This window comes from Eublepharis macularius, chromosome 3 (assembly GCF_028583425.1).
Source record: "Eublepharis macularius isolate TG4126 chromosome 3, MPM_Emac_v1.0, whole genome shotgun sequence".
Lineage (NCBI taxonomy): Eukaryota > Metazoa > Chordata > Lepidosauria > Squamata > Eublepharidae > Eublepharis > Eublepharis macularius.
Genome location: NC_072792.1, coordinates 179708177 through 179766162, shown reverse-complemented (window position 1 = coordinate 179766162; position 57986 = coordinate 179708177). Strand labels below are relative to the sequence as shown.

The 57986-nt window shown below is 46.1% G+C and overlaps 1 protein-coding gene across 1 annotated transcript; it reads right to left on the bottom strand.

The window, feature by feature from the left end:
* Positions 1-29620: 29620 nt before the first annotated feature.
* LRRC32 (leucine rich repeat containing 32) lies at positions 29621-57097 on the bottom strand. The gene is made up of 3 exons (XM_054975042.1): positions 57028-57097; positions 42510-42603; positions 29621-31549 (listed from the first exon to the last, which is right to left on the bottom strand). Exons 2-3 carry the CDS (start codon positions 42594-42596, stop codon positions 29621-29623), a joined length of 2016 nt encoding a protein of 671 aa, XP_054831017.1. The 5' UTR covers positions 42597-42603; positions 57028-57097.
* Between the last annotated feature and the right edge of the window lie 889 nt (positions 57098-57986).

Genomic DNA, 57986 nt, shown 5'->3' with positions numbered 1-57986 from the left:
TATTGTAATTGCTGTAAAAAATGGAAGAGTTATGCACAGATGTTAGGGCGCTGTTCAGCACGCCGCTATCTTTAAATCATTCTCTGGACTCCTTTCGCATTCCTGTTGTAAAGCGGCATCTCTCTTTCCGAGGAGAAACATAAACATTGGCCAACAAAACGTTGTCTGTCGCCAGTCGGTTTGGGGAAAGATAAGCAGGAGCGATTCATTAGGAATGCTGAATTGAAAACATTTTTTTTCCCTCTGAATAAGCAGTGACCGCCATTCTAGAGCCTGTGGATGGCTGCTGACACAACATTTTGTGTGCAGGTGGAAAATATTAAACCATAGAATCATAGAGTTGGAAGGGATCTTCAGGGTCATCTAGTCCAACCCGCTGCACAATGCAGGAAATTCACAACTGCCTTCCCCCTCTCCTCACACACACACACAGTAATCCTTGCTCCATGCCCAGAAGATGGCAAAACACCATCAGGATCAATCGCCAAACTGGCCTGGGGAAAATTGCTTCCTGACCCGGAAGTCGTGATTGGCATTAACAACAACAACAACAACATTCGATTTATATACCGCCCTTCAGGACAACTTAATGCCCACTCAGAGCGGTTTACAAAGTATGCTGTTATTATCCCCACAACAACAATCACCCTGTGAGGTGGGTGGGGCTGAGAGAGCTCCTAGAAGCTGTGACTGACCCAGCTGGCTTCAAGTGGAGGAGTGGGAAATCAAACCCAGCTCTCCAGATTACAGTCCCGCGCTCTTAACCACTACACCAAACTGGCTCTTACATTACCCTGGGTATGTAAGAAGGGGCCACCAGAACTAAGCACTGATGTAACACTTCCTGCCCTCCCTCTCATGATCTGCCACTTCACCACCCACTGAGGATCTAAAGCATCATAGACTAGAATCATAGAATCATAGGACTGGAAGGGATCTTCAGGGTCATCTAGTCCAACCCCCTGCACAATGCAGGACATTCACAACTACCTCCCCTTCCCCCACACACACCCAGTGACCCCTGCTCCATGCCCAGAAGATGGCAAAACACTGTCAGGAAAATTACTTCCTGACCCCAAAGTGGCTATTGGCATTACCCTGGGGATGTAAGAAGGGGCCACGAGAACTAAGCATGGATGTAACCTTTCCTGCCTTCCTCCCTCTCATGATCTGCCCAGGTTCACAGAATCAGCATTGCTGTCAGATGGCTGTCTAGCCTATTGCTTAAAAACCTCCAATGATCAACACTGGAAGACGCAGGCTGATTTCTCCATACAAATTGAACTGCTGTTGTTCAATGGTAGCACCCCGTTGGACATTCACAAGTGAAAACAGAGTCATGCATACAAAGGGGAACATATCAGATTCCCACTGGGGATAGGCAGTCCAGAAGGCATGTTAGTACCAACCCAAGTGAAAAAGAGAGAGAATTAGTTCAGTGGGAGAATTAATTTTAATTCACTTTTGAGACCCCTATGTGTTTCACATATTTTATTTATTTATTTTATCGCATTTGTATTCTCTTCATTGGGAGGAATCGGTAGAGTTTGGTGTAGTTGTTAAGTTTGGTGTAGAGTTTGGTGTAGAGTGTAGAGTTTGGTGTCGAGTTTGGTGTAGTAGTTAAGAGCGCAGGACTCTAATCTGGAGAACTGGGTTTGATTCCCCACTCCTCCACTTGAAGCCAACTGCGTGATCTTGGGTCAGTCACAGCTCTCTCAGAGCTCTCTCAGCCCCACCCAGAGCACGGGGTATTTGTTGCTGTGGGGATAATAAAAACATATTGTCGAAGGCTTTCATGGCCGGAGAACGATGGTTGTTGTGGGTTTTCCGGGCTGTATTGCCGTGGTCTTGGCATTGTAGTTCCTGACGTTTCGCCAGCAGCTGTGGCTGGCATCTTCAGAGGTGTAGCACCAAAAGATAGAGATCTCTCAGTGTCACAGTGTGGAAAAGATGTGGCAGGTCATTTATATCTACTCAGGAGGGGTGGGCCTGAGCTGAGTCATCCTGTAAGAGTTTCCCAGGGTGTGGAATGCTAATGGCGGGAGGCTTCACTGTATCCTGAGGAGGTTCTTTTGCATATGGATTGGGGCTTGATGTGCTAATCTTCTCTGCAGGGCTATTGTCGGGTGTGGAGTGTTTTGTTAGCCTGGTGTTTTTCAGAACTGGAAACCATGCTCTGTTCATTCTTAAGGTTTCTTCTTTCCTGTTGAAGTTTTCCTTATGCTTGTGAATTTCAATGGCTTCCCTGTGCAGTCTGACAAAGTAGTTGGAAGTGTTGTCCAATATTTTGGTGTCCTGGAATAAGATACTGTGCCCTGTTTGAGTTAGGCTATGTTCAGCCACTGCTGATTTTTCCGGTTGTCCAAGTCTGCAGTGTCTTTCATGTTCTTTTATTCTTGTCTGGATGCTACGCTTTGTGGTCCTGATGTAAACTTGTCCACAGCTGCAGGGTATACGGTATACTCCTGCAGAGGTGAGGGGGTCTCTACTGTCTTTTGCTGATCGTAGCATCTGTTGTATTTTTCAGGTGGGTCTGAATACTGCTTGAAGGTTATGCTTTTTCATAAGCTTTCCCATTTGATCAGTAATTCCTTTGATATATGGCAAAAACACTTTTCCTGTAGGTGACTGTTTTTCCTTGGTTGTTTGATTCATCCTGGGTTTGATTGCTCTTCGGATTTCATTTCTGGAGTAGCCATTTGCCTGAAGTGCGTGGTTTAGATGATTAATTTCCTCATTGAGAAAGCGTGGCTCACATATCCGTCTTGCACGATCCACTAATGTTTTCATTATGCCTCTTTTCTGTCGGGGGTGGTGATTGGAGTTTTTGTGTAATTACCGATCAGTGTGAGTTGGTTTCCTATAGACCTTGTGACCTAACTGAAAGTTTGCTTTGCGGATGACCAAGGTATCCAGAAATGGGAGTTTTCCCTCGATTTCTTTCTCCATTGTGAATTGTATGTTCAGGTAGATGTTGTTGAGATGATTCAAAAACCCCATCAATTCTTCCTCCCCATGGCTCCAAATGATAAATGTATCATCCACAAACCGGAACCATACACTAGGTTTGTAGGGTGCTGATTCTAGAGCTGTTTTTTCAAAATGTTCCATGTAGAAGTTTGCTATAACTGGGCTGAGAGGGCTCCCCATGGCCACCCCATCTATCTGTTCATAGAATTTGTTAACCCACTGGAAGTAACTGGTTGTCAGACAATGATGGAATAAGGCTGTTACATCCTCTGGGAAAATCTGATTAATTTCCCAGAGGATGTAACAGCGAAACGTCAGGAACTACAATGCCAAGACCACGGCAATACAGCCTGGAAAACCCACAACAACCAATAAAAACATACTTTGTAAACCGCTCTGAGTGGATGTTAAGTCATCCTGAAAGGTGGTATATAAATCGAATGTTATTATTACATTATTATTAAAAGATGATGTTCTAAACACGTCCCACTGTAAGTGTGTTTGGGCAAAAACCTTTGAATTCTATTCCAAAGCCATATAAGTCTTGAAAGCAACATCTGGAATTGAAGCTGGATGCAAAAGGTAGCCAATGGATGGATGAGAAATGTCAGGCTGCTGTTTGGTGCTTTAATATTTGTGTGTGCGCATTGACAGTTTACGTGCATTAGAAACAACATGTACCCATCTACCCCCCACTCTCCACTGGAATATAGTTGTTAACTCTGGGTTGGGAAATTCTTGGAAATTTGGGGGAAGTGCCTGAGGAGGGTGGAGTTTGGGGAGGGAGATGAGCCGAGATGTGACGCCATAGAGCCCACCTTCCAAAGTTGTCTTTTCCTACAGGAGAATGGATCTCTAAGGCCCGCCTGGCATCGACCAGGGCCAGGGCCTTTTCGGTCCTGGCTCCAGCCTGGTGGAATGCTCTGTCTTGCAAGACTAGGGCCCTGCCTGATTTGCTTGCATTTCGCCAGGCCTGTAAGACAGAGCTATTCCGCCAGGCATATGTCTGACGCCGGGCGGTGCCCCCCCCACCGTGGAGGGGGGGTTTAAACCATCGCCCCTATATGAACACAGTTGCTGTTGCCACACTCATTACCACTGCATCTATTTGCTCTGGTAGAACCGCTGTGTGGTAGAAGCGCTGTACCATTTAATGCTTTTAAATGTTTTTAAATGTACCATTTAGTGCTTTAAAATGTTTTTAATGGTATGTGATATTTGTATTTTGTTATCCTCCCTGAGCCTGCGAAAGCAAGGAGGGAGGAATATAAATATAATAAATTAAATTAAATTAAATTAAAGTCTGGAAACCAATTATGGCAGCCAGAGTACAGTATGCACAAAAATGGAAAACTCCAGTCTTGCTTACAATAGAGGAATGGTGGATGAAGGTTTTGGAGTTTGTGTCAATGGCCAAAACTTACTTCACTGATTAGAGAAGGAACATTGTCTACATTTTTGGTTGGATGGAAACCATGTATAGACTTTTTACATGAAATAAATAACAATAATTTAATGATATCTGGATTTATGGATTAAGAAGTATGAACAATAGAAAAAAGAGAGCTTTTATTTTTAACAGAATAAGTGAGACTTTGGAAATGATACATATTTGTCACAGAGAAAATCGGAACTCAACTTGTAGTTTAGTTTCTCTTTTTTAAATCTTTCTCTTTTATATCTTCTTTATATTATTATTAGTTGTTTTTCCTGTTTGTTTTCTCATGTTTATATGTACTGTTGGTTTGGTTTTTATATTGTTGTGCCTTTTTTATTTATTATGTTTACTGTCTATTGTTTAAATAAATAAATTTACACTACAAATAAAGTCTGGAAACCGGTTATATTTTCTGGAGGACTCCAGGCTCTGTCTGGAGGTTGGCAACCATATTAGTCCAAAAAACAAGAGGGGAAGTCTCCAAACAATAGCCAACAACAAGAGAAACGCAGTCCAAAGAGACTCAAAAAGTATTCTACAAGTAGCAAAAGTAACAATACAATATCTTAGTATGTCTTTTTATAAAGTGCAGGTGCTATAAGTGCAAAATAAATAATATATATATACAACTATTATAATTAGCTTCTTTTTGTCACTAAGGTGAAAAATAGCTAGTTGATACAAACAGTGCACCAATATGAGGTATGTATATCAGGTAAGTACAAAAAGTAAACATATAAGATAGGTTCACACAAGATAGTCCTTTTTAAACGATAAGAGACGTTTCCACACAGCTTACCTTGTTCCAGAAAACAGCGAAATCTCGCATGAAATCACGCGAGAAGACACTGTTATCGTGTGAGAAGACGCTGTTATCGTGGAAGAAGACGTGATAACAGCATCTTCTCGCGAGATTTCGCTGTTTTCCAGAACAAGGTAAGCCGCGTCGAAACGGCCATAATCTTTTTGCTTATTTCTTTTGCAGGAGGTTATTTGCCTGCAAAAGAAATTATTCTAAGATGTTTTATTGTTACTTTTGCTCCTTGTAGATTACTTTTTTGAGTCTCTTTGGACTGAGTTCCTCTTGTTGTTGAACCATATTAGACCCACCCCCCTTCTTCCTGATGTTTAGAAAGCACTTCAAAGCAGCATTAATCTAGAATGTGGTGGAATAGGGGACATTCCTGTTGATAGGATGACGGCTCATGTGTGTAGTTATTTTTTAATTGGTCGTTTTGTGTGTTTGTTAGCCAAACTGCCTCAAAGATGGGGAATTAATAGGCAATGTATTTGCTTGCGACACCTCAAGAATAAGGAAAGGGCAGAGCAGATGGGAAGTGACCTGGGTTTTATGGTGGTCCATGACCGACACTTCAAGAGGGATGAAAGGACAGAGAGGAAGAGCGGACGGGGAGTGATTGATTTTTATGACAGTCCCAGGCTTGATGGGTGGAAGTGATTATCTTGATGTGAGATCAACAGAGTCCAGAGGCACCTTGCTTCACGGTTTTTGTCTCTGGCATCTATATCAAGAGGCACATCTGGGAAGCAGTTTGTGAAGGGATCTCAGCGGTGGATCCATGCTGCCAAGATGGAGGGAGGCGAAGGAGAGAGGTGTTGCCTGGAACAAAGCCAGGAAGAGAAGAGGTGAGAGGGAGGAAGAGGGAGGAAGTCAGGAGGAGGAAATCCCGAGAATATCAATCTGCATATTAAAGGACAGTCAGTGCAGTAAGCAGTAAACAGAGTGCCCGGACCTCTCTATCTTTCTAACTCTTTGGTTTGTCCTCCTCTGAAACCTGAGGAAAGGGACAGCACTGGATCCTCCTCTTGCAACACCTGGAGATCAGTTGTAATTCTGGGAGATCTCCAGCTACCACCTGGAGACTGGCAAGCCTACACAGACTGCACCTGGGATCTGACCAGAGGAGAAGGCCAGCTGGGGCCTCCTGGGGCCTCCTGGGGCTGGGCAGGAAGGCAGAGCACCTTCTTAAAACCTCTGGGGAGGGTGGGGCAAGAGAAAGGACAGCCCAGTCGGGAAGGTCATTGGCCCAGAATCCCTTCGCTCACCTTGGGCCTGCCCCTAAAGAGAGGGCATTGGGGGAATCCAGGGTTAGCCCACCCCCAGACAATTCTTTATTAGGCCAGCCCAGGGAGGGCAGGAGGAAGGTCAAGACTTTGCCTGGGTGTAGGGGAGCCTGGTCCTGGCCCAAGGACACCCAGAAAGTTTTCATGGCAGTGTGTGGATTTGAACTAGGGTTCCCAACTCCAGGGGTGAAATTCCTGGAGATTTGGGGGTGGAGCCAGGGAAGGAACCTCCATAGGACATAATGCCATAGAGTCCATCCTCCAAAGCAGCCATTTTCTCCAGGGCAACTGCTCTCTATGTAAGTTGTAATTCTGGGAGATCTCCAGCCACCACCTGGAAGTTGGCAACCCTCATTGGAACCAGGATGTTTCTAGTCCTAGCCTGACACTCTAACCACTACACACACATCCCTTTTTATTGCTTATAAATATAGCTCATCCTTTATTAAAACAATTAATTATAAATATTTACAAATATTTGTAGTAGTAGTAGTAACTAGACATGGGCACGAACCGCATTACGAACTTCAAAACCCCACGAAATTGGCGATTGCGATCTGGCAGTTCATGATTGTCCACGGCAAACGAACCAGCATTCAGAAGAAGCCTGGTTCGGTGCGTTTTGCTGCGGTTTGGGAAGCCAGACACTCAGGCGACAGCAATCAATTCCCCTGGCAACGGAGCCGGGGGAATGCCTGAACTCTGTCTGCGCTCCTTCTGTCGCCCTGGAAACCCGAATGGAAGCCCAGCTTACCTTGATCGGCAGGTCTTCCTTCCAACCACGGAGCTGCAAAGCGGTTACAAGTTGGGAGAAGACACCCAGGGGAGGGAGGAGGAAGGGGGTGTTCTGTAGCCATGGGCACTCCAATCTCATCCCTGCAAACCCTGATAGGCAGCTCTGACGGCCAAACACAGACCTCCTGCGTTGCTCAATGGGACCTCAGCTTATAAAAAGCACTGCTCTCCTAGGCTGGCTTTCACTTTCAGCGAGCAGTGGAGTGTGAGAGCTGTTGCTTGTTACTTGCTAGCCTTTGGGGAGAGACAGAGAGCGTATAATTGAGCTTGAATTTTTGTGGGAGTTTCCTGGGGGCCTCGGGTTGGAGAGGGTATAACTCCAAGATCCCTATTGCAATCTTGACCAAACTTGGGTGCTCGCTGGAGGAGAGCCTGCTAAACACTCCCTGTGAATATGGGCTCTCTAAGTGCAACTGGGTCCGTTCTGAGCACCATGAACCACAAACCGCGAACCGGTTCGGCAATGGGAAATGCCTGTTGCGGTTCGAGACTTCGGGATCGTCATCGGCACTGAACCACGATCCGCGGATTTACTAATTTTTTTTGGTTCGTGCCCATGTCTAGTAGTAACACACACACCTATTGGACTCTGGGAGCCAGTTTGGTGTAGTGGTTAAGAACGGCAGGATTCTAATCTGGAGAGCCAGGTTTGATTCCCCACTCCTCTGCTTGAAGCCAGCTGGGTGACCTTGGGTCAGTCACAGCTCTCTCAGAGCTCTCTCAGCCCCACCCACCTCACAGGGTGTTTTGCTGTGGGGATAATAATAACATACTTTGTAAACCACTCCGAGTGGGCATTAAGTTGTCCTGAAGGGCGGTATATAAATGAAATGTTATTATAAACATGAGGAAACTGAGAAATATCTACCAACTTAGTTGAATACAGAGTAAAATTAAACGATCTCTTAAACAAGGAACAGTAGCTGACAGAACAAAGGGACGTTAAATTTTAGAAGAGGCTGTGGAGTCAGAAAGGAATTAAAAAATATGGGTAGAAATCTAGTTCTTGGATCCTCAAACCACAAGTGATATAATAAATAAAGTACCAGAAAGCTTCTATCTTCCCTGATCATATATGCAAACATGACCAAAAGGTTGTAAGTGACTTCAGCCCCCGCTTTTTTCAGGAGTGAAGGTGGGGCATAGCTAATTTATATTAAATATAGAGGCAGAGGCTCAAATCTGAAAGAGGACATTTCTAGGAACTCTCAACAAGGATTCTCCAAAAGGAATATAGATCGGGATGGGTAGCCATGTTAGTCTGTCTGTAGCAGTAGAAAAGAGCAAGAGTCCAGCAGCACGTATAAGTCTAACAAAATTTGTGGCAGGGTAGGAGCTTTCCTGAGTCATAGCTCGCTTCATCAGATACTGTGACTCACGAAAGCTCATACCCTACCACAAAATTTTTGCTAGAAGTCTTATAGGTGCTACTGGACTCTTGCTCTTTCCTCCAAAAAGAAAACGTACTTAAAAAATAAGTCTTTAACAGAGCCAGGCACCAGAAAACAGGGACAAACTGTTACCTAGGGACCACGAGATAATAGGCAATATAGCAAATGCTTGCAGGTTCCAAGTTAAATGCCTTGCGTCTCCAGTGAAAAAGATGTGTGGCAGCAGAGCTAGGAAAGATTAGCCTCGGAGACCTTAGGAAGCTGTGGCCTGTCAGAGTGACAGCATGGGGCCGTCTCAACTGACCAATGTTCTGATTCACTGTAAGACGGTGACATATATGCTATAAGGAGCTTATAGCATATATATGCTATAAGGGGCTTGATCCTCCCCAAAGAGAAGGCATTCCTTCTTCAGGAATCACTATGAAAAAGCCGTGATGAATCTCTACCACTCTAACCTCACCAACATGCACGTGTCTTATAAAGCAGAAAGGCCTCTACAGTTCAAGCAGGGTTGCCAACTCCAAGGCTGATAAATTCCTGAAGCTTTGGGGGTGGATCTTAAGGCGTAGTGGTTAAAAGTGGCAGGAATCTGGAGAGCCGGGTTTGATTCCCCACTCCTCTGCTTGAAGCCAGCTGGGTGACCTTGGGTCAGTTACAGCTCTTCCAGAGCTCTCTCAGCCTCACCCACCTCACAGGGTGATTGTTGTTGTGGAGATAATAATGACATATTTTGTGAACCGCTCTGAGTGGGTGTTAAGTCATCCTGAAGGGCAGTATATAAATTGAATGTTGTTGTTGTTAAGACAGGCAAAGTTTGGGGAGGGGAGGAACCTCAGCGGGGTATAAAACCATAAAGTCCAGCCTCCAAGGCAGCCATTTTCTCCAGGGGATCTGATCTCTGTAGTCCAGACCAGTTGTAATTCTTAGAGGTTGCCGGTCCGCACCTGGAGGTTGGCGACCCTAATTTCAAGCCCTCTTTCCTTGCGGCACATAAAACAAGCAACTGTGCCGACCCTTGGCTCTCAGAAAGCTTCCTTCTCCCCCACGCTTCATCATGAGCAGGTCTGTCATTTCTGGAGACTGAGCTTGCACTTGACTAACCACAAAAGAGATGGCTGACACACCGGCCCCAAACCACAGATTCAACCCACTGGTTTAATATGCAGGGAAATAGCCTCAGAGCTCGTAGCATGAGGTAACTCTTGGACAGGCGAACGAGGTTTACGTTAGGAGGACCAACGCTACAGAGGTTCAGGGAGGTGCCCCATTTGCCAAGTAAAACATGTTTCTTAAGAAACCAGCTCTTCTCTATCAGGCCAGCCACACGCAGTCTTGATTGCCCCATATCCTGTTTTTAAACCATGGTTAGCACAAGGTAGCTCAGAGGGAATAAAAAAATCATTCTCTCTTTCACTCCCCCTACCTCCCTCCGTTCGTTCGTCTGTCTGTCTGTCCATCCATACGTCCATCCAATTTAAGTTCTTATTAAAAGAGAATTAGACACATGCATGGAGGAGTGGTTACTATCTATGATGACCAGAGGGAACCTCCACCTTCAGAGGCAGTCAACCTCTGAATCCCAGAGCCAGGAGGCAGCATCAGGGAAAGGCCTCGGTCTCTGAGCCCTGTTTTGGGCCCTCCAGAATAACTGGTTGGCCACTGTGCGAGACAGGACACTGGACTAGATGGACGCCTGCTTTGATTCAACAGGGCTCTTTTTTATATTCTTGCGCTCTCGTGCTAATTTTTGTTTTCCTTCTTCAGAGGCTGATATTAGGACTGTACAAAATGTTGTTGCTGTATATTTAGGGGGCAGGAAACAAGGTTCTTGTTTCACTTTTGAGAGTAATAGAGAAAAAGTGCGGGTTCTCTTCAGTTCCCATACACATTGGGCCCAATACAGATTGAAAACGGGGCATGTATGGAGAAGGAGCTTCAGCTTTCTGCGCCATTTTCCTGACCTGAAATGGTCCCAAGGAGGGTGCTATCAGGCCTGCTAGGGAAACCCATGTGTACCTGTATGGTTAACAATGTCTTTTATTAATTTCTAGTCTGCTGTCTCTCCAGAAGTTCTCAAGTATTATGCCCCACTAAGTAGAGATGGGCACGAACCGGGAAAAAAATGAACCATGTGGTTCATGGTTTGTCAAATTTCACGAACCATGAACCATGAACTTTCATGAACCTGCCCCTGGTTTGTTTGGTTTGTGAAAACGTCACATCCAGGTCAGAAAATCATCACTTCCGGGTCAGCAGAAGGTCTGCAGGAAGTCCATCCCTTGTTGCCTAGGAAACTGATTGATTGGCACCAGGCTATCCACAGTGACGAACCAAAAAACAAACCAGCCTAAAAGTTCGTGGTGGTTCGTCAGAAATGGGGTCTGATGAACCGTGGTTTGCAAACCATGAACCGGCCTGGTTCGTGCTTAATTTTGGTTCATATTTTGGTTCATGCCCATCTCTGCTACTAAGCTCCCTAAACTGTCCTCCCCAGGCTCCACCCCAAATCTCCAGGAATTTCTCAACCCAGAGTGGACAACCTTAGTGGGCAGGGGACTTTCCAGGTCTTGAAAATGGCTCCTGTCCTGCCCTTTCCATTGACTTGGATTGTAGCAGATTTTGGAGTAGCATCAATTCATCAAAGTATTTATTTTATTTTAATATTTTTGTTAGCAGGAGGGGGAACAACTGGATGAGGTTCCGCACAGCTCATAGTTGCTCAAACTGAGAAGCCAGGTCAGAAACAATAGTTATATAGGGCCAGAAGGAGGAGGAGGAAGAGGAGGAGGAGAGTGCCCTCAAGTCATAGCTGACTTATAGCAACCCCTAGTGGGATTTTCACAGCAAGAAATGAACAGAGATGGTTTGCCTGCCTCTGCAGCACTGGTTTTCGTTGGAGGTCTCCCATCCAATTACTAACCAAGGCTGACCCTGCTTAGCTTCTGAGATCTGACGAGATCAAGATAGAGGGCCAGAGAGGACCCTATTTACTGCTGGGCTGAAAGCTGCAGTACCCTCTTTGGCCATCTGCCATGATGGCACTGCAGAGCAACCCTACCTTGGCTCCACTGCCCTGCACTGGACATAGCATCATTTGGATTCTCTGCCTCTGGTACCCAAATGGCTTGGCTGTCTCTACAGCCCTCTTTCAATATTCCCAGACTTCTCTTTTAGAAGCATGCAATCCCTCTTTGCAACCTCTCCTAATTTAGATGTCAGGGGAGCATTCCTCTCGCAATGACATTTTCTGAAGTTCTGCGCTTTTCTGATTCAGTCAGATTGGCATTTCCTTGTGAAACTGATGGTCTTGACGTGGTTTCCCCTCCCCATATTCCATTTCCTCTGAGACCTCACCAACCCCCCTGTGCCTCTGGCACGTGCAGCTTTAAATAAAACCGATCCACCTTTCTGTTTCATGTCTTTCCAGACGGCTTCGCTGATATTGTGTGCCAGCCGATTAGGGGAACTGCCTGCGCTCTGCCTGCTCACAGTTTACATTAACAAATTTCCGAGTGGCAGACGTTGCCTCTCTGGTTTAGACAAGCTTTTCTCTGTCTCTTGCAAATCCACCAGAAAGCCACAATCTCTCTCCAGCTCCTTATCAAGAAAAACATACCTTTTGTAAGATTTGCTGTAGATATGAGCATGAATATTGTTTTCTTGGGTCAGCCCTGAGGTCCCCCTATCCTAGCATGCTGTTTCTGACAGTGGGCAGCCAAGACGTTATATGGGAAATACATGATCCAATATCTCACAGCTTCTATTGAGACCCGCACCTTTGGTGATTAATCAGCTAGTATCCCAAGACCTGAGTTCAAGTCCACGCTCTGTCACAAATCTCATTGGGTAATTCTGGGTTCCCCCTGAGCCTAACCTACAAAATAGGATGAGCTATGTATGCCTCTCTTGGCACCTTGGAAGAAGGATGGATTAAAAATATATAGCCAAGGACAAAGTAGGGTTTTTCCCCAAGAGGGTGGTGAATTGGATCAGAGCCAGAATGCTGGAGTTGGTATTGTTTTCCTTATCTAATTCCCCCTACACTGGGCCTACAGTTGGATTTCTTCCAGGGAAGAAAACATGGTTTTGTATGTTTCAGGGGGTGATTTAGAACAGGAAAAGAGCGCAGAAATATTTCTTTCATCCAATTCAGCCCCCTTGGCTGTTTTCCTTATTAAAATATACTGCCTAAGATCTGATCATGAGATTCCTGCCATTTCATCCCCTTAGACCCATACTGCCCCTGAATATGGAGGCTTGTTTTATCTATCGTCACTGATAACATTTGATTGTTAGACTGGGGCCAGCGTATCTGAGGGACCATCTCTCACAGGATATTCCGCAGAGGACCCTCCGATCGGGAGGAAAGCAACTGTTATCAGTCCCTGGCTCCAAGGAGGCCCGCCTGGCCTCGACTAGAGCCAGAGCTTTCTCAGTCCTGGCTCCTACCTGGTGGAATGCTCTGTCTACCAAGACCAGGGCCCGGCAGGATCTACTATCTTTCCGCCGGGCCTGTAAGACAGAGTTGTTCCGCCAGGCTTATGGCTGAGGCTGGGCCTCTGCTGGCTGGAGGATACAACATCTACCCCCCCTCCCTATGAGAGCTGCCCACCACTGTTCTTAAACTGCTGCTATGTTCAACTGTACTGTTGCACTATTTGTTATTAACTGTATTGCCGCCGTCAAGAAAAAGAGTGCTGCTATTTTTATATTTTTGTATGATGCTTTTAAATGTTTTATATGGAATGTTTTAAATGTTCTTAACGCTGTTATCCGCCCTGAGCCTGCTCATGGGGAGGGCGGAATACAAATACGATAAAATAAATAAATAAATAAAATGTAAATGAAGTAAAACTCACTGCTGAAAAAGGCTTATTTCCACATAACCACCTACTGAGCTTCTGGTTGTAGGGACACACAGAGGCCTCTAAACAATATATAGGTATAAAACAGGAGCATTTATGATATAAACAAACAAACAATTGTCCACCAAAGAACAGATTGCTAGCTTTGTGACTCTGGCTGGTACCTGGCTATTCTGGGTTGGCCAATGATTAATTCGTCCTAACGATCGGTTGGCTTTCTTTTAATAAGCCTGTGCTGAACTGGAGAATGGAAATGGAGAGAAAGATTTTAAAATCCCAAAGCAGATGAAGATGGCACTTCCAGAGTTTATTTTTCAAAAGAAACACAGTAAAGGAGACAATGCTTTTTATGGGCCACATTTGTCTTTGAGGATACTGCAGGAGGGCTTCCAATTGGCGTGTTCTTCAAGGGGCTTCAGTTTTTGAACAGAAGTCAAAGCCATGGAAAAGATGTGCCTCATCAGGGCTGATCATAAACTTTAGGAGGCAGCAAGGACTTGATTCGAGCAGATGATGAGTAGAGCAACCATAGGACACTGCCATGGCACCATGGCAATTACCTGGTTGCCTCCATCTGTCCAGTCCAGGATTATAATCTCACCCAGGGCTACTAGAGGATCCTGCACTGACAAGCTCAATAGAGTGCAGTGTGTCATTCCTTGCTTTTGATACAAAAGATATACTGCTCCTGAATTTGGAGGTTCCACTTTTAGCTAGCCATATCCCAAAAGATCATACCTAAAGACTGTTATTCAGAAAGCTCACAGGGACACATCTTTACCTAAAAGTATCCTCCCATATCAGACCAGTGGTCCATTGAGATCAGCTGTGTTTTGCAGAGGATTATTTATTTATTATTATTACTTATTTCATTTCTATACTGCCTATAGCCAAAGCTCTTTGGGAGGCTTACATCATCATCATCATCATCATCATCATCATCATCATCATCACTATTTGAGTTACACGCAACACAATCAGTAATAAATAAAGATCTCATGTTATCATTGATTGGCCTTGCTGAGCTGATACAAGTTTCCGCCAGAGACCTAAGTATCAACCAGATATCGGCATAGTGTGTACGCTGTTCCAAGTAGCGCCGTCTTTTGCAGTTCTGTAGGTGTAGGTGGAAAGGTTTATTGTATTCAGCCATAGGCCATTACAAGTCACAAACAACAAACAAAACAGCAACACAAGCTTGAATAAAATTGATGTGACATTGTCAAAGCAGTTCTGTAGGTGTTATGTCAGAAAGCTGCAGCTTTTCCATATGAATTGCAAAGTGTTTCGAGATGGTTCCAAGTGCCCCGATGACAATGGGGACTACTGTTGCATTCTTCTTCCATAGTCGGGTGGTTTCTATTGCCAGATCTTTATATTTAATCGTTTTTTATTATTTATTTGATTTATTATTATTATTTATTTGATTTATAGCCCCCCCCCCCACAAGCGGTCTCAGGGTGGGTTACGATAAAAAAAGATAAAATACAGGAGCGTAATAAAATTACAGAATTCACAACACAACACAACATTTCAAGAAATTCACATGTTCACCATAAATAGAAAGGGTGAAGGTCTGGATCAATATCTTGTGGTTGTTCATGCGTGGAGAGGCAGGTGGCCATATAGCTTCCCCCAGGGGTTTTTTTCTGGGGAAAGAGGGGGCGGAACTCTTAAGAGGGAAACGAGGAAGAAAAACACGGTATTCTTTGAAATAATATTCTTTTCAAGCACTATTTCCGAGTATTTTCAAGAGGTGCTGGAACTCTGTTCCACCACGTTCCCCCTGAAAAAAAGCCCTGGCTCCCCCCCACCCCTAGGTAGGAGACCGGCAGGCAGACTCACTGATGGATTTAATGTTGGCCTCAACCATATGCCTGGCGGAACATCTCCATCTTGCAGGCCCGTCGAAAAGATGGAGGATCTTGGTGGGTCCAAGTGTCTTCCGACAGAGAGTTCCACCAGGCTGGGGCCAGGACCCAAAATGCCCTGGCCCTGGTCGAGGCCATTTGAGCCTTCGTAGGGCCAGGGACCACCAGTAAGTGTTTACCTGCTGATCTCAGCATCCTCCATAGCATATACATGGGGCATATACATTAGCCAATTAGATGCTTCTGGAATAGGGTTGCCAGCTCCCAGTTGGGAAATTCCTGGAGATCTGGGGGATGAAACCTGGAGAAACTTGGAGAAAGTGGGGTTTGGGGAGGGAAAGGACCTTGGCGTGGCATAATTCCATAGAGTCCCCCCCCCCACACACACAAATTAGCCATTTTCTCCAGGTGAACTGATATTTCTGGCCTGGAGACCAGTTGTAATTCTGGGAGATCTCCAGCCACTATCTGGAGGCTGGCAACCCTACTCTGGAAGGCCTACCAGCAGGGCCTGGAAGTTAAAGCCTCTTTATATTGTCACCTTTCCCAGGACAGTATTCAGAGGATGCTCTGTTTAATTATTGCATCATCGTGAACGCTCCTCCATGAATTTGTCTAACTCCCGCCTGTTGGAAGAGGAGGATCCAGTGCTGTCCCTTTTCTCAGGTTTCAGAGGGGAACAAACCAAAGAGAAAGAGAGGTCAGGGCACTCTGTTTACTGTTTACTATTGTTTTCTGCTCTGACTGTCCTTTAATATGCAGGTTGTTATTCTCAGGATTTCTTCCTCCTAACTTCCTCCCTCTCACCTCTTCTTTTCCTGGCATTGTTCCAGGAAACACCTCTCTCTTTCTCCTCCCTCCATCTTGGAAGCATGGATGCAGGCCTTGCCCTGCCATCCATGCCCATGCTTAGACTAGATAGGTAGTTAGGATCTGTCTCTCCTCCTTTCCTATATGGGGTTCCTACAGTAAAGAACTCTTATTTCCTTTCTAAATATAAGCAAGTGTATGTTCTGTTATTTTCTCTCATGCACACTCACCAGCCAGCAGAATGAGCTCACAACCACCTATGATCAGGCCTCCTATGCCTAACAATAGACTCTGCTAATGACCCAAACATGGAATCCTTTAATTAGGTTTCTGGGGCCTACATAATTTATTTATCACCGCCTTTCAGTAAAAGTAGCGGCCATCGCTACATCTTGTGGCAGTGAGCGCTTTGAGTGAAGAAGTCCTTACTTTGGAAACTTTGGGGGAAGGTTGCCAACTTCCAGGCAGGTCCTGGAGATGAGTTCCCCTGGAGAGAATGGAAGGTGGACTCTGGCATGAATCCCTGCTGATTTTTCTCTCTTGCCCAATTTCCATTGTTCTCAGACTCCACCCAGAAATCTCCAGGATTTTTCCAGTTCAGAGTTGTCAACCCTAGCTATAGGTAGGAGATTGCACTTTGAATTCTCCTCCCATATCCTCCCTCCCATCTGCAGTAATTTAGGTGGAAAATGGATGCTCGGCTACTCTTTAATTGAGCCTGACCTTCTTGTTGATATTTTAATTTTCTCCATGCTTTTTGGGAAAAGGGAACCATTCAAGCATGCATTTGAAAATTGTTCAGTCCCCAAAAGGCTGCAGTACGTTCTCCATCCCGCCACCTCCACCACCCCCACCACCCTCAGATCAGCTCTTTCACTGCTGGAATCCTGGCAAAGGAATCCTCCGTGGAGGGTAATTCTCAAATGGAATCTCATCAGCATATCTCTGCATGATTCATAGTGATGTAAAACTTGGGGGAATTTGTGACTCCTTTAAAGAAAAAGTTACCCCACCAAATCACACCCACCCACAAGCCCTCCTGCGTCCCGGCCTTTTACTCTTCACACTTTCCTATGATTCTTTTTTTAAGTGTGAATCAGCCGTTCTCGGGTTGGTTCCACTCCTGGCTCCCATGTGCTAAAGCTTTGATGGGCCTTGCTCAAACACACACGTTATCACTCATCTCCAGATAGCCATAGGAATGTACATGCATGTGCAGGGCTTTTTTTCAGGCGGAACGCGGGGGAATAGAGTTCCGGAACCTCTTGAAAATGGTCACATGGCTGGTGGCCCCGCCCCCTGATCTCCAGACAGAGGGGAGTTGAGATTGTCCTCTGCACCGCTCAGCGGTGCGGAGGGCAATCTCAACTCCACTCTGTCTGGAGATCAGGGGGCGGGGCCACCAGCCATGTGACCATTTTCTCCGGGGGCAACCCCCTGAGTTCCACCACCTGTTTTCCCAGAAAAAAAGCCCTATGCATGTGTATTTTTCTTATAAACATCTCAATCCCACTAGCATATTTCTGTAGGTATCCCCCCCCCCCATCACCCTGACCTGGGTAGCCCAGGTGAGCCTGATCTCGTCAGATCTAAGAAGATAAGCTAAATGGTGAGGTGGTGAGTGTAGGTAAACCTACTCTTGTGCCTTCGGTGGGGCATCAATTATCTGCAGATCCCATTTTAGGTTCTGTTTATAGATCCTATTTGAGTATGATAAAGTGGAATCGTGGTGTCATATATGCCTCCTGCATATCTGCCATGAATGTATATGGGCTCTGCCTCTGGTCTCTGAGAGTATGGGAAGTTCTTTATTGCTGCAATGCCAGTAGGTTATCTCGCAAATGTTTACTTTCTCTTTCTTGCTCCATGGAGCCAGTGTCCTTGACTGCCAGCTGAAACTGGCTCGAAATGTATCCTACTTGAGAACCAAAGATAAGTTCCTCTTTCTCACTGTCTACTCTAAAACAATGTCTCACTCCAAATCCCCCCCCCCCCAATTAACGGTCCTCTTTCCCAAGGTGGGAGTATTCTCTATAACTAACACTGCTAGCCCCACATACGTCACTTCTGCCAATTCCACTGTCTGAGCACCTTGTACTGAATGGATCTCTAATAAAGTTACTTCAACTGGAACACTTGTGTGTTAACTGGGGGAGAACTTGGGGATTTAACTGCCAGAGACTGACAGGTGGCTTGCAGGTGGCTATTTTGAGTAGAGATGGGCATGAACAGCATTATGAACTGAAAAAACCCACGAAAAGCCCGATCAGCTGTTCGCGAGCAAGCTGTTCGTGAGGCCCCATTCTAAATGAACAGGTGGTCATTGCAAGCCTCATTCATTGCTGTTCGTCAGGCCAGACACTCTGGCACCTGCAATCAATTCCCTTTACAACTCAGGCAGGGATTGTCTGAACTGTCTGAACTTCTGCTGTTGCCCTGGAAACCCCAATCTAAGCCCAATTTAGCTTGATAGGCAGGTGTTCCTTCTGAGTGTGAACTGGAGCTCCAAATTTGTTACAAGAGGAAAAGAGCAGGGGGGAGGGGGGCTCCCAGCTCTGGCTTTCATGGAGAGACAGCTGCTGTTAGAGAGACAGGGTGAGTGCATTGGAGCTTGAATTTTCTTTGTGTGTGGTGGGATAGGGATCTACCCCTTCAGGCTCCAGGGCTGCTGCCAGGCTCTGGGGCCAACCTATTATTTATTATTGGTACCTTTCCTGCTGCCTGCTCAGGTCAGGTTTCTGGGAATGGTGCAGTAGGGATTTTGATGGCTGGAGGGGGCCTGCTGGCCCCCACGAATAACAAACATGTTCGTGACAGGATCATGTTCATCAGTGTTCGTTGTTAGTTGTTCGTGGATAGCAATGAACAACGAACACCATGTTCGTTTTTTTTCCTGTTCGTGCCCATGTCTAATTCTGAGCAGGGGAAAGGATTAAGCCGCCATTTCCCCACCCCTGCTCTTTTAATTAAGATCTGAACTTTCCAAGACTGTTCTTCATTAAAAAGAAAACATCGTAGGGGGGAAGAGAGAGCACAAGTTTAGCCCTTCTTCAGAAGCTGCAAGAGAACTGGAGGAGAAAGTGCTATGGGGGGTGGGGTGGAGGCTGATGGCCTGACATCATTTCCCCAAAGGAATTACAACCCTGCGGGTGGGGGTTTTCTGGCAAACAGCCTTCCACGCTTGGCCCCGTTTGATTCCAGAAAGATGGAATTGATGTACAGTATTGCTCTGGGAAGCCTGCTTCTCTTCAAAAATTTAGAATGAACGTTCACATTGCTTCAGTCTGCTGTGCATGGCCAGTTCCTGCCCAGATTGTACTTTAGTGTTTGTTGGATACGAAAAGAGACAAAATGACTACCTGTGCGGTTGCTCATGTGGCTCAGAAGCAAGCTGGGAACAGGGCCGGCGCGCCTATTAAGGCCAGGTAGGCGGTGGCCGCAGGCGCGGGGTGCCAGAGGGAGCGCCGGAGGAGGTGCGGCAGGCGGGAGCGCGCACCACAAAGCACCAGCCTCCTATCCTTCCCACGCCGCGCCACCGCTGCCGCCAGCCCCCGGCCAGGCGCAGCCATCGCGGGCAGGCATCTGCAGCGGCGCAGGCAACCGAGCGGGAGAGCTCAGAGGCCGCCCGCCACAGCAATCGGGCCAGTGGCAGCGTGCGCGCTCCCATGATGACATCATGCGTGACGTCATCACGCAGGCCGGTGCACGCGCGCTTGTGCGCGCGCGGGGGCGGCTGGCCGGCTGGCCACAAGCGTGGCAGATCCTTGCGCCGCCCCTGGCTGGGAAGGTGGCCGGGGTGCAAGCAAATAAGGTGGCTGGGAAGCAAGCAAGTAACATACAAGACAAAAATTGCGTATCGGGAAGGGAGCATGCAGAAGTAGTTCGAGCGTTAGGTGCCTTCTGCCTAACGCTCGAACTTCTTCTGCATGCTCCCTTCCTTTGCTTCGAGCCTTTGCTTTATTTTCCTTTTCCAACTGAAGCAAGGTTTTTTTTAAAAAAAAATTGCTTCTACATGATGTGCTCACTCAATTCCGAGCATGGATATGATTCTTGCTGTAGCGATCCTTTTGTACGGACACAATGAAAGGGAAGGAAAAGAGGCAGGTCAAAGACAACAGCGGCTGGCATGAGGACGGGATGTGGAGACACCGTCCTCTTCAAATACGCCTCCACGCCACTTGGTTCTGTTTCCACGGCACAACACAGGTTTTCAGCACAGACTACTTTTTGCTATGTGAGATCCCAGGGTCCGTTTTTGAGTTTTAACGATGGCCAAGATGTAAAATAGCAATGTGCAAAAGTCCTGACACAGGTGCTTGTGTAACACAGTGGCTAAGGTGATGCTGTAGAGGTCACCCGTTCTGATCTTCTATTGGCCACATGTTCACACAGTGGCCTTAGTCAAACTATTCTCTCTCTCTCTCTCTCTCTCTCTCTCTCTCTCTGCCTCACAGGGCAATAATACTGGTCTTTCTGGAAGAGTTGTTGCCAAGATTGTCGAGATAATGTGTGCCAAGGATTTGGAATGCTGAACATCTTCTAAAGCGTTGCTCTCAATTTTCTCATATTTCTTCCCCCTCCCCCAATCAAATAAGAAATAAGAACGCTTTATTGAATTAAATGTGGAGGAGTTGGGGTTCTTTTAGAAATATTGAGAAGGGGATTTGAATGCTTGAGAAATGGGACTATTCATCTACCTTTGTTTTACCCCACTAGCCAATTTGCAAGACTCAGAGCCAAGCTACAAGTGACGCCTGACACAGGTTGGACACTTGTCAGCTTCCCTCACGTTTTGATGGGAAATGTAGGCATCCTGGTCTTGCAGCTGTAATGGAGAGCCAAGCTGTAAAACCAGGACACCTACATTTCCCATCAAAACTTGAGGGAAGCTGACAAGTGTCCAACCTGTGTAAGGCGTCACCTGTAGCTTGGCTCTGAGTCTTGCAAATTGGCTAGTGGGGTAAAACAAAGGTAGATGCAGCACAGGAGCTAGTGCAAGGGGTTAAGCAAGTGAGCGCTGAGCCTGGATCTGACTGCAGCCTTTCACACAGTAGACCATGCCATTCTGTTGAAGCCTCTAGAGACAGAAGTGGGCATCGAAGGATGTGCCTTGGACTGGTTTAAATGGTTTCTCATGGGACGGGCCCAAAGGGTTGCTGTCGGAGATCAGCCATCCCCAGAATGAGAGCTATCTCGCATGGTTCTACAGGGCACAGTATCTCCCATGTTATTCAACCTCTCCATAAAGCCTTTAGGAGAACTCATTTGCAGCTATGGAGTTGGATGTCACCAATATGCAGATGACACCCAACTCTGTCTCGCTATCCAGGCTTCGCTCATCAGAACAGGGTCTCTTGCAGGTGTCAGTCTGCACATGGTGAAATCGACAGCAGCCTGTACATGGGCTTTCTCTGTGGTGGCCCCTATCCTGTGGAACTGCCTGCCTGAGGAGTTCAGGAGTGCCCCCACTCTCTTAGCTTTCCGCAAATGATGCAAAACTGAATTATTCAAAAAGGCGTTTGTATTGTAGACTCTCAGATGCTTCCCTAATGAGTTAAGGACCATAGACTTCACCACTATGTTGCCTTATGTATTATTTGTTGTCTTAAATCTGTGCTCCTATGAGCTACTTGTGCTTCACATGGTGTAATGTCAGCCCTAGAATTGCTTATGTTCTGTTTCAGTATTTCTTCAACTCTGTGTTATGTACTGGGCTAACTTCAATAAACGCTAGCCTCCTAAAGCAGGGGTGGGCAATTGTTTTGGCTTGGGGGCCACTTTGTGGGAGTGGAGGTTAGCGGAGGGCCGCACCTTTTAAAATGATTGCATTCATTAGTTAACTTTGCATTTCAGAAAAGGTATAAATTGTATCATAAAAATCACTAAAGTTTCACTAAAGTTGGAAATTTATAGATTTACTGTTGCAAAGACAAAATTGAAATTAACCAGATCAACCGGAAAAGCACGTATCTACACTGCGCATGAGTATTGACATAGCCGTCCTAGTGGAAAATACGAGACGAATCTTCGGTCGCGCACGGGAAGGAAATCTCGGTTCAAGGCGGATTTTTCTGACTGTCTTGGCGGGCCACAAAAAACTCTGCAGCGGGCCGCATGTGGCCCGCGGGCCGCAATTTGCCCACCCCTGTCCTAAAGGCTTCAATCCTATTGGTGGTTTCTTGTTGGCAGCAGCCAACCGGTCTTCTTGAATAAAGGCCGATCACAATCTTGTAAATATGTTATTATGTATATAGTTAATGCAAATCAAGGATTCTAGCTATGTGTGTTCTATTAGTTGTTATGTAATGGGGGCGTGGCTTATGTGTATATATAGAGCTTCTGTTGGGCCTGTCCCTTGGTCTGTCTGTTCCCCCTCAATAAAGATGTTGTGATGAGTTGAAATCCTGACTAGCTGAAATCACAGTACATATTACTCTGTATTGGATTCTTGCTAACGATATGTCTCGGTAAACTTGCATTTATTTACCCTATGGCATTGTTTATGGAAAAGTCCTTTAAATTGAAAAGGGCCCCGTGGCGCAGAGTGGTAAGCTGCAGTACTGCAGCCCAAGCTCTGCTCAGGACCTGAGTTCGATCCTGGCGGAAGCCGGGTTCAGGTAGCCGGCTCAAGGTTGACTCAGCCTTCCATCCTTCCAAGATCAGTAAAATGAGTACCCAGTTTCCTGGGGGTAAAGTGTAGTTGATTGGCAATGGAAAACCAACCTGTAAAAAGTCTGCCAAGAAAATGTTGAGATATGGCATCCCCCCCCCCATGGGTCAGTATTGACTCGGTGCTTGCACAGGGGACTACCTTTACCTTACCTTTAAATGGACTGTACTAATCTCACTCTATATAATCCACCTTGAGTCTCAGTGAGAAACGCTGACTATAAATGATGTAAATAAATGATTAAATTAAATAAGTCCTGGTTCAAATCTTACTTGTGCCCTTCCTAGCCTCTACCTCTGACCATCTGCTGTGTGAGGATAATAATAATCCAGGCCTACCTTACAGGGCTGTTGCCTGCAAGGTGCTTTGAACGCACATCGCTCTAACGCTCTGCCTTGCTGCTGGCAGCATTTCCTCCTTTTCAAAGCTGTCTTTTGCTGATGTCATCTGTACTTCTGAAGGATCAATTCAGACCAGATGCCGCTCCCCCCCCCGCCCCCCCCCCCCCCGGGTGCAGTCCGTCTGCATCCTGTGGTCAAGAAACAATCGCTGGATTCCACCCTCAAAAGTGTTTTTTCCCTGCCAAAGATCCAAGACGGTTTCCGCACATGACAGCTCCGGTGGATGCTTTTTGCCTGATTGAAGAGGCAGATCTAAATACGTGACAATTGGTTTCTCGGATTTGCTGCAAGGCCTCGCAAACTCAGTTGAGCTTTTCAAGTGTAAGGGCAACAGAACAAGCCAGACTCTGAGCAGAACCACAAGTGACAAAAGGCACAGGTTGGACGCTTGTCAGCTTCCCTCAAGTTTCGATGGGAAACGTCGGCGTCCCGGTCTCGCAGCTTGGCTCTCCGACGGCTGTCCAATGGACTTTTCAACTGTCACTTGTCCAACATTCCGCCAAGCTGCCTACATTTCCCGCCAAAACTTGAGGGAAGCTGACAAGTGTCCAATCTGTGCCTTTTGTCACTTGTGGTTCTGCTCATTGTTCATGAACACTCTACCCTCCTTGGGCAATCTACCCTTTCTCAGCTCTACTCACTCTCATGCCATTGAAAACAGCCTTGATGTGCTATTTTTCTATGCGCAACGGTCTTTTTCATAGAGAGGAATGTTCTTCCGTCTTCAGACTCAAGCGACGCCATGTGGGCACAGATGTGCCACCCCAATAAGGCTCAAATCACAGGAGGTGCTGGGAGTTCTGTGCATAATATGCTTTTAAGCCAACTGAGGGCCAAACTACAAGTGACGCCTGACACTAGTTGGACACTTGTCAGCTTCCCTCAAGTTTTGATGGGAAACGTAGGCGTCCCGGTCTCGCAGCTTGGCTCTCCGACTGCTGTCCAATGGACTTTTCAACTGTCACTTGTCCAACATTCCGCCAAGCTGCCTACATTTCCCGCCAAAACTTGAGGGAAGCTGACAAGTGTCCAATCTGTGCCTTTTGTCACTTGTGGTTCTGCTCATTGTTCATGAACACTCTACCCTCCTTGGGCAATCTACCCTTTCTCAGCTCTACTCACTCTCATGCCATTGAAAACAGCCTTGATGTGCTATTTTTCTATGCGCAACGGTCTTTTTCATAGAGAGGAATGTTCTTCCGTCTTCAGACTCAAGCGACGCCATGTGGGCACAGATGTGCCACCCCAATAAGGCTCAAATCACAGGAGGTGCTGGGAGTTCTGTGCATAATATGCTTTTAAGCCAACTGAGGGCCAAACTACAAGTGACGCCTGACACTAGTTGGACACTTGTCAGCTTCCCTCAAGTTTTGATGGGAAACGTAGGCGTCCTGGTCTCGCAGCTTGGCTCTCCGACTGCTGTCCAATGGACTTTTCAACTGTCACTTGTCCAACATTCCGCCAAGCTGCCTACATTTCCCGCCAAAACTTGAGGGAAGCTGACAAGTGTCCAATCTGTGCCTTTTGTCACTTGTGGTTCTGCTCTCTGTTACTCTTTTTATTTACAAAGTGCTCTAGAACTTCAGTAGGCTTATCTCCAGAATAGGGTTGCCAACTCCAGGTTGGGAATCTCCTAGAGATTTGGGAGTAAATAACAATAACAATAACATAATAATAATAATAACATTTGCCCACTCGGAGTAGTTTACAAAGTATGTTATTATGTTATTACCCCCACAACAAACACCCTGTGAGGTGGGTGGGGCTGAGAGAGCTCTGAGAGAGCTATGACTGACCCAAGGTCACCCAGCTGGCTTCACGTGGAGGAGGAATCAAACCCAGCTCTTCAGATTAGATCCCACACTCTTAACCATTACACCAAACTGGCTCTCGGAGGTGGGCTGGTTTTGGGGAGGAGAGGGACCTTAGCAGAGTATAATGCCGTAAAGTCCATCCTCCAAAGCAGCCATTTTATCCAGGGGAATTGATCCCTATAGTCAGGAGATCGGTTGTAGTTCCAGGAGATCTCCAGGCCCCACCTGGAGGTTGGCAACCCTCCTGTACAACAACCCTGTGAGGTAGGTCAAGACACCTCTGTGGACCTACATGTGCTTCTTTATTTTTGGCATCTATTCCATGTTGCCGTTCACCAGAGACATTCCCAAACACCATGTAGCTTTCAAGGCTAGAAGAAACTTGTTCCGTTAACAAGAAAACAGAAGCCGCTTTTAAAAAATTATGATTTCTATTTTACATCTCGATCTGTCAACCAATTCCAAAAACCTTGTTTTGTTTACACAAAAGTAGCTTTTAAAGAATTGTGATTTCTGTTTTAGGCCTCGAGCCGTCAACCGATCATCTCCCTCCATTTTATCCTCACAACAACCTTGCAAGGTAGGTTAGGCTGGAAGAGAGTGACTGGTCCAAGATCACCCAGTGAGCTTCCACAGCAGGGTCAGTGTCATTCAAAGTCCAGAAAGTGATGCCCATTGGCTCCGTATGATACGGAATTTGTGCAGTGCAGCCTCATACCCTCCTCTTCGTATCACCCCAACGGAGTTGCTTGAGTGATTTGGCCAGAGATCCTTATCTGGTCCGAGCAAGGATGTGTGAACCTGGGCTCCCCCAGTCTATAATCTTCTCCCTGAACCACTTTACCACACTGCTTCTTCTATTCTTATGCAGTCTTTGCAGTGCAAAGACAACTCCCACTTTGCAATACACATCAACCATCTATTCCTTTCCTCTCCATTTTGCTCATCTATAATAATCTCTTTTGAGGGGGAAGTACAAAAAAGGGCGATGTAAAGCCATTAGTCCCGGACCATTTAGGTGGGCAGCCATGTTGGTCTGCAGTAAAACAGCAGGATTTGAGTCCCGTGGCACCTTCGAGACCGGCAAGATTTTCAGAGTGTAAACTTTGGAGAGTTAGAGCTCCCTTTTTCAAGCTCTGACTCACCACTCTCGAAAGCTTACTCCCTGAAAACCTGGTTGGTCTTTAAGGTGCCGTTGGATTCAAATCCTGCCATTAATCCCCGACAATCTTGCATCTCCATTAGACTTTGAAAAATGGGATAGGCAGTGCATTTCCCTTCCACTTGCACCGAGCCTGTTCATTTTTGTATCCGGCTGTGCTTGGAATGCCAAGCTTTGGTGCCCTGCCTAGAAGACTGGATGGGATGCACTCCCGTTCCCTTCCCGACAACCAAAGAGGGTGAGGACCATAATGCCTGCCTGCAGGACTGGCCTCAAGGCTGTTGAAATGAAGGAGAGGGAATTGATTCCATGCCTATCCCACAGTTCTTCCATCATGGAATTCAAAGAGGCCTCTGTAGGGTTCTCTGGAAGGTCGCCATCTAGGCACGGATCAGTCCCACACCTCCTTATCTGCTGTATCATGTGCCCTCCGACCATGCCCTAAGAACTTAGGTATGGATAGGCCGGTGATTAGGGTTCCCAGGTCCCTATACCCTCCCAGCAGAAGATGCAGGACCTGGGACTTACCGGCTGTAGTGCCTTTTCACATGCATGCTTTGAGCACGTGCTCTTGGAAATGCATGAGGACATCACTTCCAGGAAGTGACATCATCACACTGGCCACAGACTTGCTCCCGCTCTTTGTGCGGGGCTAGTTCTGGCCTGTTTGGGGCCAAAATTGGCCTCAACGAAGATCAGGAGCATGCCCGCAGCCAACACGATGACGTCACTTCAGGAAGTGATGTCATTGCGCCCCACTGAGAGCGCACCCGCTGTGCACTTTCCTGAGTTGCTTTCCTGCGGCAGGCAATCATGGAAGTGGGCACCTACCGCTGATTGCCAGTAATTAGGCAAACCCCAAGGAGATTGCCTGCCACTGGCGGGCAACTGCTAAGTCTACCAGCGATTCTACTGCTAGTTGAACTGAAATATGCTTGAAAAATTAAGGCACATGTGAATGCTTCTACCAGTCTCTGCCCTTCAGACAACAGCTCCATGGAGTACCCTGTGCCACAGAATGGAGCAACTGTGTACTAGAATTCCATAACACAGCTTGCACTATGGCTGACAGACAGGGGTTTTTTTCAGCTGGAACGAGGTGGAACGGAGTTCCGGAACCGCTTGAAAATGGTCACATGGCTGGTGGCCCCGCCCCCTGATCTCCAGACAGAGGGGAGTTTAGATTGCCCTCCGCGCTGCAGCAGTCTAAACTCCCCTCTGTCTGGAGATCAGGGGGTGGGGCCACCAGCCATGTGACCATTTTCTCTGAGAGCAACCCACTGAGTTCCACCACCTCTTTTCCCAGAAAAAAAGCCCCGCTGACAGATATGGGAGAATTGCAAAAGAATTTTCGTGGCTCAGAAAGAACCATTTTTGGAGCACACGCTAAAAGAACAAAGGTGAGATAGCAGGAGGCAATCATAACCAGGCTACAATGCAGTTGCAAGGGGGAATGTCTGCCTGTCATACCAGGAGATGGTAGAAGATATAGATATATTTAAGAGTGTGGCAATGTGTGCTCCACTTTTAATCCAGAAAATAAATCGGTGCCCTGGGTATAGGGTTGCCAGATTGGGGATCTCCCTCCTCCCACCAGCCCTTCCCACTGCTGCTCAACTAGGCAGTGGGAGAAAAATGGGGGGAACTGGAGGGGCAATTCCAAGCATCCTGACGTCATGACATCACTTTTGGCAAAACCAGAAGTGACGTCATCATGGCAACACTAGCATTCAGTCAATGCTGTATGACTAAACTATAGAGTTTTGACCAAATGCTAGAGCATCGTTAGTGACATGGTGACATCAATTCTGGGCTTGCAGGAAGTGATGTCATCACCTGGGGAGGCAATGTCATTATTTCGCTACTGACCACCACCACTCCCAGGTTAATCTCTTACCAGTTGTTATCCTTGTGTTGGCAACCCTACCAGGATATCAAAAGTTTGGGAAACTCTGTTGCACCTGGTTAAATTTAGATTCTGGATTTATTCTGCCTGACAGGGTCTAATTAATTTGAGAGTTGCCGATCAAGTTTGTATTCTTGCATTAGTGTATGAGATAAGGTTCTTAGATGTCACTTTTCTTTCTAGATCAGAAGGTGAATCCACACCAGAGAAGAATTTCCCCCTTTCCACCCCCCCCCCATACATGGAAATACACATTACTAAATACTTAGGGACGCTCAAGTGAACCTCATTTCATGTGTCTCCCCTCCAACTTTCCATGCAATCACTTGCTGTCACACTTCAATTTGCTCCATGTGAATACATCCACACGTTCAATATCAGTTCCTCCTCAACTGCTAAAAGTATCCCAGTTTCTCCCACCACCGAAATGCAGATCTTGACACTTTCTCACACCTTAAAGAAATGCAAATTGGCAAGCCAAAGGAGCCTCCAGTACTTGTTCTCACAGCGAAGGACTCACTTGCAGATGCAATCACACAAAGGGAGCTCCCGGGAAAATGGCATTCACATGTGCTGAGCAAGAACAGCCTGCATGTGAACAGAGGATCACACATAAAATCCTGCACTTGAGCATCCCCAGGTAATTCGCAATGTGTATTTCCACTCCATATCGGCAGGGAGTAACACACAGGCAGGAAAAGGCCATCAAGAGGTGGGGAAATGCTTGCACGGTGTCTCCATCTTTTTGCATCACACCCTCACAGTGCATTATGAGAATTTATCAGAATTCCTGATTGTAAATATTAGGGAACTACAATTCCCAGCCTGCATTGGAGATAGGGTTGCCAACTTCCAGTTGTGGCACGGAGTACTTCCAGAAGCATAACTGATCTCCAGACTACGGAGATCAGTTCCCCTGGAGGAAATGCTAGCTTGGAAAGTTGACTTTATGGCCCCATATCGCTGCTGAACTCTCTCCCCTCTCCAATTTCCACCCTCTCCAGGATCTTCCCTCAAATCTCCAGGAATTTTCCAACCCAGAGTTGGAAATCCTAATGCAAAAAAGGAAGACAAAGGAATAAAGATAGATGTGAGCTGTGGAGGGAGAGCTCGTCAATCTCTAACTATTGTCTGCATTGCAGGTGGGCTGCTGAGCCCTGATGGGTGAGGCCTCGTCCTTTCACCCAAAGTCCTGCCTGCAGAGATAGGACCTAGGGGCTTCCCTTTAGCAACTGAGGAGCCTTAAAAGTTCTTGGAGCTGCTTCACACATCCAGTGATGTTTTCCAGATGTGAACAGGCCATCACCGATCTGCCACCAAAGACTGAAGTTCCATATCCCTTCCGACACAAACACCATTCAATGGGAGTCGGTTTATGTGTCCATCTGTTGTTGTTTTTTGATCATGTCAGCAAAGGCAGTGGTGAACCAGCCCACAGTCTATGCCTTAAACTGACGCCCGAACTTGTGTCTGCGATAGCAACAGAAAAGGCCCACTCCAATGACTATCAGTGACAAGACCAGAACTGCCACAAGCAAGAGGAGTACACTCATTTTCTTGAGGTCCTCTTTCTCACAGTCTTCGGGCCTTACGTTCCTCACAGTCATTTCTTTTTCATCGTACCCAAAGCTCTTGGCATACTGGCATTTGACTAGGTCTAAGTTGGGGATCTCCACCATAGCTCTGTGGATCATATGAGAAAGCCAGATATTGCCGCAGCAACTGAGAGGGTTCCCCTCCAGGTACAAGTTCTGGAGGGTTTTCTCTAAGGCCGGGATCTTGCTGCTTTTCAGACTGCTGAAGGTATTATTCCGTAGATCCAAAATTTCCAAGGCACAACAGTCCTCAGACCAAGCGGGCAGCCAGCTGAGCCGATTGTCTGACAAATTTAGATATCTGAGATGGGTAAAAAGAGGTAAATGGATATTTAAAGTTGTCATGCCGTTACTGTGCAAATCCAAATGTTCAAGGGACCGTTCTAATCCTGACAACGATTTGGCCTCAATCTGAAGTCCCCAATTCCTAGAGAGATCCAACACAGTGAGCTGAGTCTGGTAAAAAATATGTGGCGGGAGGCTCTCCAAGTTATTGTCCGCTAGATATAAATACCGAAGTTCGGGAAGGTTGACAAACGAGACGCAGCCATTTTCCTCACCTGCGAGCCTTCGCCTGGCTAACCCTGAGTACAAGCTGCAGAGTCTGAGGTGGTTTCTTCGGAGGTTGAGCAGTCTGATTTGGGGGAGGCTTGCAAATATGTCTGCTCGTAGCTCCTGGAGATTGTTCTCTTGAAGATAGAGCTCTTCCAACTCACTCGGTGCATTGGAGTCCAATTCCAGGTTCTGCAAAGAGTTAGAACTGAGGTCAAGGATGACCAGCGAGATCAAGTCAGAACTCACCACGAATGCCTGAAGGCAGTTTTTGCTGAGGTTAAGAAACTGGAGAGCAGACATTGATGCAAAGAACTCAAGCGGGAGGGATTTGATTTCATTATAACTCAAGTCCAAATATAACAGCTGAGACAAGGAGGGAGAGCTTTTGTTGCTCTTTGGATTCTGAGCTTGAAGATCAAAAGGGACATCTTGCCAGTTGTAGTCCAAATCATCAGTAGAAGAGTCCACCACGAATTGCATAATGTTCTTGGATAAATTCAGGAAGGCCAGCTTGTTGTCTTGGGGGAGAACCGGGAACCTAAGTAGCTTGTTCTCACTCAAGTCCAGCCAAACAAGGTTGAACACTTCTTTAGATTCGGTGGAATGGAAGGTCTCAATGCTGTTCCGGCTGAGATCCAAGACTTGCAGCTGTTTCAAGCTGAAATCAGCAATACAGGTGAGCGAGTTCATGGACAGGTTAAGTGTGGAGAGATGTGACAGCATCTCAAAGACACCTTCTTCTATCTCCATGATCATATTGCTATGAAGGTCCACTTCGACAAGTCTTGGAGACCCCTGAAACATGCGCCATGATAGTTCTGTGATGCTGTTCTCTGCCAACGAAAGATACTCAAGGGATGGTGCTTGGTGGAGGAATCGTTGAGCCATCCCATTATAGAGGCTGTTGTGAGACAAGTCCAGTATTCTGACCTGGGGTAGTAATCCGACCCAAACATTGTGCTGAGCCAACAGGTAGAGTTGGTTGTTGGCTAAATCGATCTTCACCAAGCTCATCAGATCTGAGAAGACTCCTGGTTCTACGTAACCGATACGATTAGAATTTAAGTCAAGATAGCGGAGGGAGGTGTAAAAAGTCAAAGGTGTCTTGGTGATGTTTTGAATTTTGTTTTCAGAAAGGTCGATTTTACGCACAGTGGGGTAAATCTCTGAAGGTATCTGGTGAAAATCTTTCCTGTGACAAAATGCCTCCAAGTTTTTCTAGAGAAAAAGAGAAACGGAAACACTCATTAAGGAATTCTCATGGCATATAATATTCAGAGGAGGTGCACAACGTGATGTATCTCTACAAATTTTGAGAGCATTTTTAAGAATGTCAGAACCAAACCAAGCCTCCATCTAATTCAGTATTCTGTTTCCTACAATATAGTTATTTATTTTATTTACTTATTTCCTTTATTTATACTCCACCCCAACGGGGACCCATAGTGGCTTATATCATTCTTCCCTCTTCCTTTTCTTCCTTTACAACAACCCTAGGAGGTAAGTTAGGTTGAGAGTATGTGACTGGCTTTAGGTCATGCAGTGAGCTTCTGTGACAGAATGGGGATTTGAAACCCGGTCTCTAGCCATTACACAATACTGCCCCTCCAGAGCCATTTTGGGTCTGGAAAAAAATATGGGTGGGAAGGTAGGAGCTCCCCCCCCCTTGCAGTCCTAATCCAAATTTGACAACCGTAGCACTTCCAAATTGGGTTCCCCAAGGGGAACTAGAAGCTACTGTATGGTGACAAGTCTCTGTGACAATCACACGGTATATGAAACATGCAATTTGGACCTAGGAATCTCACTTAATTTTAGCAATCAGAATGGTACCAATTCACAATATTCTCATAGTGTCAATTTAAAAAAAATTAAAGGGTGATTATGACAAGGTTGACAATAGGAGCTGGAGATCTGAGCCCTGCGGGACCTGTTACAGTTTTGCAGGGCCTGTAAAATGGAGATGTTCCACCAGGCCTTCAGCTGAGTGCCAGCGGGTGTCCTCCTTCTTCCATTTAAGATCACCACTTCTTCTGGGGCTGCCCTTGGCCATCTGCTATGCCCGTATACAGACTCCCAATATTTGTCTAAACAGCCTGCTCCTGGACTATTTTAATGATTTTTAAAAAATTATTGTTGATTTTATGTTTTTAAAAATTGTAATATATTTTTAATGTTGTTAGCCGCCCTGAGCTCATTTGTGGGGAGGGCAGGGTATAAATTGAATAAAATAAATAGATAAATGATGTTTTCCAACACACACCAAAATGTTTGCTGTTCTGAGAATGTGATGAAATAATAATTCCAAGATCATTCACACACCGCAGAGATTGTGCTTGTATTCCACACAAAACCAAAAAAGCATTGCAACAAATCAGATCCAAGAAAAAAATGTGTCCATAATGGAGAAAGCATGGGAGAACAGTGGGTGGGTGACTCCAGTGTCTGGAACCCCCGTTATTCATTTGTTTGTTTAAGTCATTTCTCCATAACTAGGACCCAAAGTGGCTTACTTGGCCTCTCTTCCATTGTATCCTAGTTGCAACAACACTGTAAGGTAGGCTTGTTACCCACATAGGTCTCCTTAATTAGTTGGGGGAATTAGCATAAAGGAGACAGAGAGAGGAGGTAACTAGGATTCTCCACCTGCGCATACCAGGATTGTTCCTTTAGAGAACTCTCAAATAAACAGGCAGATGTATTGTCGAAGGCTTTCACAGCCGGAGAACGATGGTTGTTGTGGATTTTCCAGGCTGTACAAAACAGGCAGATGTTCAGCAGGAAAGGTTTCTCTTATTAACAGAGAAATAAAAGGCAAGCATATAGAAAACACACCACACACACACTGAGCTAACTAAGAAAACAGTGAGGAAATGAGAAAGCAATTCAGGGTAGGGTGATATTTACCAGTCCTGCAAAGGAGAAGAGGTTGGAGGAGGTGCAGCAAAAAGACCAGTGTTTGCCAGTGAAGGAGCAGAGGAAGCCCAAACAAGTTTAGGGGTGTGTGGATGGGTCCCAGAACACACAAACACACACACTGAGCACATACCTGGACAGCCCAGTTATAGTACAAAACATTCCCTGGAGCAAAACTGACGTCTTGCTTCTAGAAACAATGTCTTAATGGCTTTCTGGAGGTGGAACAATAAATTGTGACAATATCAGAGCTATCTAGGATGGGCTAGAGATTAAAAAATATTGAATGATAACTTGGTAATTATCTGATGGGAAGGCCATCAGGTTCTCTGAATAGCCTGATTAGTGTAGATAGGGGAGGGGAAGCATGGAAGGGCATTGATGAGATTTAGGCTGGGAGTTTCTTCAGGAAGCCTCGTTATCTCTGCTGCTCTCTGGGGCAAGAGGGCTGCCAGTCAGTCATCCCCTATGACTCATGCCTTGGTAACTTTCCAGTCTCCAGGCCACCTGGCATCCGCCCTGCCTTGCAAGACAGAACTGCTGGCAAAAGGGGTTTATGATATTCCATATCCATAGACTGCCCTTCTAGTATGAGGGAGGGGTCTGACAGCTAATAGGCTAGGCTGCAAGGGCTGCCCACAGTCACCTAGTAAGTCTTCCATGACAAGATGAGGAATCAAACCTGGGTCTCCCAGATCCTAGTCTGACGCTCTAACCACTAGGCAACACTGGCTCATTACAAAAATGGTATGTAGAAATGATAGCTATTGCACTACATTTGACCTGCATAGAACCATCTTCTTGAGTAACATTATTGGTGCTCTTTAGTCCTGCTTACATCGCTCCTATTGCAGGAGGCTTTAATTAGCTTTAATATAATCATTTCCACGTGAAGAATCGGCAGCGCTATGCTTATCAAGGCATCGGGAGGGTCTTCCACTTCCCCCCTTTCTTTCCTGTTTCAGTTTGTCTTTGAAAGTCTTCCAGTTAGCTAGACTCCCTTCCTTTACGCTTTTGCTCTTACGACACTAATATAGCTCCTTTCTTCTTGGCCCAATGACCGCAGTCTATTAAGAGTATTCCGCACGGAATAGAAAGAATGCAAAAAGAAAACAGGATGCATGGAATTCGCATGGACTGCAGTGCTGGCGGGAACAGCTACGAGAACCTCTGGGGCTCTGTAATGCTCCGGACCGCTCCAAAAGTTCCATTATTTATTAACTTACTCAAGTTCTTCAGATTGGTAGCCGTCCAATTTCATTCCCTAGTGGAGTGTTTTAGGAGGAGGAGGGGTGAAAGGGTAGAGGCGAGCTACAACTTTTGACCCAGCTTCTTTCCATGGGAAGACAGACATAGGTTTTTAACAGAAGGAGGTTCTTAGCTCATTGAGGGATCCTATCTTGGTGTATGAAGTCACTACCAGGCATTTCCACCCTGCAATCTTGCCCTTCTATCCTGATGTTCCTCTTTCCTTTTTTTACTTTTTAAAGCTGGCCATGTACAGTTAGTGATCTTTGCTTCCCCATACAATTCTCTCTCCACACACACAAATATTTGAAATGTCCCGAAAGCATTCTTCAGATTGGACAGTGTTGGTGTTGGTGATGTCACAGGTGCTGGCCAATAAGCATTTGTTCTCATTCACCTGGAACCACTTTCCAAACTTGCCAGAAGTAGTTGTCCATTGCTGTCCCCAAAGGAGAAAAACGTCATGTTTACAATGCACCAATAACATTATTAAATATGCCTGCTACCCTTACAGCCAGTTTGGTGTAGTGGTTAAGACGCAGGACTCTAATCTGGAGAGCCAGGTTTGATTCCCCACTCCTCCACCAGAAGCCAGCTGGGTGACTTTGGGTTAGTCACTTAAGAGCGGCAAGACTCTAATCTGAAGAACCAGGTTTGATTCCCCACTCCTCCGCTTGAAGCCAGCTGGGTGACCTTGCGTCAGTCTCAGCTCCCTCAGAGCTCTCTCAGATGCACCCACCTCACAGGGTGTTTTGTTGTGGGGATAATAATAACATACTTTGTAAACTGCTCTGAGTGGGTGTTAAGTTATCCTGAAGGGCGTTATATAAATCGAATGTTGTTGTTGTTGTTGTTGTTGTTGTTATTAAACTGTTTTAAGACAAAACTTAAATTTATCTTCATTCTTTGCTTCCTAATCTCAGTCTATGTTCATACCAACAGGTGTTGATTGGTCTCCTTAACATACTTATCCTGCGAGCGTACGAATGTTATGTATCTCTGGGTTTTGCCTGTGAAACGTTAGAGCACATTCTTGAACCACATAGCCCAGACAAGCCCGATCTTGTCAGACCTTGGAAGCTAAGCAAGGTCAGCCTTGGTTAGCAATTGGATGGGAGACCTCCAAAGAAGACGGGGGTTGCAGAGGTAGGCAATGGCAAACCACCTCTGTTAGTCTCTTGCCTTGAAAACTCCACCAGGAGTCGCCATAAGTCAGTTATGACTTGATGGCACTTTCCACCATCACCGTGCAGTCTTATTCTTAGAAAACTTTCATCCATTTCTGACACATTGGTATGTTTCTGTAGATTCCAAAAATGAAAAATGAATAATTCCTTTTATGATGAGCAACCAATTAACACAGAACATTAGTCAAGCTTTCAGGTTCTCTAGAACTTTTCATCAGCATCCTGATGAAGACTCCTGGAGGACCAATGGTCTTGTTCAGTAAAAGTCAGCTACTCGTCTCGATCTATCTCTGAAGTAGGTTTGATTTATTATGTCACTTGAGCTATCTAGGTCGGGGCATAGAATGCCAGTAGGACCACTCAAAGATACTGATGGTACTAGAGATGGAAAATCCAGATGGCATCAGACCTCCAACTCATGAACATGAGTCCTAATCTTGTGCGGAAGCTGCCTTGCCTAAGCTTCATTGCAAATCATTCCTGCCCATATCCTGTGGCTGAGTGGAAGCACATCTGCATGGCATTCAGAAGGTCCCAGGTTCAATCTTCAGCATCTCCAGCTTAAAGGATCAGTTAGTAGGTGATATGAAAGACCACTAACTGAGACACTGGACAACTGTTGCTAGTCTACTGATTCTGATGAACGAATGGTCTGATTCAGTATAAGTCAGCTGTGTGTGTTCTTGTTCTACCCACACATTTTTCAGTGGTTGAAAATGGCCTTCACCCTCAGCCTTTCTTCCTATGTTTTCTACGAATCATCCACTAGTATGACTCCAGCTTTGGTTATCGAAACTAGTATGATTCCAGCTTTTGGTTATCTCTTGCTCTCCAGACTTTGGAGATAGATCAAGATGGGTAGCTGTGTTAGTCTGATCTGTAGCAGTGAAGAAGAGCAAGAGTGACTCATGAAAGCTCACACCCTACCACAAACTTGGTTAGTCTTATAGGTGCTACTGGACTCTTGCTCTTGTCCAGTTCTCCAGATGTTGATATGTCTGTTGGGAGATGGTGGATTGTACAGTTGTGATAAAGAGCCAGTGGTTTCTCCTCTGGATCAAGTTTTTGCAGCTGGAAATGTGGACATTCAAAAGAACCAGCCTGAATTTGGGAGATGCTTGGAACACCTCCAAAGAGTAGCGGTCATTGTGTTGGAGTACATGCTTTTGTACATGAAAGGTTCTATATCCACTCATATTTCCTAGTTGAAAGCATTTTAGGGAAAAAGGCTGGAAAAGATTCTAAGATCTTTAATCCCTGCTGCAGACTATACCAGAAGGGAACATACAGAATTCTATAGACTCAAACCTGCCTTGATCATAGCTTGGTGCCTTCGGTTGAAGGCCAAACCAACCTCTGGCATCTCTGATGAGAAGGTGTCCAGAATGTATTTAGTAGATTTTAAATCCCACCTTTTCTTCAAGGAGCTCAGGGTAGAAGCTACAGTTCTTCATTCCTTATCACAACCCTGGATGATATTGTGGTGTCCCGTTTCACAAGCATTTATGCCCTTGTCCAACTGAGGAAATCGAAACAGTTGGACACATATTGCTGTGTTGCCCCTTTAATGATGACCTTAGACACTCATTTATCCAGCCTCTCTGGATAGTACGCCTCCTTTCTTCTAGCTGACCTTGAGCCTAGAATCTCGGACACAATTGGATGATTCTTTGCAGCTGCCAGAGTCTACCGAGGTACAGTGCTGATTCAGTGAATTAATTTTTTTAATTTTAATTTTTTATTGTGCTTTTTAGTGGTGGAGATTGCCGTCAAGTTACACCTGACTTATGGCGACCCTTGGTAGGATTTTCATGGCAAGAGACTAACAGAGGTGGTTTGCCATTGCCTGCCTCTGCAACCCTCGTCTTCTTTGGTGGTCTCCCATCCAATTTCTAACCAAGGCCGACCTTGCTTAGCTTCTTAGATCTGACAAGATCAGGCTCACCTGGGCTACCCAGGTCAGAGCATTGTACTTTTAACTGTGTATATATTCCTCAAATTGCTCTGTTAATATATGTTTAATATTGCTGGTCTTTGACTGTAATGATTGATTGATCAATCGATCGATCGAATGAATGAATGAACGAATGCACGAACGCACACACAAACGAATGAACGAACGAACCCTGTGGGGTAGATTAGGCTGAGAATCAATGCTGCATCAGAGTTACCCAGCAAGCTTCATAGGGGATTTGAACCCAAGATTTCCCAGATCGTAATCCAACTCTCTGACCTCTACACTACACTAAAAGTGTTGGCAAAGATCATTGTCTCCCTATGACTTTGGAGAAGTGTTGCTAGTGGCACATTTTTTTGGTAAGGCTAGCCCAGGGTCCAACTTTATTTGTACATAAGAGATTTCTGGTGGGTGGAAGCTGTGTATTGCATAAGACATCTCTTGTATTCTCTCCTCAGCCTGACCGACCCTGGGAATTCTTATGGCTTGGAAAATGTGCATTGTGCAACAGCATCTTTCAAGATCTGTCAACATGCTTCTTGAGTCACAGTCCCTTAGGAACAGTCAAATGATGAGCAGAAAAGACCATGGTGACCCGCTCATTCCTGGGAACCAATGTCTCATCCCCCCCCCCGCCCCGAAATTACTCCTCTTTGGAAATGCTCTCCCCAAAACATCTGTGGAGGAGACACTTGGAGGACTCAAACAGGGTCAACATAATCTTTCCAAGAAGCTGAATGAGGTCCAAGACAGTCATGCCTGTGAATAACACAAAATGCCAATATATCTCCAGATGAACCATGTGTCGTAAATGTGCCCAAATGGAAGAGCACAGGGACCCAAAAGACCAGTCTCAGACGGGATGGGCTCCCAGGCTGTGAGGCCAAGCCTTTTTCAGGCAAACCATTTGAAAAAAGGCAACCCTCTTCCACGCACATAACACCATTCATTTTAATAATAATAATAACATTCAATTTATATACTGCCCTTCAGGACAACTTAATGCCCACTCAGAGCGGTTTACAAAGTATGCCATTATTATCCCCACAACAAAACACCCTGTGAGGTGGGTGGGGCTGAGAGAGCCCTGAGAGAGCTGTGACTAGCCCAAGGTCACCCAGCTGGCTTCAAGTGGAGGAGTGGGGAATCAAACCTGGCTCTCCAGATTAGAGTCCTGCCGCTCTTAACCACTACATCAAACTGGCTCTCTTAAAACAGATTACCATTTTGGAGAACCAAGACTAGGTCCTCTCAGTATTTAAAAAACCCAGTAGCCATAATGGACTGAGAGGAGACATGATGCATGTGTGTAATAGGGTTGCCAGCTTCCAGGTGGTGGCTGGAGATCTTCCAGAATTGCGGCTGATTTCCAAATGACAAAAATCAGTTCCCCTGGAGAAAATGGCAACTTTGGAGATTACACTCTATGGCATTATAACCTGCTCAGGCCCCTTCCCTTCCTAAACCCTGCCCTCCCCTGGCTCCACCTCCAAAATCTCCGGGCAACCCTAACATGCTGTTAAGTTATAGCTGGCTTATGCTAACCCCATAGGGTTTTCAAGGCAAGAGACAAACAGGAGGCTTGTCATTGCCTGGCTCGGCATAGAGGCTGTAGGCTTCCTTAGTGGTCTCCCATCCAAGTACTAACCAAGGCCAACCCTGCTTAGCTTTCGTGATCTGACAAGGTTGGCGTACCCTGGGCCATCCAGGTCAGGGTGAGAAAAGAGGGGCCTCCTCAAATAACTGAAGAGCTGTCCCAGGGACTTTGGCAGTTTCCACACACATTGAATAATGCACTTTCAATGCACTTTCGTTATCCTTTAGAAGTGAATTTTTTGTTCCACACATGGAAAATCAGTTATAAATGTTCACTAAAGCGTATTGAAAGTGGATTATCCAACGTTTGTGGAAGCAGCCTTTATCTCTGGTGCTCCAGAAGACTAGATCCATTGGGCTTAAATGGAAGGAGGGTAGATTTCAGTGGAACATGAGGAAAAACTAATGGCAGTGGAGCCAACTATGTATGAGAAGAATGGAGGTCTTCAAGAAAAGGTCTGGGGTGCTGGTTTTGGATTTCCTGCACTGAGCAGGGGGTTGGAGTAGACAGTTTATGAGAACCCCTTCCAATGTTATGGCTGAACAGCTTAGGGCACAATCTATCAGCAAGCTGTAATGAACAGCTGTCTCTCTCTCTCTCCTTGCTGCATATTGTAGCTGTCTTTGGCTTTCAAAGAATCCTGCTTCACCACACTTGAATTTTCTGACCTCTCTGTGTCCTTCCCGCGTATCCTAATCAGCTACAAAAGGGGAGGGGGGATTAAAGTACCCTGGCTTTGCTCAACTTTTAATTTGCTCCTGACAACGAGACGTTAGAATGTCTTGGCCCGGAATGAAACGCTCTCCGAGCAGAGCCAGCCCGGAGGCTGTAAAGAATCTGGCATCCCTCATCGTCTGGAAGCCGGAGAGAAGTCTGAGAGCAGACGATGACAGGCGAAAGCTGACGGCAATGGCTGACGGGCGTGTTGTCAAATTTACTTTACTACGGGCCAGTTCCAAGCATCAGCATCCCACATTAGGTGGCCTAGCTCTTCTGACTGTACATTTCAGTCTACAGATTGTAGAGGTGAGCTGCCCTGCTGGATTCTTTCACTGGAAAAAAGAAAAAGCTCCCTGTGGGAAGGTTATGGGGGGAAGACACATGGCGCTTGTGGAACTAACTCTCTGCTATGGGATATAGTGATGGCCACTAGCCCAAATTACATGTTACGTTTTTAGTGGGTTGGTCTAGGCTCCTGGACCCACAGCCACACAGCAGCTGCGGGGAACAGCATTTTAAAAGTCCGCAGTGACCCAGTTAGGCTCAGGGCTGTGCATGAGTGGAGGAGTGCCACACACGCACAACATGCTGTTTTCCTAAGCCAGGTTGGGTTCACGTGGACCTTTAAAATGTTCTCTGCAGCTGTTGTGTGGCTGGTGGACCCAAATCATTGCAAAACGTATCGCGTAGTTTGGTTTTAATGGCGTTGAAAGGGAATTAGGCAAATGCATGGAGGAGAGATCCCCCAATAGCTATTAGGCATAATGGCTGAATGGGGCCTCCAGGTTCAGAGGCTGAGTACGTCTGAATGCTTGTTGCTGGGAGTCAGCAGCAGCAGGAGTCAGCTTTGGCCTCTGGGCTGCTGCTTGTGGGCCTTCCAGGGTGCCTTGATAGGGCTGGATCTAGGGTTGCCAGCGCCCATGACAACCCTAGTTCAACCCCTTGCGCGCACACGCGCTCCCGGCACTGTGTGATGATGTCATTTCGGTGATGTCATCATGCAGGGTGGAGCAGTGGAGGCAGCATGTGGGGCTGGGAAGCTGCCCGTGCCATTCGCCTCCCCACAGGCGAATGGTGCAGGCGGCCTTGCAGCCCCCCGTGCCATTCGCCTGCCCTGCAGGACAGGGGGCACACGGCAAGCCGGCCGCCCCCTTTCCTGTGGGGCAGGCGAAAGGGAGAGCGGGCGGCTGTGAGGCTGCCCATGCTGCTGCCCACATGCTCCTGGCAGCTGGCAGCTGCCCCCGGTGCCCCCTCCCTGGCGGCACCGGGGGCAGACTACCCCCCTGCCCCCTCAATCCGGCCCTGTGCCTTGGTGAGCTGTTATAGGAAATAGGATTCTAAACCAGCCATTAGAATGATCCAGCACAGCTATTCTTATGTTCTTAACTCCTGGACGGGAAGCTTCCTGGGCAACCCAGGTAGCCAGTGTTGTATAGTGGTTAGAGTGTCAGATTAGGATCTGGGAGACCCAGGTTTGAATCCCCGTTCTGCCATGGAAGCTTGCTGGGTGACCTTGCACCAGTCACACACTCTCAGCCTAACCTACTTCACAGGGTTGTTGTGAGGATAAAATGGAGGAGAGAAAAAGCCGCTTTGGGGCCCCCCAGTGGCGAAAGGTGGGGTACGATGATTGTTATAAATGTGACTTTGGCAAGGATAATCTCTCTTGCTGTTGCTTCAGTAGATATTACGGCAGCTCTTTTGGCAAAAGGCAGAATTGCTCATTCAGTATTCGAAGTACATTTAAATATCGTGATTTGATTCCCCACTCCTCTGCTTGAAGCTAGCTGGGTGACGTTGGGTCAGTCGCAGCTCTCTCAGAGGTCTCTCAGACCCACCCACCTCACAAGGTGTTTTATTGTGGGGATAATAACAACACACTTTGTAAACTGCTCTGAGTGGGCATTAAGTTGTCCTGAAGGGCAGTATATAAATCGAATGTTATTATTATATTACTGTTATTGTTATTTACTCCCAAATCTCTAGGAGATTCCCATCCTGGAATCCCACTGCTTCCAGCTCCAAGTTGGGAAATACCTGGAGATCTGAGGGGTGAAACCTGGAGAAAGTGGGGTTTGGGGAGGGAAAGGACCTTGGCATGGCATAATTCCATAGAGTCCACCCCCCTAAAGTAGCCATTTTCTCCAGGTGAACCGATGTCTATGGCCTGGAGACCAGTTGTAATTCCAGGAGATCTCCAGCCACTGCCTGGAAGCTGGCAACCCTACACTGCCCCCATTGCCAGGAGGATATAGAGACGTGGCAACCTTAGTGAGTGGGCACTCCTCTAGACCAGAGAATAGATCTAATCATACTGGCCTTCCTAATAGGAAGGTTGTAAGAATGTCAGCGGTGAGGCAGGCGGCAACAAGAGACAGAGCTTTCTCGGTGGTGGCACCTCCCTTGAGGATGGATGGCTTGCTGTCATAAGGGCACAAAACTGTTCTAATTTAGGGAAGACTTCTTTTAAAATTGAGGCTGCTGTTCCTAGGGGAAGAAATCCCCTGTTAAGGCTTCGAATCACAAGGGTTTCTCGATTGCCCAAACTCTTACCATATCACAGGGTGATGTTTCCATGGGCCGGTAGGTTGAGATGCCGCTGTTCAGTGCAGCCAGGAAGAGCAGCAGGTTCAGTTTCATGATTCTTCTGCAGCGAAGGGAAAGGAATCAGAACCATCAGAGATCCAATGAATTTGTCCTAAAGAAATCTACCTTTTTAAAAAATCCAGCCCTCCCCAGCATCTCCGGATGCAAATGTGCATAAACCTGACCTCATCCGGTTTATGCTCACAACAACCTTGTGAAGTAGATTATGGTAGAGAGAATGACTGTCTCAAGGTCTCTCAATGAGAATGGAGATTTGAACCCACGGCCTTTTGGTCCTAGTTCAATGTGCAAACTACTACAACCATGCCAGCTGCCAAGCGGCCTTCCCTTTCTCCAGCAGTGGGAGAGACTCAGTTATTCTGCTGTCTTAAACTAGGGAAGGGGCATTGGTGCCATGGCAGAGCGTCTGCTTATATGCAGAAGGTCGCAGGGAGGGCACGATGGGTTACATCAGTGCTTAGTTCTGGTGGCCCCTTCTTACATGCCCGGGGTAATGCTGATCCCCACTTTGGGGTCAGGAAGCAATTTTCCCCAAGCCAGTTTGGCTGGCGATCCTGACGGCGTTTTGCCATCTTCTGGGCATGGAGCAGGGGTCACTGGGTGTGTGTGTGTGGGGGGGGGAGTTGTGAATTTCCTGCGTTGTGCAGGGGGTTGGACTAGATGACCTTGGAGTTCCCTTCCAGCCCTATGATTCTGTGATTCAGTCCCCAATATCTCGAATTACAAGGATCAAAGAGGTGGTATGAAAGACCGCTGGTGGAGATCCTGGAGAGCTACTGCCAGTGAGCATAAACATTACTGACCATCCGATTGCAGAAATTGGCCCTGGGCACAGAATTTAGCATATCCTGAGAATCTAAAGGTGAAAGAAGCTGAGTGGAAGAGGTTCGCTAATTATGTTCTTGTTGCCTTCTAAACAATGATGCTCTCCTGAGCAAACTCTAGGAAAAAGATTCTGCAGATTTTTTGGCACAGTTCAGCAGGAATTAGGAGAAAGCTTGCTGTTGTGGCACCCTTTTGGTGAGTGCCTGTGTCATCAACAACCCATGAATCCCAAAGAAATTGTGCGACATTTTGTTCTACAGAAAAGGGTGAATATATATACATTTGTGCAAATGTGTGCTGGTTCTTTTAAAATGTATGAAATAGTGTTCAGCCCTCCAGATACACTAAGGGTAAAGTAAATCTGTCCAGTGGCACATCCTTCTGGCAGAGCGGGCTATTCATTGATTCAACGATCCACTTGCCAGTTTGGTGTAGTGGTTAATCACTGTTTAATGATTACTGAAACGTCTCGGTAATCATGAAACGTTTCGGAAAACCCGAAACAACCCGAAACAGGGTTGTTTCGGGTTTTCCGAAACGTTTCATGGTTCACTGAAACAGGGTTGTTTCAGTATTTTTTCGGTTATCTGATAACTGAATTGCACACCCCTAGTTAAGAGTGGCAGGACTCTAATCTGGAGTGCCGGGTTTGAATCCACACTCCTCCACTTGAAGCCAGCTGGGTGACCTTGGGTCAGTCACAGCTTCTCAGAACTCTCTCTGCCCCACCCACCTCACAGGGTGATTGTCATGAGGATAATAATAACACATTTTGTAAATTGCTCTGAGTGGGCATTAAGTTGTCCTGAAGAGCGGTATATAAATTAACAACAACAACAAACCTAAAATACTGCCATGGAGGAAGAGATATATGGATGTTGTTGTTTTTATCATCATCATCATCATCATCATCATCATCATCATCATCATCATCATCAAATTAGCTGCACTCCAATCCCTAAATGAGACACGTATTGATAGATTGGATAAGACCTTTTCGTACCTCTGTTAAAATAAGGTTTCCAAATCTTGAAATCAACAATTCTGGCACATAGCTTTGGTCTAAGGAGGAAGGAACTCTCCAAATCAGGGAGGTGAGGGGTGCAGAGACCAGAGCAGCTATGGGGGTGGATCCTGAAGTTTCTGTGGCACCAGCAATGAGACCTGGTGCAAAAACTGGCTAATCATCTAAGGCTTTAAAAAAAAACTGGCTGAGGAGGGGAAAGGTAGATGGGGGGCTGTGGTTCATGCTGTAATGAAACGGTATGCCTAACACATATCGGTTCACAGGTATGCGACTAGACGTAGTCTAACATACATCAGAGGAATTCATTTTTAAAAGCATTCATCTGCGAGGGGCTCTGGAGTGGGGGAGAAGGAGCTTTTAGTTGCCCTCCCACCCCACTTTTGCCAGCAGAAAGAATGGGGAGTTGCCCATTTACTCTGGCTGTACATCTTCCCTCCAGGGGTGGGAGGGAAACTAGAAGGTCCTTCTCTTTTTTCACAGTGCCAAGCAAACAAACTCTTTTTAAAGTGAGTTCCCCCAATGTGTGAGCCTGTTCAGGCACCCATGAATTGACACGTGTTGAGTGTATCGTGTAGTTTGGTCTCAGGGGCAGAAGGCCCACTTTGCATGTTGGAGCTCCCAGGTTCAGGCCACCGCATCCCAGGCTGTAGGTGTCAGAGAAGACATTTTTGGCTGCAAAATTTGGAGAGCCGCCAATCAACGTAGGCTATACTGAGCCAAATGGACCCCTGGATTCACTCAGTATAAAGCAGTTCCATGGATGCTTTACTTTTCTGGTAATTAACCAGAAAGTGAGTGAGCTAATGAATGAATGTTTTTTTTTTAAATAAATGGCTTAGCCTGGTTTTTCTTTCTTCTTTGGTCTACCGACACTGTTGTTGAGAAATGGTTGACTTATCTCCGGTAGGTTTCATTGCCTGACTCATCTAGGATCAATCAGCTTGAATATTTACTTTGGGCTTTCGGTGTCTGCAAGATACATTCCCTAAGATCTTTTCAAAGGAGCCAAAGAGTGAATGGCAAAACAACCTCAAAGGGTTAGGGGTGGTCGAGTTTGCCCTTAAACCACTCTGCGTAAAAGCTGGAACCAGATGATGTCATTGTTGCAAAAGGTGTAGAATGTTTTCTCCTCTTTTGCTGCCCTGCAGTCCTTTCTAGCCAAGCAGGATTGGCAAGATTACAAAGCTTCAAAATCCTGAAAACGTTGAGCACGAAATGCAAGAATTATGTTTCCGTTGCATGCAGTAAAGGACTGGTTTAGCTCTTTAAAACTGTTTCCTCTGTCTAGCCAAGGAAAAAGTTTGTTAGGATAAGGTCAGGAAATGGGGGTGGGGGGATTTAATGGTAGGTTGACAGTGTTTCCCCCTCCTTACTGCTTGCTATGCTCACCAGCTGATCTTGGGCCAGCCCGCCCTACCTCACAGGGTTGTTGTGTCCTCCAGGGCATATAAATCAGTCACCTGCTCAGTTCTGTGAAGGGCTCTGGAGTGGAGGAGAAAGAGCTTTTGGTTTCTCTCCCACCCCACTTTTGCCAGCTGAAAGAATGGGGTGGGAGTTGCCCCTTTTCTCTGGCTGCCCACGTTCCCTCCAGGGGTGGGAGGGAAACTAGCTGCTCCTTCTCTCTGTTCACGGTGCTAAGCCAGGCATATGGTTGAGGCTGGGCTAGGCCTCCGCCGACCTGGAGAAGGAGGCAGCACACCTGTTCGCCACCCTGCTTTCAACTGGCTTCAACTGCCACTCCCTATTACACCCAAAGTGAAGCCAAATAAATAGCCGAGCAGGAACTGCTGCCATCTTGGAAACTGTAATAGTATTGTTAACAAACTGGTAAATTATTATAGTGTTTTAAATGTTGTGTAAAATTGTATGAAATTGTGCTTTTATTGTGTTTTAAATGATGGGATCTGCCCCTGAGCCTGCTTGTGGGGAGGGCAGAATAGAAGTCTGATAATAAATAAATAAATAAATAAATAAATAAATAAACGAACTGCTTTGGGATTCCATTTCCATTAGAGAGAAAGGGGTATATAAAATATTTAAATAAATAAACAAATCTTCACACCTCTTCAAGACGGAAGTAGATAGGGGCACAAACCGAAATACGAACCAAAATTAAGCACGAACCAGACCAGTTTGTGGTTCACGAACTGCGGTTCGTCAGATCCCATTTCTGATGAAGCGCCACAAACTTTAGGCTGGTTCATTTTGTTCATTTTTTGGTTCGTGACTGCAGACAGCCTGGTGCCAATCAATCCGTTTCCTAGGCAACAAGGGATGGACTTCCTGCAGACCTTCTGCTAACCCGGAAGTGACCTTCTGCTGACCCAGAAGTGATGGTTTTCTGACTCGGATGTGATGTTTTCATGAACCAAACGAACCGGTTTGCAAACCAGGGGCAAGTTCGTGAAAGTTCATGTTTCATGAAATTTGACGAACCACAAACCACATGGTTTGGGTTTTTTCTGGTTCATGCCCATCTCTAGATAGGACCCAAAATGCACAGCTGCCGCTGAATGCAGCAGCCCTGTGTCACATCCCTCCCCCATAAAATGTGTCTTGGCTTACCCTACGTCCTGGTATCACTGTGCTTCATTGGTTCCTGCTTCTATAGGTTGGCGAAGCATTCATGTAAGGAAATGGTGTTCACAAGCACTCATTTCTGCTGCTGCAGGAGTGAGAAAGTTATTGGGTCTCCTTCCATCCAGGACCTTCTTCCTCCCCTCCCCCTTTCTCTTCCTCCCTTTCTCTCTCTCAAGCTCTATAGCTTCGGTTGATTATAGCTGTGTATTGTCCTTTTCTGGCCAGGGTCACTAGTGTCATCAAACCAATGTTGAGAGAGTGGGAGGTTGAGTCTTAACTCTTATATATCTCTGTATATGATAATACAAGATAGGCTATATGATTCTTGAAGCTGCAAGCATTTAGAAATCATCCATTACTTTATGGGTGATCTCAGCACCATGCGCTCGTAGCTTCTCCTATTTGTGCTCCTCTTCATGCGCTTCCCCATGCACTCATAGCCCCCTCTTCAACATGCTCAGGGATTTTATTCCCCCTCTTTGTCTTTCTGCCTTCAAGAGATTTCCACTCTTCCCTTTGACCTCCTGATGCTCTATATCTTCATAGAACAATAGAGTTGGAAGGGACCCCTAGGGTCATCTAGTCCAACCCCCTGCACAATGCAGGAAAAACTTAACTTTAGTTATGACTCTAGTTGCCTATTGTCCTTCTCTGGCCAAGGTCATCTACATTTATATGGCACTGAACGGTTCTGTGCATATGATGTGACTCTAATTTACTTGTGACTCTTTTTTGCCCCATCCAGACAGCAAAAGCACTTTATTAACTCTGGCCATGTACAGAATGTGAGCCTCAGAATTATCCTTTGGGGCTGCAAACTTTAACACTAGTCCTGGGATGAGCAAGATTTGAGTCCAGTAGCACCATAAAGACCAACAAGATTCCCAGGGTATAAGTTTTTGAGAGTCATCAGATAAAAGGAGCTCTGGTTTTGCAGACTGTGAGGGAGAGACCATTGCTGTTGGCATTTTGAGAGAGACAGGGAGAGTGCATTGGAGCTTGAATTTTCTTTGTGTGTGGTGGGATAGGTATCTACCCCTTCAGGTTCCAGAGCTGCTGCCAGGCTCTGGGGCCAAGCTATTATTTATTATTGGTACATTTACTGCTGCCTGCTCAGGTAAGGTTTCTGGGAGTGGTGCAGTAGGGATCTTGATGGTTGGAGGGGAGCCTCCTGGCCCCCACAAACAACGAACATGTTCGTGACAGGATCATGTTCGTCAGTGTTCATTGTTCATTGTTCGTGGATGGCAACAAACAACGAACACCATGTTCGGTTTTTTTTCTGTTCGTGCCCATGTCTAGTTAGCAGCAAGACAAATCAAAACGAAATGACGTACAAGACGCATGACCTGATCAGAGCGCGAGGACTGTTTGTTAATAACCCTTACCATGGCCTGGTTGTCACACCAGACAAGAGCTGTGGTTCTCGAAAGCTTATGCTACAATAAAGTTGGTTAGTCTTAAAGGTGCTACTGGACTCTACTATTTGCTGTATACCAAATCAGACCCTTGGTCCATCAAAGTCAGTATTGTCTACTCAGACCGGCAGCGGCTCTCCAGGATCTCAGGCGGAGGTCACTCCCATCACCTCCTACTTGATCGTTTTGACTGGAGATGCCGAGGATTGAACTTGGGACCTTCTGCATGCCAAGAAGATGCTCTACCACTGAATAGCGGCCCCCTCCCTAGTCTAATGTTAGATTAGGACAGGGTAGATCTGGCATCAAATCTCCTCTCAGTCTGACATACACTGGGAGCCAAAACACACGTTAAGAAAAACCTAGGTTCAGCACGTGTTCTCTTACCTCAAGGTTTGCTGGGATCTGTAGGCGTCCTGGAAGCTTAAAGTTTAGCATTTACAGAGCAGCAAAAAGGGAAAGGGAAATACAGGCGCCTGTATTTTAAGCTTTAAGCTTCCAGGACGCCTTTAAGCTTCCAGGACGCTTACAGATCCTTTAAGCTTCCAGGACTTTAAGCTTCCAGGACCCCTACAGATCTTTAAGCTTCCAGGACGCCTACTTTAAGCTTCCAGGACTCCTACAGATCCCGGCAAACCTTGAGGTAAGAGAACACGTGCTGAACCTAGGTTTTTCTTAACGTGTGTTTTGGCTCTGGGTGCCTTTAGGCCAGTCACATTCTTCCATTTTAACCTATCCTGCACATTACCCTAAGACAGGGCTTTTTTTCTGGGAAAAGAGGTGATGGAACTCAGTGGGTTGCCCTCAGAGAAAATGGTCACATGGCTGGTGGCCCCGCCCCCTGATCTCCAGACAGAGGGGAGTTGAGATTGCCCTATGCGCCACTCAGCAGTACAGAGGGCAATATAAACTCCCCTCTGTCTAGAGATCAGGGGGCGGGGCCTCCAGCCATGTGACCATTTTCAAGAGGTTCTGGAACTCCATTCCCCCGCGTTCTCCCTGAAAAAAAGCCCTGCCCTAAGATCTTTAGAGGAAAGGTAGGATAAAAATGTACTGGATAGATAATTTTGCTTTCTGTCACAAGGGAAAAGGACCTCAAACTCAGAAATTAAAAGATATTCCATTTGCACAGAAGAACTGAATGCATCCATCATAACCCACAGCTATTCTCTCATAAATCACTGTTTATTTCCAACAATTTCACCATAAGTACCTGACTAGGATAGCCCAGGCGAGCCCAATCTCATCAGATCTCAGAAGCTAAACAGGGTTGGCCTTGGTTAGTCATTGGATGGGAGACCTCCAAGGAAGACCAGGGTTGCAGAGGCAGGCAATGGCAAACCACCCCTGTTAGAGCAGAACCACAAGTGACAAAAGGCACAGGTTGGACACTTGTCAGCTTCCCTCAAGTTTTGATGGGAAATGTAGGCATCCTAGTCTTGCAGCTTGGCTCTCTGACTGCTGTCCAATGGACTTTTCAACTGTCACTTGTCCAACATTCCGCCAAGCTGCCTACATTTCCCGCCAAAACTGGAGGGAAGCTGGCAAGTGTCCAATCTGTGCCTTTTGTCACTTGTGGTTCTGCTCTCAGTCTCCTGCCATGAAAACCCTGCCAGGGGTTGGTTGCCGTAAGTCCATTATGACTTGAGGGCACTTTCCACCACCAAGAGAGATTGAAGGCGCTGCTGTTTACCAGGTGATGGAATTGATCTCCTTGCCATTCAAAGCTTTACCTGCCCAGTCCCACACATTAAACTCCTGATCAAAGGGACAAGACATTTTTTCCCATCAGGTTGTTGCCATGTCAGCTGTGACTTGATGGCGCTCTCCACCACCATCACCCTATACTGAATCGACATGTTTCAAAGCGCCCTGCCCTTTGGAACAGCCGCAGCTACAAAGACTCTTGAATGGATTCTCAGAGTAGAGTCTGTCCTTCTGATTTCAGCCACGTGGACATGATCCCAGGCTGCTTCCACGTGGGGATTGTTCTCCGGGTGGAACGCAGCATGCCCTGCTTTATTTGGGAGCTTCCGCATGCCCGAGCTCCTCATTTAAGCAAATCATAAAACCTCCTGTGCTCTGACTTAAAAGAGAAATGGAGTGCTGGCTGCAGAGGGAAGAGGGTTTCCAGGCCATGGGTGAGGGGTCTGCAGGGCCGGATCGACAGGAGGGCAGGACAGGAGACGCGCTTGCTGTGCACCCCCTGCTCTGCGGGGCAGGCGAAAGGCAGCGCGGGTGGCTTGGAGGCCGCCCGTGCCATTCGCCTGCCCCGCAGGACAGGGGGGCGCAGCAAGCCGGCCGCCCCCTGTCCTGCGGGGCAGGCGAATGGTGCGTGCAGCCTCCCATCCACTCTCGCTGCTGCCGCCAGCTCCACAGTGCGTCGGGACAGCTGGCTTGCCGCGGGCGGCATGCGCCGCCCTGCGTGATGACGTCACTTCCGTGATGTCATCACACAGCGCCAGGAGCGCGGACGTGCGCGTGAGTGGCCAGTCTTCGGTTGCCCTGGGCGCCGGCAATCGTAGGTCCGGCCCTGGGCATCTGTCAAGATTCTCATTGGGTCGGTGCTTCTGCACTGATGCAACTAGAGGAGGAAGGGGGACAGGTGGCATCAACAGTGAGTGAAGCTGCAATGAGGTGCAGATGCTTTTCCAGGGCACCTCCTTTCCACTTGCAACTGCTTGCCCGGCAGGCATGCCTTTCCCCACCCCACATGGAACCAGCCCAGTCAAGCACTCCAGCTGAACAGCTTTGAGAATCCTGCTATTAACGTGTCCCCCGTGAACATTGCGCCAGTTTTTTCTGTAAAGCCAGAAATGACCACCGTTCCCATCCATACTCTAAATGGGAAATCGCTGCAGTAGCCCAGAGAACAACAAAGGATCAGGGTGACGGTTGGTTGAGAATTCTGTAGAAATGGAGATGACACTTGCTGTCTCTTAGAGTCCCTTGTGCTGACTAGCAACTGTTTAAATAAGTCATAAATGAAGATGACGGGAAGAGGTCTGTCTACGTTTGTCCTTGAATTCTGCCCCCAAACAAATTTGTTTGGGTGAAGTTTTATGGGCTTCCTGGAACCGTCGCAACAAGTGCCGTGGGTGTTCCAGCCTGTTCTCTGGTGACTGTAGGCCGAGCGAAGCCTGTAAAGGCCAACGACACCACTGATATCGATGACATCATTCACCAAGGTTGATGACATCATGTTCCCGTGACATGATGGGTGTACATAAGAACTTGAAAGCCGAAACTGTGCTTTATGAGTGGTTTAGGCACATCGGAATTAGATGGCCGTGTCTGTCTGTCTACATCCACTCTCAGGCTTCCCAAGAAGATCAGGGTAACATGAACAGACAATTTTATCCTCTCAAAAACCCTGTGAGGTAGGCTTGGTTGAGAGAAAGTGGCTGACACAAGATCAGCAGTGAAAGGCACATGCTTGGGATACAAAGGTGGCCTTAGACGTGCCCGTTCCCCTGTCAGTTTATGTTGCTGGAGGACACAAGCACATCAGTATGGAATAGAGCTTTGAGAGTTAGACTCAGATCTATCTATCTATCTATCTATCTATCTATCTATCTATCTATCTATCTGTCTGTCTGTCTGTCTGTCTGTCTGTCTGTCTGTCTGTCTGTCTGTCTGTCTGTCTGTCTGTCTGTCTGTCTGTCTGTCTAATTCAATTTATATTCCGCCCTCCGCGCATCAGCAGGCTCAGGGCGGATTACAATCAGTATAGTAATTTAAAATACATATAGCTTCAAAACCAATAAAACCGCATAAATATTAAAAACATACAACAGCAGACGTCTCCAAAACCCACCACCCAACCATCTCCAAAAGTATTTAACAGGCTGGGTGGTAGATACTTCTAATAGGGGGGGAATGTTTTCCTCTAGTCGGCCAGCGGGGAGGCTCAACCAGTGTCAACTGGCGGAACAGCTCCATCTTGCAGGCCTGGTGGAAGGATAACAAATCCGGCCGGGCGCTGGTCTCTTTAGACAGAGCGTTCCACCAGGTTGGAGCCAGGACCAAAAAGGCCCTGGCTCTGGGGCCAGGGAGCATTAACAGCTTTCAAACTTCATCCAGTTATGAAACTCACTGGATGAGCGTGGGCCAGCCAGTGTCATTCGGCCTAACCTACTTCACAGGTGTGTTGTGAGGATAAAATAGGGGAGAGGCGCTTTCAGTTACCATAGCCCCCATTCATGGAGGTCATGATGAGGACTTTATAATATGAATGAGCCCTAAGTATTTAGAGAAACAGTACCTCGATTTTGGTAAACATGCTTACTAAAGTTATCTTATTTTCCAAACATTCGAACAAAGTTTAGACTTGGGGAAAAATGGGAAAGTGTTTGTTGTCTACCTATATCTTTCTATGATCAATGGCTCCAATAAATACAGACTGTATCCCACTGAGAATCATCTACGGTGGGAGGAGGGCCTTCAGCAAATCCCATAGTCTCTCTGCTGCGATAAAGAAGATTAAACTGGGCTGCTTGTACACAGAGATGTGTAGCATTAGAAGGGGCATTTACAGAAGCAATGGAGTGTGCACACACCAAATTTCCTGCACTGCCCTTACATCAGCCCTCTGTAGCCATCATTCCCCCCACACTTCAAAATTCCTTTTGCTAGAATTGCTAGATTGATATAATATTATAATATTATTTTCATGCGGGTAGCCATGTTGCTTTGCAGTAGAAGAGCAAGATCCAGATCCGATAACACCTTAAAGACCAACTTTAAGGCCAGTTTAGTTTGTTTTTTGGGGTGCTATTGGACCTGAATCTTGCTCTTCTACTGCAGACCAACTTTAAGAGCAACTTAGTTGGTCTTTAAGGTGCTTAGTTGGACTGGGATTTTGCTATTATAACAAGTCATTTCTTAGAAAAAGAGCTGGAGGAATTGATCAGCATAACTCATTAGCATAACTGATTAGCATATGCCACACCTCTTGCCGTCACCAGAAGTGTCTCACTAACTGATTTGCATATGCCACACCCCCTGACATCACCTATTCTGGCTGTTTTGGACCCAATCCTGGCCATTCAGGGCCAAAATTGGGCCCAAAATTGCAAAAAGGTGCTGAAAATGGCTGAAAAGGGGCCCAAAATGGTCAGGATCGGGCCACTGATGAACGGGAGAATGATCCACCACCCGTCAGAGGCCCGATCCAGGCCATTTCAGCCCCAATCCAGGCTGAAACGGGCCCAAAATGGCCGAGAGTCAGGTGGGTGGGGCCACCTGCCATGTGACCTCTTTGGGGAACTGCCGGAACTGTGTTCCTGTGTATTCCCCCTCAAAATGAGCCCTGGTTGTGGCCAATGTGTAAGGTCCCAGGTTTCGTTTTTTTAAAAGTATGCCATTTTCATTGCAGATGTATAATGGGACAAGTGGAGCTTGTATCTTTCCCCTTAGCAAAAAGCATTAGAGAACCTACTTAAAAAAAATGAAATCTGGGATCTAGTTGATCATGGCAATAGATCATTTTATATGCTCTTGCTATTTGTCAGTTCCCAATTTGGGGGGGAAAGAACCCTGAAACAAGCCCTCCGTTGCATTGAAGGAAAATGGTAACAGGAGCCATAGTGAGGACCTGTAAAAATGACATGTGGTGTAGTGATTAGATTAGGATCTGAGAGAATCAGTTTTGAATCTTTACTCTGCCATGGAAGTTCACTGGATGACCTTGGGCCAGTCCCACCCTCACAGCCTAACCTACCTCACAGGGTTGTTGTGAAGATAAAATTACGTAAGCCACCTTGGGTCTCCATTGGGGAAGAAAGGTGGGGTATAAATGAAACAAACAAAAACGCACACTTTCCCATCCACACAGCATCGAAAGGCACTTTGAATGCGATCTTTCTGCAAAGGTTGGATGAAATCATGCTTGGGAAAGATCACATCAGACCAACAAAATCTCCCTCCCAATTAGAAACTATCACAAACTCAGAGGAATTAATTAATCTAATTCAGTGCATAAAGTGTACAAAAGTACTCAGTGCATATAATAAATATGGTTCAATAACGGGAGCGTCTTTGAAACAAATTAACTGTCTTTGCGTACAAGTCATGAGAAGCACTCAAGTTGGGAAGGTAACCCAGCCGAATATACACGGAATGTACTGAGGACTTCTTAATAGTAATTTGTTGTTAGACTACTTATTGATTTATTGCGTTCCTTATGCTGAATATTTATTGTGTACAGTGACAGATTGATTTCTATTTATTGAATGTATTTATTGAACCATATTTATTATATGCACTGAGCGCTTTCTACACTTTATGCACTGAATTGGATTAATTAAGTCCTCTAAGTTTGTGATAGTTTCTAACTGTAAGGGAGACTTCGTTGGTTTGACTCTGTCTACCTCTCCCCAGTAGCCTCTCCTAGGTTTGACTTGGGAAAGATCACAGTCAAGAAGGGAAAACACCAACGTTGGACGAATAGAGAACAATGTTATGCAGACGCTTCCAAAAACAGCATCGCTGTAAGGAAGCCACGACAGAGGAGAACACCTAGGTGGAAGACTAAAAGAAGGTGTACAAACCCTTTCCTGAATTTTCTTTTCCAAGAAAAGCTTGGCTGCTAAGAAGTGGCCTCGTGCTCAATGTAAAAGGAGGTGGGAAGCCAGGAAATGCCTGTGGTTCTTTACTGCAAGAAGGGTTTTTAAAGTGTCAAAAAGGTTAGTTTCCAGAAGGACGGAAATGGCATATCTGTACAAACCTGGCAGTGACTGAAAGTTGGAATCGGGTTGTAGAGGCAAATGTGGGGAGAGTGGCGTAGTGGTTAGAGGGCCCAACTAGGATATGGAAAATCCAGGTTCAGCTCCTCATTCTGCCATGGAAAGTCAATGGGTGACCTTGAGTTACTCACTTGCTCTCAGGCTGATCTACCTCACAGGGCTGTTGTGAGGATAAAGTGGAAGAGAGGAGAATGGTGTAAGCCACATTAAGTCCCTGTTGGGGATGAAGATGAAGTATAAATGAAGCAGAATGAATAGACAGACAGACAGACAGACAGACAGACAGACAGATAGACAGACAGACGTTGGGTCAATCATAACTCTCCCGGCCCCACCCACCTCACAGGGTGATTGTTGTGGGGATAATAATAACATACTTTGTAAACCGCTCTGAGTGAGCATTAAGTTGTCTTGAAAGGCGGTATATAAATTGAATGTTATTATTATTAGCTAGCTAGCTAGCTAGCTAGCTAGCTAGCTAGCTAGCTAGCTAGCTAGCTAGCTAGATAGATAGATAGATAGATAGATAGATAGATAGATAGATAGATAGATAGATAGATAGATAGATAGATAGATAGATAGATAGATAGATAGATAGATAGATGGGGCTGCAGAATTAAGCTCCTTATTGAGGTTCGGTAACTTGCAACCGTGGTCATCTGGACAAATTGCCCATTCCCCCTATGAAAACAGAAATGACTTCAGAGGCCATCTTCTCACAGCTCTCAGAAGACAACTCAAAACTATTGGCAGAGAATCAGCTTTACATTTTAAGTCTTTCTTCAGCCCATTCACAAATCGCAGATTACAATCTAGCCCATTTTTATAAAATGTACTTATTTCATCTTTATCTGGATTTACTCTAAAGAACTGTGTTTTATCCTCTCAACAACCCTGCGAGGTGGGTTAAGAAGCATGAGACTGAAATCACATCTGCATTGTAAAGTACAAATAGGTTGGAACATGATTAAAAATTCAGCCACTTCCAACATAGTTGTCTATCGATTCAGAATCCGGTATTACCGTCTTGAAAAGTGCCTTTATTCCACATCAGAAACCTGACCCTTGTACTTTCGAAACTGCCTGTCTGTTTTTGACAAGCAAACGTTCTACAACAGGACTTAAAAGTATGTTAAGTATACTACTTGTGATTTCGGCTGAAGTGCTCTTGATTTCTATGTAAAAGATATGCAACACAACCCTTACCGTTTTTTTTTTTACTGAGGTATAAGAGCCACTTTGTTGAAGAGAGTTTAACTTCTAAGTATGTGTTCATAACAATACAGCATGAAGTATACATTTCAAACTATAGTCTTATACACACATTCCTAGGAATGAACCTCGTTGAATAAAATGGGACATATCCAGGAATGCACAGTAACCATTAGGGTCGCCAATCACCCACAGGGGGGAAAAGTCCTGTCCTTTTAACAGAGGCTTAATGAGTTGGAACGGCAACTGAAACTTTTCATGGCATGGGGGTAACTAATGACACCTGACAAATAACATCCCATTTGTTAAAAGGACAGGACTTTTCTCCAGGTTGTTGGCAACCACAAATGGTAGACACTTAAGCATGTATACCCAGGTTGAGTTCAATGGGACTTACGTCCTAGCGTGTTTAGGATTGCAATCTGTTTCCTCCTTTTTTGTTGTTGTTGCGAAAAACAGAGGTTTCCAAATTGATTCGCTTGTAGCTGGATTATGTCCAAAGTTTAATTTTCTAGGTTTTTTTTTAAAATATCAGATGTTGCTTCGGTGCTGTGCGATAAAAGCACTCACAAGCGAGTCCCAACCAATCTCTCTTCTTGAGGAAACATCTGTTTAAGTTTCCCCTCCAGCTCCGCACCCTCTCCTCCTGTACCCACCTCTTGTTGTGGTGAAGGAGGCCGGATCCGGGTCTGCCCTCGATGCTTTGATAGAGACGTTCCTCACAGCCTCCCTCCAGTGAAAGCTGAGAAGCTTGGTCTTGTGCGGCATTCAAACTGACTGAGGATCTCAAAGAGCCAAGAGAAAAGTTAAGTCACCAAACCCGGGGTGGAGGGAGGGAAGATACTCCTCCTAGATTAGACTTGAAGGAATTCCTCTGCACTGATCCTGGCTTCAGTGTTTCCACACTCCCTCCAAAGCACGTGAGCTCCAGCCTCGATAATGATTTAAAAATGCGGTCTGTTCTTCTTGCGCTCCCCACGTGCCGCACGCTCATATATTCACCTCCGCTCATTTGATGTGGCAATGACTTCTCCTCTCGCATTGACACATGGCCAGCCAAAAGTCTCCTTTTGCAGATGTATCCTGAGCAAAGCTTTCGGCAATAGCACAGCAATAGCAGCCTGCTATACAGATGTGTGAGTTTGTCCGGACGAGTTTGAGTTGCATTCATTTCCAAGCGCTTTGGGACCCCAGCAGCTTACGGTTCGTTAGCGCCGAAACAAAAGCCGAAAAAAATGAACAGGAAGGAGTGGGCACGAAGATTCGCACATTCACAAAAAGAGAAATGTCATGGATCGAAACGTTTCCATTTTCCACCTAAGATGTTATCTCTGCAAACGTAGCGCTTGGTACAAAAATGACTGAGGATCTTGTGGCAACATGAAGGGAAACACGTCATAATAACCAGGCACTCATGTCATCAGATGTAGGATTAAACACATTCATGGAGAATAAATATGTAAAGACATACTCCTGCTCCACTATTGCTCAGTGGTAGAGTGTCTGCTTTGTATGACAAAAGTCTCCCAGGTTCTGTTCCCAGGATAACCAGTTAAAAGGGTCAGGCAATACGCGGCGTAAAAGGCCCTGGGGAACTGATGCCGATCAGAATAAA

What these genes read in the sequence shown, in the direction of transcription:
- LRRC32 (XM_054975042.1), bottom strand. Translation starts at nt 42,596, where the DNA reads ATGAAACTGAACCTGCTGCTCTTCCTGGCTGCACTGAACAGCGGCATC. An exon ending in AAACATCACCCTGTGATATG is followed by an intron (nt 31,550 to 42,509) that starts GTAAGAGTTTGG and finishes CTTTTTCTCTAG; the next exon opens with AAAAACTTGGAGGCATTTTG.